At 43.1% G+C, this 72,089-nt stretch overlaps 1 protein-coding gene and 2 long non-coding RNA genes across 3 annotated transcripts in view; 2 read left to right on the top strand and 1 right to left on the bottom strand.

Annotated features, from left to right (window-relative positions):
* Positions 1 to 32,632: 32,632 nt before the first annotated feature.
* On the top strand, positions 32,633 to 55,977 carry LOC306926782 (calcium-activated potassium channel subunit beta-2-like). Its single transcript, XM_079506217.1, has 5 exons — positions 32,633 to 32,712; positions 51,058 to 51,228; positions 52,928 to 53,098; positions 53,648 to 53,843; positions 55,378 to 55,977. Exons 1-5 carry the CDS (start codon positions 32,645 to 32,647, stop codon positions 55,660 to 55,662), a joined length of 891 nt encoding a protein of 296 aa, XP_079362343.1. The 5' UTR covers positions 32,633 to 32,644; the 3' UTR covers positions 55,663 to 55,977.
* Positions 55,978 to 65,777: 9,800 nt separating this feature from the next.
* The window catches only part of LOC306926787, a 51,494-nt gene continuing 45,182 nt past the window's right edge, over positions 65,778 to 72,089 (bottom strand). Inside the window, exons 5-6 of the long non-coding RNA XR_013790434.1 lie at positions 67,986 to 68,291; positions 65,778 to 67,526 (exon numbers count right to left, since the gene is read on the bottom strand). This is a non-coding gene — a long non-coding RNA (uncharacterized lncRNA). The remainder of the gene's footprint in view (positions 67,527 to 67,985; positions 68,292 to 72,089) is intronic.
* Positions 71,586 to 72,089, top strand: part of LOC306926788 — a 4,316-nt gene continuing 3,812 nt past the window's right edge. The window contains exon 1 of the long non-coding RNA XR_013790435.1: positions 71,586 to 71,678. This is a non-coding gene — a long non-coding RNA (uncharacterized lncRNA). The remainder of the gene's footprint in view (positions 71,679 to 72,089) is intronic.

The following is a 72,089-nucleotide window of genomic DNA, read 5'->3' as shown; positions in this document are numbered from 1 at the left end:
CCCAGACGATCATGCATGAAGGTACCGTGTTAGACCAACCCAGACAATCATGCATGAAGGTACCGTGTTAGACGAACCCAGACGATCATGCATGAAGGTACCGTGTTAGACGAACCCAGACGATCATGCATGAAGGTACCGTGTTAGACCAACCCAGACGATCATGCATGAAGGTACCGTGTTAGACCAACCCAGACGATCATGCATGAAGGTACCGTGTTAGACCAACCCAGACGATCATGCATGAAGGTACCGTGTTAGACGAACCCAGACAATCATGCATGAAGGTACCGTGTTAGACCAACCCAGACGATCATGCATGAAGGTACCGTGTTAGACCAACCCAGACGATCATGCATGAAGGTACCGTGTTAGACAAACCCAGACAATCATGCATGAAGGTACCGTGTTAGACGAACCCAGACGATCATGCATGAAGGTACCGTGTTAGACCAACCCAGACGATCATGCATGAAGGTACCGTGTTAGACGAACCCAGACGATCATGCATGAAGGTACCGTGTTAGACGAACCCAGACGATCATGCATGAAGGTACCGTGTTAGACCAACCCAGACGATCATGCATGAAGGTACCGTGTTAGACGAACCCAGACGATCATGCATGAAGGTACTGTGTTAGACGAACCCAGACGATCATGCATGAAGGTACCGTGTTAGACCAACCCAGACAAAGAGCCACATCAACGAGAGGCTCTGCAGCGTGAAAATGGCACCATGCATATTTCACCTTTGTCACGAGAGGCAATCGGGACAACATGGCAGCTGACACAACTGTACATGATGGGGTTTTTTATTACTGACTGTGTCATGTCCATATAGTAGGGGAGAGAGAGAGAGAGAGAGAGAGAGAGAGAGAGAGAGAGAGAGAGAGAGAGAGAGATGAGATGAGTGTCAGAGAGAGGACAAGGACAGAAAGTGAGAGATAGAGATGACGGTGCAAGGTTACAAAGAAACCAACTGTTCTGTTTCAAAGCCACACTGTGACAGATGGATGCATGGATAGGTAAATAGATACCACAGACAGACACATTGATTGATTAATTGATTGATTGATTAATTGCCCACTTTCTTCTCTTCTTTTCTCTTTTGTCCGCCTCCCATTTCATCACAGCCTCTCTGTCTCTCTCTCTCTCTCTCTCTGTGCTGATGATGACTGTGTCCTTATGCAACTCCACCAATGTCAGTTATAAATAGCACTGCCGCCCAGAGCATTCCTAGCCTTGGCAAACGCACGCAGGCACGCACGCACGCACGCACGCACGCACGCACGCACGCACGCACGCACGCAAGATTACAAAGTGGAGAAATTCAGCTGCTACACGGAATATTGGAATAATTTTGGAGGGTGTGAGGGAGGATTAACGGATGGATGGATGGATGGATGGATGGATGCAGATGGATGGATGGATGGATGGATGGATGGATGGATGGATGGATGGATGCAGATGGATGGATGGATTAACGGATGGATGGATGGATGGATGGATGACTGTATCCAGGTTGTTGGGGTCAATTCAACCAATAAATGATGTAAGCTGTTCATGTAACACAGAGCCTTAATTAGTTCTCTCTAACTGTATCCTCTGTGTTTCTAACAAAAGAAGCCATGTGTTAAGTGAGGGGAGCTCTTATCATCATACATCATCACATTCCGGCCAATCACTTTTGGCGTCCTCACTTTTCTGTCCTCACTTTTTAAGCCCTCCGCCAATCAAATCATCGCTATGGGGTACACACAGACACACAAAGCTGGGCATAGGAGGGGCCAGCGTCCCTGTCCCTCAAAAAGCCACGATGGTCTGTCTTTTACATCACTCACACCTGTAGAACAAGCAGTGGTGGAAAAACGTACTCAAATGTTTTACTTAAGTAAAAGTACCAATACTGCAATGCAGAAATACTGTTATAAGTAAAAGGCCGGTGTTCAAAATGTACTAGTAAAAGTACAAGAGTATCGGCATCAAAATGTACCCAAAGTAAAAATACTCATTGTGTAAAATGTCCCATTTCACAAGTTTTCAAATATATAAAAAACTATCTTTAGATAATAGCAGATCTACAAGCTCACAATGTGTCGCATTGCAACGCATTGTGAGCTTGTAGGTTGGCTACACTGGCTCCCCGTAGCGGCCCGCATCCAGTTCAAAACCCTGGTGTTAGCCTATAGGGCAGTGAAAGGAACAGCTCCTTCCTACCTCCGGGCTATGGTCGATGCCTACACCCCTGCCCGACCACTTCGGTCTGCCACCTCGGGGCGACTGATTGCCTCGTCACTCAAGGGTCCTTCTGGCCGATCCACACGGTCACGACTCTTTTCTGTCCTGGCCCCACAGTGGTGGAATGAACTCCCCACTGATGTTAGGACAGCAGAGTCACTGCCCATATTTCGCCGCAGGTTGAAAACCCACCTCTTCAGGAAACACTACCCTTCCTCTCTGCCTGACCTACTTGTTGTTAACTAGTTGTACGAACGCTTGTTTTCTATTGTTGTATTGTTTATTGGATCTTGTTTAGTCGATACACTTAATTGTTTTAGCGCATGCTCATTTGATTTAGCTATTTTGTCTCATCTGTTTAAGGAAATAGGTAGCTGATATAGGTATACTCTTGGTTGCTTGTTTTTGCAGAAAATGCACTAAAGACTTCTGGTGATTAGTAGTTTTTGTTCCCTACCTATGTTGAATACACTTATTGTAAGTCGCTTTGGATAAAAGCGTCTGCTAAATGACTGTAATGTAATGTAATGTAATGTTAATAATCAGAATCAACATAGTAACTGGCTAAAAACTAATGTTTTCAAATAATTGTAGCTGAGTATATAAGTACCTACTCCAGTAAAGTATACAAATACCTCAAAATTGTACTGAAGTACAGTACTGGAGTAAATGTACTTTCCACCACTGATAACAAAAGGCAAGGCTAAAACTTGTGAAGAATTACACGTGTAATGCCATGTGAGCGAAAAAGCTCAGTTTCATCAGACGCTGAACTATTTATGAGACTCTAAACTTTATGTGAACTTTAATATGGCCAAACTTTAATCATTTCTTTCTTGAAATCTGTCTGCCGAAGACTAACAAAGCCCTCGACTTCGCCTCCAGTGACGCGCTGCAGCCTCCATCTCCCTGTTGGCCAGAAACCCAGTCTCTTCTATCCGTCTACGCAGCACTTTGAAGACTCCCATCCACTCCTCCAGAGAAATGGAAGATGTGGGGAAATGAAAGGAGGAAGAGCTGTGGGTGGGGGAGCGTGATGGTGAAGACATGCTGATAGAGAGGGGACAAAAAGGGAGGCAATTAGAGATGGAAAAGAAGGGGTTCAAGGGGACAGAAAAAGTCAAAGGAAGATAAAGGAGGAAGAGGATGGGGAAGTGACAACGAGAGAAACACTAATAGGATGACAGAAGAGAGACAGAGGCAGCAAGAGAGACAAAGAAAGATGAAGATGAGGAAAGGAGTGTGACGAAAAGAGAGGGAGATTTGGTACAGAGAGAGTGGAAGTACAAATGAGAACATTTGAAGGGAAACGGAGAGAGAAAAGGATAGAAAACCCACAGTAAAGATCTATTGTACACGTGTTTGCACGACACGCGCTTTCCTGAAATTAACACGTTTTCAAGCCACTGTAACAACGTGACACATTGTGAGCGTGAAAATCTGCTATTTTTGGCGAGCAACACCATCCATCAGCATACGAGTCAAAGACAATTACAGGAAGAACAAGACGGAAAATGGAAGAGCGTTATAGATGGGATCGTGCCACAGTGTTACAAAGGGAGTCTGTAAATTAACCACTTGAACCCCATTATCCCTATTATGAGGGGAACAGAAGCCGAAAATAGCAGATCTACTCGTAGCTTGGCTATATTTGACAGGGATTTGGTGTAGACTAAAAAAAAAACGTACCATTGCCAGTCAGGTGTGTTTCACTAAGGATTGAAGTGGTTTTATTTATGGACCATGTTCCACGTCAGCAAACTCATATTTATCTGAAGCAGCTGCATGGTTTTCAACCCTGTTCATATCAAAGTCCATTATTTATTATTCTGCATTTGAGCCACGTACAGACCACCATTTTTGTTTAACCTCTCAGACCCATAACTTTGAAATTTGAATATTTTGTTATTCCATTCTGTATTGATGTAGCCTTGCGTTGCGATACTAATATACCACTGCGCTGCACTGCCTGGGGGCAATATGCAGTGCAGGCAGATGAAGTCTGGCTGCGCCAGGCTAGTATTGATGTGTGGTATACCATAGGAGAGATAACAGACAAACGTATCAAAATAAAAATTCTTCTACAGTACATTTTGTAATTGTGTAGACTTCTTGTAAATATTAAGTAATGCAGATCTTTAACAATATCATTTAACTCTTGATAGTGTAAAATTAAACCAAATGGAAACAATAACTTAATTGATTACTATTATATTTTATTTATAAACTACTCTGAACTAGTATTTAATTTATAGCGCTGATCTTTGATTTGGCCTTGTATATATTTCCCTCTAGGTGTTTGTACTGCACTTGTATGAGAGGTTTTGGATTTGTAAATAAAACCAAAGAGAGGCTTATCTCTCTATGGATCATATTATTTCCAGACCTTTATGTCAGAACACGCACGCACGCACGCACGCACGCACGCACGCACGCACGCACGCACGCACGCACGCACGCACGCACGCACACAAATGGCAACGAGCAATGAATTGATTTTATTAGCAGTGAATTGATGATCGGGTTCTATTTCAAGCTTCTGCCGCAGTGAGAGACAGATAAGTTCCGTCATTAGTGTGTGAGCCTGAAATATTCAACAGGAGGTAAGGGGGGGGGGGGGGGGGGGGGGGGGCAGAGAGAGAGAGAGAGAGAGAGAGAGAGACTATTGCTTAAATTGCTGTGCTGTGATACAGGGCTTCACTGATGAACCATGGGGGACAACAGACCAAATAAGACATGAGTAAAGCATGAGGTAATCAAGGGGAATCCCTCTGGAAGGATCATTTGCAGACAAACTACATCCACAACAACATAATATATGCAGACAATGTTGACATCATGCCTGGCTTGTTCCGAGTTATTTTGTGTGATATCTATCTATATAAATGCTCTCTGTCTGTCTGTAATGCACGTAACTCGAGAACCATTCGCCCCACCGACTTCAAATTCTACACATGCGTTCGACACCGCAGGGAGTGCAGTGCCCGGTGTCGAGTCGGTCGGACCCACGGTTGTCCAGAACCGCCACAAAAGACCTCTGCCCGGGCTCTGGACCTGATCTCCATATGGAGCTGTCCTGTTCTGACATCATTCTAACATCTGCATAGACTCCATATTTGGGCATGCCTGAGAAAGAACTCCATATATGGGCATGCATTTCCAACTTGCATCGGTCCAAGTAGGTCAGAGCCCAATGGGCACTGCTCTAGAGGCTCTGCAGGGCCCCTGCACAGGCTTTGGACAGAGCCCGAATTAGCCAATTGATCACACCTGACCACCCCTAGATCTCCATATATGCAGCTGGCCTGTTCTGACATCACAATTATGTTCTGACATCTGCATAGACTCCATATTTGGGCATATCAGATAAAGAACTCCATATATGGGCATAAAAGGGACACAGACATAACTGTGGTGGGCATGCATTTCCAAGAATGCCAGTGCCCAATGTTCACTGCTCTAGTTCTGTCTAAATATAACAAACCAGAGAGAGAGAGAGAGCACCAGGATTCTGTTGGGGTTCATTTGTTCAAGTTTATTCACGGTTGTTTGATTAAAGAAAGTGCAGAGCCTATGTGTATTTCTGTGTTTTATAGTTGTAGACTGAATATTGATAGACAGGGACTCTGACAGTTGCCGTAGAATGTCTAGAACATGTGCATATAGTATTGTGAAAGATATCCCCCAAATTCTAAATTCTAAATGTATTATTATTATTTTAATAATTATTATAAATGTGCATAGAATTTGCATAAAACCTTTGGCAGGCGGCGCATATGTTGGTCCAAAAAACTACACCCGTGGCTCCTGACATGCGTTGCCAGTTACATGCGTGGCAGGTTAAGACTCACCCGTGACTCCCGACATGTGTTGCCGGTTAAAACTCGCATGTGGCTTCCCTGTGAGATTAGGGTTTGGGGTATTATTGGGGTATATAGGGTGTCGGACTAATGCCTGTGGGACTGTAAATACGTCGGACCAAACACATGCACCTCACTGGCAGTACAGCTGTATGGGATCTCGCTCTTCCTCACCGCACTAGGTTGTGCCGGTCACCAGTCATTCCATTATACCTGAGGTATAAATCTATCTATTTTGCATAGTCCACCTAAGAAAAAAATTACCGTACAGTACATCCTGACAGAACTGTCCTACGGTCAACGTCAATTATGGAAATTTCAATCACTTTACAAAAGATCATACAGCTCCAAAACACAGTTCAACTTTTTAACTACAAACAAAAGCAGAACTTAAGTTGCTTAAGACTTTAAGCCATGAGTCAAAATGTGTTTCTGGCTCAGCAAACCAGAGCCACATCTGCGTCCAGTCTTATTCCTATAGTATTAAATCGGTGTTGTTTACTGATCCAAAAATCATGAATTAAACATTTGCCAAATTTGACTCTGACATGTATTTCTGATTGCACTCAAGCCAGCTCAAACAGGGACGTGCAGAGGGATTTGGAGAGGCAGGGGCTCTTCTTTTTTCTTTTCTTTTTTTCTTTTTACATTACTACCCAGATTTAGAGGAATACCTCATTTTAAATGAACACTTGGAATATAGGATTATACTGAAAAATAACTCCACAAACATGAACAATATTCATACAAAAGTTACTGTCACTGATGATCTATGTATGAGCAATTCGCGATCCGACGCATTGTGAGCTTGTAGATCGGCTATTTTCAAATGACTGAAATGTATATGGAGCTGAAGTGGCTAATGTATGTTTTGTAATAATAATCTATCTACAAATCTACAAGGTAACTAATGTTTTCAAATAAATGTAGTGGAGGTAAAGTACAATATTTGGATCCGAGATGTAGTGGAGTAGAAGCCTTCCTTCTGCCTTCCTTCTGCGAGCAGTCCTTTTACCTGAGGTATCCAAAGTCTATGGCATCATGCTGGCTTAGCCTTATGCAACCAATAACAACAAACATGTCAAGCTCAACACAAGTGTGTTTGAAAGCTTATTTTAGATATCTTGAGAAACATCCATCTTTACACTTGCTCTATAAAAGGCACAGCCTTGCTGGAAGGAAGAAACGTCAAGCTATAGCGCTACTACTTCCCATGAGGGCTGCTCTTGTTCACGGAAGAGTTGGAGGGTGGTGTGTGTATTATTATGCTGCCTTAAAACACTTCCAACATAAAAAAAGACAAAAACACATGCAACTAGAAAAGGGTTCCACAGGGCTCATACATATCTCGGCCAGGCTGGGTTGCCTTCTCGCGGCAGAAGTGAAAGCGGGTTTGGAGCTGTGCCCTATCGAGGCCCCTCGATATACTGTAAGTATTTCGGTATGATTGGTATCATATTCTTCGACAACTTCATCATCACAGATGACGTGAAGGTGGATGAAGACTTTGTGGGGCTTCACAAAGGAACCAGAGAAGAAGATGAAGCAGGAACCTGATGAAATGTGAATCATCTGACTGATACATCTTGTCTATAATAACTGATTTGAGTGAGTTTTATACCAAATCTGTAAGAGTAAATTGTGTGTTTTGAAGAAATGATCATCATGAAACAAGGAATCCAGTGATTATTATAGTTCAAGAGTTATAGTCCAAAACATGACAACTTGGCGCGAAGCGTCACGTTGCGAGCTTGTAGATCTGCTATATTCACTAGTTTGGGTCCCGGGCAAACATCTAATCTCTCTTTTGGGTCACAAGCTAAAAGGTTTGGGAACTACTGGTCTAGAGTATCCCGAGAATAAATCTGGAAACCCACTCATTCAGTTATTAACCCTAACCCTAACCCACTCATTCAGTTATTAACCCTAACCCTAACCCACTCATTCAGTTATTAACCCTAACCCTAACCCACTCATTCAGTTATTAACCCTAACCCTAACCCACTCATTCAGTTATTAACCCTAACCCTAACCCACTCATTCAGTTATTTTGCCTCCTTTTTTGTGTAGAAACAGCAACTCGGTTTGGCTCCTCCCTTTTCTTAGTCCACTTCCTCCTGGGTGTTTCTTTGTTCATTCCTACTAACAACAACATTATATGTTTAGGGCAGTGCATGGTGCTGCAGTTATCAAAACGTGCACAGCACACCGGTCCTTCTGAGGTGCCAGCCAACGGGATGAATACTAATAAATGAAAAAAAAAAACTGTATAGCCGCCAATACCAAAAGTTTTATTGTGGACACAGAGACGAGACCAACGTTTCAGACAGACAAGCTGCCTTCATCAGGGGTGCAAGAAGAATGGTATGTGTGACATAGAATACCCGGATGGCACCCATTGGCGATCAGCGGGGAGTGACACTCAATCAGCCCTTTGGTAGTGGAAAATTAGAGCAGTGTAGTGGTGCTGACAAATTCTGCAGTCTGGGATAGCAGAATGCAACCCCCCCCCCCCCCCCCCCCACACATACACACACGTGTTTGTATGGCATAGTGAGCTGTTTGCCCCCTGCATTGCGCTGCTGTCTTCTTGTACACAGGTGACGTCCTTGGTGAATTAGTGGGAGGTTATTTGCATCACCAGATGGCTTCCTTATCAATAATTCATCATGTTTGGAATATACTTATTCTCACTCTTTTGCTCCGATGCTCCTTTGGAATACTTTGTCCCCAAAACCCTTGAAGGTTTGACGTAAATTAACTTTTGAACGTACCATTTACAGTCACAAGGTGGTTATTGTTCTGGGCTTGATGCAGGGCTCAGTCAATATCGAATTTCATGACATTCCTCCTTCTATTTTTAAGTATTTCCACAGACTATTTAAACTTTAAATAGTCTAGTATTTTTTGTATTTTTGATGAATCTGTCACGGTTAAAATAGTAGTTTTGAAAATGTAGTTTGAAGTTACAATGGATTTGTTTGAGATGGGGGCATGTCTGATAAAGCGAATATCAACAATATAGTAAATACTGAATCGAGCAACGTAAAAACGCTGAGGGTGTTCACAAAAGTAGACGATAAATTGAGCCCAATTTCTTTTTTTTAAGTGAAATATCCCTTTAAATTGGACAAATTATTCTATTATTATCTGGCTTAATCCAGTGTTCATGCCTCGATGATGCCCTTGATGTATCGCAGGGGGATTAGAGCAGAGCGGTTCGCAGGTTACACATAAGATTTCACTGCCCTCACTAGAAAACTCACAATGGCAAGACTAAATAGATCACCTGTCCTGACAAGACGGCCCGCAGTTATTTAGCAACATTCATGAATCTCACGCACGGCTGTCGGGAGATCTAACACGAGACAAAGGGAACTCTGGGAATAAAAAAGAGAGAGCACTGGAAATACTACTCTCTCACTTGGAACACATGCAGCCTTTGGTCTCCTAGGCAACAAGCCAGGTTTTCCCGCGGCAAAAAACGAGGAAGCCCATTGGTTGGTTTGGGTGCGAGAGCTCTCTGCAGCATTCCCATGGCAACCAGGCCTGCGTGTGGTTTCTGGGAAACCATGGCGTTTTGTTTTTTTCCTGCTGTTTTCTTTTGCACTACGGACAGACTATACCCTCACCCTCTTATGTTACCACTCTCACTTTGCTTTCCTCGCTTTGACACACATGCTCATATTCACGTATATCGCATGTACAGTACATCCCTCTCTGTGTCTCTCTACACAGTCACGCATGCACGCACGCACGCACGCACGCACAACACCATTTTTCCACTTGCTTGATTTTTTTCCACCCATAATTGAGAAAAATGTACCTGTTCGTGTTCACTGATGCATTTTCTCATTGGTTCTTCTACGGCGATAAAACATATTTTATTTATTGATTGAAATGTCAAACGCCACATTACTTCATTTCTTGCCAGATTGAGGTCAAGCTGTGTTAAACCGATAGATGTCTGGTCCTCCCATTCATTTCATACTGTGTACCATTTTCAATTAAAACAAAAGTAATTTTTGATATAATCTTTCACTGGGTTTATTTGTCACAAACACTTTACATAAAGTGTGTTGAATAATGCAGTACTTTTTGAGCGGTACGTCCGTATAGCCAAATACTGTAATAATCACAAGGGATTATCCGCAGAGAGATTACTGTAATGAATGATACACCTGAACCAGGCCTCCAGAACGTCTATAGCCAACATCGAATCCACCGGCCCTACTGGTCAAAGCTGGAACTGCAGGCCGGCTAAAAACATGCACGAGCAAGCGAGTGCGCCGATGGGTCTTTGCTTTGTGAACGTGTGAGGTCACTGGTCAGGTGACATGACGTATGAGTACCACAAGAGCAGCGCGAGGGCTACTCTCATAGGAGCCAACCAATCATATCGGCGGCGGTGGCTCAGGGGTAGAGTGGCTGGATGGTAACCGCAAGGTTGCCAGTTCGAACCCGGGCTCCCCCAGAGTTAGTGTCGAAGTGTCCTTGAGCAAGACTCTGAACCCTTAATTGCTCCCGATGTGCTGGTTGGTGCCTTGCATGGTTTCCGCCGCCATCGGTGTGTGAATGGGTGAATGTAAAGCGCCTTGGATAAAGGCGCTATATAAATGTACCATTTACCATTTATATCAACACTCGAGCGGTACTTCGCCAGTCTTCCGGGTGCTTCAAAATGCCACTGATCAACTTCCATTGAAATGAATAGCTGGGGCGGGCGGGGCTGTCGCTCCTGGTCCGCTCTCTAGTGCCTGCTCAGGAACTACAGATGGAAATTTGCTTTTGGCTAACTCTGGCCCAATTACATGGATTTGAAAAAGTGACTTGTTGATTAATGTGCATTGTCCTTGCTAAAAAACGCGTCCAGTCTGCAAGGACCTTAAAGATGGAGTGCCACAATATTTGTAATTTTCCAGTGTGTCTATGAGGTGACAGTACTTCAGTAGACACCCTGGAGTCATTTGTATGTGCAATGGTGTATTAACTTTGTATTTAGGGTTTCTTCCTGGAGGCTGAACCCTTGACAGTCAAACGGGCCAATGAAATAAACAGTAATATAGTGACATCACACTATCAGCCCCTCCCCTAACCCCTCCCCCTTTATCATACAACTACAGATGTGGGTGCGGCTTCAGTTCAGGTGGATCACCACCCATCACCACCCACCAGGCAAACCAGGCATACTTAATGAACTGGTGGGCGTGTCCACAAAAAGCATGATTTTAACAAATACTGTACACTTTTTGGAAAAAGTTCCTCCTCCTTATATTATAATAATACCTGATGATCATGTGTTAGGGTGGAAAAAAATCGTGGCACTCCATCTTTAACTCTATGACCTGAACCCAAGACCTGACGTCGATTCAACAAATGTCTTCTAAAATCAGTTTTCTGGATGTTTGATATAATCAGTGGTTCTCTAACTTCTTCATGTCAGTGAATTATACTGTAGGATGTGGTTGCGGATCCAAAGATTTGAGATAAAGACGTTCGCTTAAAAAATGATAATATATTCAAAGATTTGCACACACTTTCACGATTTCTTCAAAAAATAGCAGACCCTTACAGGTCCATTTGGTTTGATTTAGCCTGGCCTAGCCAGCGTGCTTTCTGGTCTAGAGGGGCGGGCGTGCATGGAGCTTGCATTGCGCTGGAGAATATTGGTTCACCGATCTCACAGAACTTGAACGAAAATAAAAGCCTGGGTACAGAGGCTAGGTTTGATTGTACGCTCTCAAGACTTAATTAGTGTACTTGAGTAAAACTATCAATATACTGCAATATAGAAATACTTTAATAATTTACTTGAGTAAAAGTACAAAAAGTATTTGTATCAAAATGTACTTAAAGTACCAAAAGTAGAAAGTACTCTTTATGCAGAATTTGTCCTATTTCAAGTTTTCAAATGTATAAAAATTGTTTGAAAAAAGCCGATCTACAAGCTCACAATGCTTGTAGACCTGCCATTTTCAAATAGCCGAAATGTATATAGAGCTGAAGTGGGTAATATATATTTTGTAATAATAATCAAAGTAACTAGTAGCTAATGTTTTTAAATAAGTATAGTGGAGTAAAAGCACAATATTTGCCTCTGAGATGTAGCGAAGTAGAAGTACAAATTTGAGATACTTGAGTAAAGTACAAATACCTCAAAATCGTACTTAAGTACGGTACTTAAGTAAATGTACTTTCTTTATTTACTTAAGTAAATTTACTTTACTCCACCACTGCGGATATATCAACATTGGTTTGAACGTCTGCTGGAATCACACCCACACGATTTGAAAACATATACAAGTACTGCTAAGCCTTGATCACAACAATGTCCTTGCGGTGAATGACATTAATAGTACAGGAAATCTATGGAAAATACAGGATCAACCTCTAACTAATTGCAAAAAAAAAGAACTCAGCTGATTTTGCATCTTCAATATATCCTGAATAACAGAAAAAAAGTTGCCTGGAATTGTCTGAGGGGAAAGTGTTGAAAATAGCCTGTACAGTCTGGCCACCATTGACATCCTATTATAAGGTAATATTTTCTAAATGTCCTTATGCTTTAAGTAGCATGTGACATATCAAACTAGGGGGTTTTCATGATGCTGAATCCATTCCAAGCATTAGTTTTGCATAAAAACACTCATTGGCCATAGCAACTTGCCCAAATGTGCTGACCTCATTACATTTTGGCAAGTTGCTATGGCCAAATTTAGCCCAATGAGTGTTTTTATGCAAAACTAATGCTTGGAATGGCTTCAGCATCATGACAACAACCTAGTTTGATATGTCACATGCTACTTAAAGCATAAGGAAATTTAGAAAATATTGCCTTATAATAGGATGTCAATGGTGGCCAGACTGTACAGGCCATTTTCAACACTTTCCCCTCAGACAATTCCAGGCAACTTTCTTTCTGTTATTCAGGATATATTGAAGATGCAAAATCAGTTGAGTTTGGTTTTTTTGCAATTAGTTAGAGGTCAAATTACATTATTACTGGACTATAATGCAGCACAGTATTCATGTGCACGGAGAGAGCTGGGGCGAAGCATGACAAACAAGTCATTCACACAACGATCCTATATAGCCAGTATAGTCTCTCAATTTACAATTACAATTTAGGCATGATGTTAGTGATTAACAGTAAGCAAGAACAAAAACATGGTAATGCATCATCATATAAAAATCACACCCGTGTGAAGTGAGGGGCGTCCTTATCATCGTGCATCATCATGACGTAACATGTCTATTTGCTCAGACACTATGACGTAAAATTGTCCATTCATTGTCAATGGGAAATTGGGAATGTAATGTTTGTGTAAGACGGAAATCTACACTAATAGCTGAATATAGGAGGGGCTAGTGCCCCTCAAAAATAGTCATCATGAATCATATGTATAGCTAAGTACCTAACAGTGGAATATCTATATAATGAAACTATGCGTATATACTATAGAGTGCTATATATGTCTACATAAAATGCTATCCAAGTTACATAAATTGAGCCTTATTTGCATATGCCTGTATAAGGTTGTCGAGGCTAGGGCAAGTGCTACAGCTAGTTCTACGGGCTAAGGACTACAAGACTACAAGCTGTTGTATGGCTTTCGGCTGTGTTTCGACTGCCCCCCTCCCCCTCATACAACACAAATGTTGTGTCAAACCATGTGACTCCCATTGGAAATGCATTGCGAGCTTGCATCAGCTATACATCTCATACAACAAGCATACATCAATCTGTTGCGACCGTGTGAGTCGCCCCTAAGGCCCGACTCACACCTTTACATCTAGCATACAACATTGATGCATGCTTGTTGTATGAGATGTATAGCTGATGCAAGCTCGCAATGCATTTCCAATGGGAGTCACATGGTTTGACACAACATTTGTGTTGTATGGCTTTCGGCTGTGTTTCGACTGCCCCCCTCCCCCTCATACAACACAAATGTTGTGTCAAACCATGTGACTCCCATTGGAAATGCATTGCGAGCTTGCATCAGCTATACATCTCATACAACAAGCATGCATCAATGTTGTATGCTAGATGTAAAGGTGTGAGTCGGGCCTTAGTGGGTCTGCAGTTCTGATTGCAATGGGAAGTGCATGCCATAGTTTTGGAGCCAGAAGAGAGAAGAGTTTGGGACGTGTGGAGCGTTGGCCCAGCATTTTTAGTCTCTCGAATCAAAACACATGTCTGAGGTTCTCCGGCCCTTCATGATGTTTGGATATGTCCACTTCCAGTGGCGGAAAAAGGTAACTAAGTACTTAAGTACTGTACTTGAGTACAATTTTGAGGTATTTGTACATTACTTGAGTATTTCCCATTTCCAATACTTTTACTTCTGCTCCACTACATCTCGGATCGAAATATTGTACTTTTACTCCACTACATTTATTTGAAAACTAGTTTTCAAAGTTACTACAGTAGTTAGTTATGTTGTAGATTATTAATATTACAAAACATACATTAACCACTTGTGACTTCAGCCATAAGGTCTAGATCGGCTATTTGAAAATAGCCGATCTACAAGCACACAATGCATCACATTGTGAGCTTGTAGATCGGCTATTTTCAAAGGATTTGTAAACTTAAAAATGGGACAATGGGATACTTTTACTCGTATAAGTAAAGCACATTTCTGAGGTCTGCCCCTCATGATGATAGTCAGATACGTCGACTTCAACATATAGGCTGTGTCTGCTGTCAACACAGCCCGCCGGATAGCAACCATGATGTCACTCTAAAGCCTGATGCCTTGTTTGATAGCAAAACGACGCAGCGCACGAGTCGACACAGTACAGTAGCTTGTGTTGGTTATGCCTTGATGTGATGTGAGTAGTGGTACACAATGTATTCCACAACAATGTAGTTTGAGTGAACACGCACTTACGCACGCACGCACACCGGTAGACAGGGGCGTCTTTGATCATCACAGCAAATGGTTGATGGTTCCTATGCCAACAGGCAAGATGGCAGCTTTGAACTAGATTGCTAGTTTCTGACTGATGCAACATTTACCAAAAAGAAATTGACTCCACGCTCGCACGCAGGCACGCAGGCACGCACGCACACACGCACAATGCAGTGCTGTGCTGTTTTGCTGGCTTTCCTGATGAATTTTCCAATAGGTTGGCAGAATAGTATTTAGGTCACCTCTTTTTGGAGGAAAGAAAGGAGGAGGGGGAAGATTGAGAGAAGGAGCATCCCCCCAGTAATACATGTCATCGACTTGTTGCCATACACGCACGCACGCACGCACGCACGCACGCACGCACGCACGCACGCACGCACGCAGACACACACGCACACACACACGCACACACACACACACACACACACACACACACACACACACACACACACACACACACACACTCGCTGTCAGGCAGGGACCTTGTATCTCAATGTTTTTTCTTTTTCCTTTTCATAAATCGAATGCCCTTCTTCGTCATACAAGAGTGTCGCACAAACGTAGTGAAAACAGAAGATCTACAAGCGCGCGAGCATTGTGAGCGAACTCATTTCACGACTAATAAAAGATGGTTTTGGACACAGGCTGCCTGTATATACGAGGTTTCTACGCCACGGCAGCAACAATATAAAGATCCATTGATGCTATCTTTCCCCAGCGGAGTCTCTGAAGGTAAACAGACGAGGCCATGGGGGAAAATAATTACGAGGCATGTCTCCCGGTGGTGTGTATAAAGTAACTAAGTACATTTACTTATAAGTACCCTGCTTAAGTACAATTTTTAGGTATTTGTACTTTACTTGAGTATTTCCAATTACCAGTACTTTTACTTCTACTGCATTACATCTCAGAGGCAAATATTATTGTACTTTTTACTCCAGTACATTTATTTGAAACCTTTAGTTAGTTACTTTGGAGATTTTGATTATTATTACAAAACATGCATTAACCACTTCAGCCCTATATCCATATCCGCATTGTGAGCTTGTAGAGCGGCTATTTTCAAAAAGATGTTTAAAACATTTGAAAACTTGAAATGGGACATTCTGTATAATGAGTACTTTGTACTTTTGGTACTTTAAGTACATTTTGATACCAACGTTTTTACTCAAGTCAATTTTGAATTCCAGACTTTTACTTGTAATGGAGTAATGCAATGTAATGTAATGTACAATGTAATGCAATGTTCCACATTGCGGTATTGATACTTTTACTTAAGTAAAACACGCGGGTACCTTTTCCACCACGTTCTGACGTCTCCTAATTTGGCCATGTATGTATGTAGCTCATCTCCGCCGCCCTTTCCATTCTTGTACGCTCTGCTCTTCTGCTCTCCACAATACAATGATAACAATGGTAATGATTCCCGAGCGCGGCACGGCTGCAGCTCACCGCTCCTTGGCTGCGGCTCACCGCTCCTTGGCTGCAGCTCACCGCTCCTTGGCTGCGGCTCACCGCTCCAAGAGATGGGTCAAATGCGGAGAACAAATTTCACTGCGGTAACGTGTGTGACAAATCGTACGACTTTGATCTTTGACATCATCTCCTATCCTCTCCACATTTAGCGGATTCGAATGCCATCATCAATGCATTGAAAAGGGACAAAATCACGTTTAATCAGAGTATTGAATGCTCCAGGAGTAGACGCGTATACTGACCTACCGGCAACCGTCTCCAGCGCGAAACGTTATATTGTGACGTTTTTGGAGAATTTCAGTATAGGCTGCATTTCTGCGTTGATCAACGCAGCGACGCGGCGCGTTGTCCGATATTACTAACCCTAACAGTGCGTTTTAACAGCAGGGGGACAGCCGGACACATTTTCCGGAAGTGCATTATTTGTCTATGGGACCCGGCCGGCGACTACCGCCGATAGCCGGCGAACGGCCGATAGTCGAAAAGTGGGCGGAGGAACTTCGCTCGAAAAGAGACAAATAATTCATCTTTTCGCCCGATGCTCATCGTGGTTGGTAGCCCTGACCAACCGCACAGAATGCAGCCTACTGAGATCTTGGTAAGTGAGTGTACGGCTATACTGAGAGCATTCAATGCTCTGATTAAAAGTCATTTTGTCGGCCTGGGCCATGGCTCAGCAGTCCAGGCACCTTGGCTGGTAATCCAGTCTGGCAGTGTGCCGCGGGTTCGACTCCCGATCCCGACGGCCTTTACCGCATGTCACCCCCCCCATCTCTCTCCCCATTTCCTGTCAGCCTACTGTCTGTCCCTCCATAAAAAATATAAAATAAAGGCGAAAGCCACAAAAAAACCCATTAAAAAGTCATTTTGTCCCTTTCAATGCATTGTGGCAGAAACGGGTGCTCCACATTATCTCCTATGTCCTCTCCACACTATCTCCTATCCTCTCCAACAACATGACCTACATTGCTTCTTTATGTCTGGGGCCCTTTGAACCCTCTCTTCCTGCTTCTTTTCCTAATTCTCCACTCTCCCTCTCTCTCTCTATTCCACACCAATCCTTTTAGCCCTTTGACAATCCCCCCCCGCCCGCCCCCTTCTCCCGCCCTCCCACACGCACACACATGCACACACGCACGCGCACACACACGTGATCCACCAGAGTGGGGTGGGGTCTGCTGGGGTCAGTAAGTCCAGTTGAAGAGCTGTGAAGGGAGGGGTTTTAAAATAGAACGCCACCAAACTACAAGCCCTATACCTATAGCTTGCTTCAAAACATGACCAGAAAACTGCAAGTTGTGTGTGTGTGTGTGTGTGTGTGTGTGTGTGTGTGTGTGTGTGTGTGTGTGTGTGTGTGTGTGTGTGTGTGTGTTACATACAGCTTCTTTCTTGTTATGCATACAGTACCTCCTCCTGGACAAACAGAATACTGTCCAGTCCTCTTGACAAATGCAACTCCACACTGCCCCCTGCACATGGAATAAAGGTACAGCAGCCAGGGTCCACTTGCTTCAATGGAAGGAACTGTTCCTGAGTGTATTCCACTCCCCTAGCGGTGAGTGACAGCACTAGTCAGTGGTGTCACCAAAACAAAGTACTCACATTTTTGTATTGTACTGATAGTATCAATACTGCAATATAGAAATACACTAGTATTGAAAACTTTTGGTAGTTTTTTCGTCTACTCAGGCTTATGTGAACACCACAGACAGTTTTTAATTTGCTTGATTCAGTATTTAGATTTTTGATATTCATTTTAGCTGCCCCGCCCCCTCCCTGTTCCCTATACTCCCATTGTAACTTCAAAATCCATTTTAGCTATGATAGAGTCGTCAAAAACACCTGTCCTTTTTTTCTGGTGAGGGGGCTGTGGTTTTTCATTTACTGTTTTCATTTATTTTTAATGTTTTGGAAAAGAATAAGGAGCAGGAGGAGGCCGAAGGAAACACGGCCCCCTCACGCATTAGGAGGGCAGTATCAGTCACCATAAAAAAGGACACGTGTTTTCGATGAATCTATCATGACTAAAATGGAGTGAAAGTTTTGGGTTGTTGACCAATTGGCCATGTTGCTTGATTGATTGATTGAAGAATTTATTAACAGTTTGCAGAATTACAGTACATTTCAAGCACAAACTCAATACAAAGGCTGTTAACTGTGAGTGGACGACCCAATTAAGCATTACACTTGTTTCCAACAGGGTCCACCATGTTCAAATCATCAAAACATTTAGAGACGTACAAATAGACACTTCTATAGACAGAACAGGAATTCATCAAAAAAGAATTCATCAAAAAGGAGGTAAAAAGGGAAAAGAAATATATACAGTGAGGGGAAAAAAGGGGGGGGCGGGGGGGGGGGATTCAGATTTTACGGGGGCCAGTTTCGAATTGCAGCCATCCGTAGGTGCCCTTTGAGAGCGGTTTTGAAGGAGTCAAGGGATTCGCATGTCTTAATGACAGTTGGTAGGGCGTTCCACATTTTGGTGGCATAGGAGCGAAAAGAATTTAGTCCCTTGTTTGTGCCGAATCTGGGTTGTACATGGTTCGTTGCACTCCCTCTGGTGTTGTGGGTGTGGACTTCGTTAACATTAAGGAAGTATCTAGACAGGTACATGGGTATCTTGGTGGTGTATCGAATCTTGTGGACCAGACCCATTGCAAGTTGCTGTACTCTGTCGTCGACCCTAAGCCATTCCAGCCTGTCGAAGTGGGCAGGGGTGAGGTGGGTTCGGGGGGCTAGATCAAGTAGGAGCCTGACCAGTTTGTTTTGGGAAGTCTGGAGCCTGGTTTTAAGGGCCTTTGAGGTGCTGTGGTACCAGGAGGTGCATGCATAGTCAAAGAAACCCTGTACAAGGGCTCCTGTTAAGGTCTTCAAGGTGTTTTTGTTGACCAGTGAGGAGATCCTGTAGAGGAATCTTGTTCTATGGTTGACTTTTTTGATTACGTTGGTGGCCATTTTATCACCGGAAAGATTAGCCTCCAGGATGGAACCTAGGTAGGTAATTTCATCTTTGCGTGTGATAACATTGTCACCCACTCTAACCAAGAAGCCATTTGCCTTGCTGAGATTACTAATAGAGCCAAAGAGAATGGATTCAGTTTTTCCCAGGTGTAAAGATAGTTTGTTATCAGCGAGCCAGGTGCAGATTCTACCGAGTTCAGAGCTGAGGGCATTTTCAACCTGCAGTTTGTCCCTGTCCGAGACCAGCAGTGCTGAGTCATCTGCGAACAGGAACAAGTTGCAGTCACAGGCTGAAGTCATGTCGTTTACATATATTAGGAACAGTAGAGGCCCTAGTATGCTTCCTTGTGGAACGCCACAGCTCACTGGTCGGTGCTGCTATATTTTCAGGCCGCGAAGTCTTGAGTGTGTCATTCATTTCAAAAAGTACCATGTGAATCTGTCTCACAGAGACCCGCACAAGGTGCCTCGAAAAGAACCGGAGACGTGGTTGGAACATTGCTCAGCATATTTTTGCAATCAATTATGCATTTCTGTATTCCGGTCAAAACAAACAGATGTTTGTTTCTGGCCCTGACCACAGACAACACACGCAGTCACCACCACTGTTAGTGTTGGGCTCATTACACAGTACATGAAATTACACTAGAGGTTCAGGCCGCTACGTGGCCCTCACATACTGTATAGCAGAGGCGTATCTACAATAAGGCGAGGGCAGGCGCCCGCCTGTCCAAATCCATTTCTGGCCTGGCCAAAATCCATACAATGAGAAAAAAAGAAGACAAAAACAAGACCTGAGAACTATTAATGGACAGCTGATTGACCGTTGCGGTAGAGCGCAACCCTCAATCACCTATTGGAATATAAATGCATGCCTTTCAGCCTTTGTATCCTACTCGTCTGGCAGGTATATCTCTTTGAAAACCTTTAGTGCTACGATTGTGCGCGGGGAGAGACAATTAACACATGATCTTGCCTGCCCAAAACGTAATTCCTGGATACGCCACTGCTGTATAGGGCTATATCTTGCGCCACTCCTTAACCCTTATCCCTAAACTTATTTGGCATTTTTTACTATTTTAAAAAACCTTTTAAAATAGTTCAAATAGCTGATCTACAAGCTCACAACGTGTAGATTTAGATCGGCTAGTTGAACTATTTTAAAAGGATTTTCAAATCATTTTATAGCCCCTAGAGTTTGCCCCTAGGTGTCTGCAACCTTTTTGAAATGAAGTGCCATGTTTTCATTTTCTAGATAGTGTTAAATATTTTCTAGATATTGTTAAATATTTTCTTTCACGTTGTTATAATGATCATTGGATCACCTATCTCCCAGACATTGATTTTACAATATAAATTGGGGGTCTCAGAGATAGAAATGCCATTAAATGGGGGCCTGTAGCCTAATGCAGGTCAAACTGGGGGTACTTGAAATTAAACGGGTTGAGAATCACTGCTAGAGCCGTAAAAATCTTCTCTTATGCATGGGGTCCCTGCTGTATTTTTTTAAATGGTGGTCCGCGGGTTAATAAATGTCAATTTGGGGGTCCTTGACATGAAAAAGCTAGAGTATATACTGGAGCTCCAAGGCTACAGTTGATTGATGTATAAAACTAAACAAAACAAAAACACCAGTGACATCAGGGAGAAACTAAAGTGCAAGCTAATCAAATTCCCCCAACTCCCCCCAACAGGAAAGTAAGCAAAGCCTTCACTTCCTTCAATTCTTCGTCCAAGTAGGTGCCAGTCCCACTTCAACCACAATTCTGTACCGGTTGCACTTCAACCACAGACAGACAGACAGACAGACAGACAGACAGACAGACAGACAGACAGACAGACAGACAGACAGACAGACCATGTCTGCATGACAGTAAACTTTTTCTTTTTGAAATACATAGCCTGGGTTGAAAATGTATGGACCAAAATAAATTGATATTAAAATGTACACAATTTACAAAAAAATAAAAGCGTGTTGGTGTATTAAGCTGCCCTTTAGACTCACAATGAAACATGCAATGTATTAAAAGAACGGTCCCAACAACACAACACAACATTTTCGATAGGCAGCCCTGCATGTTTATTGAACGGGTGCAGTACTTAGTTTAGACTAGTCATTTGGTTAGACCAGTCATCATTAGTCCTACCCAGTGTACTCTCAGTGTACTCTCTGCTGCCCCATCTGGCGGAGTCAGGTTAGGACATAATCCCCTCAAAGGTAAATCACACTTTGATCATTGACCATCAGAAACCTACCTAGATTAAGCCAAACTAAATCTAAATATAAGATTGAGAAACTTTTAGTACATCTAGTAAGACTAAACCTTAATTGCCCAGACTCTTCTTCAACAAAGATGGCGAAAGCAAACATTCTTTGTTCGGTACTCATACAATAGTATGGTACAAAACACTGAAGTCCTTAAACCAGAAACCTAACCCTAACCTCCCACGGGGCAGCACACCTACATCTAACCTTAACCCATGTCTAGCCAATGACTAGTCTAAACTAAGTATGCACCCCTATTGAACAAATCGCACAATGGAAATGCCATTAAAATGTGGTTTCGTCCCTGTCAGGCTGACAGCTCTACTGCATGCACTGTGGCCTATAATCCACTAAAGGGAGACAGAGAATATACAATTGCCATCTGATCTGACATGGTAGAGCTTACATTTAGAATGGTAGAAACATACTGTAGACTAGACAGTATAGACAAATTCATCTAAGTCAAAATACCATAAACAAAAAAAACCTGTCTTCTCTGGTTTGCGGTGTGTGCCCACGCTTTCCTATTCTCGAGGATTCAAATCCAAGTGAGAGTAAATCTCTAACGCACCTGAGCAATTCAGGAGGAAAATGTTTTTTTTATTTGCTTCTCAGTCAAACTCCTCTGTCGAAGCACATATGGTCACTATTCAATACGCTTTTCAATAAGCTTTTCTTGAAAATGTATTTGAAAGCAGTACAATTATCTCAAGGACAGTCGACTTTATCCTATAAACTCCTGCCCGAGATGTATAAGGAAGACACATTAAGGCAGTCAATAAGACAGTTTGAACGTCAAATACATACAAATGACAAAATGCTACTTTAAAAAGAAAAAGTGTGAATTTTATAGAACATAATCCCCCCCCCCCCTTCTGAATAATCACTCTACTACAATATTAAATATTGTGGTTCTTCACTTCATTTATCTCAATCGTTCCTTACAACACAACCACCACCGTAGGTTCTCTGACTGTCCCCCTCCAGAACACATGTACAGTAGGCACACATCCTCATCATCACCAACTCATTATTAGCACACGTGGTGACGGGGCAGTGTGGGACTGTACGTTTATCGTGCCCGTCAGTCTGCAACGCTGTGCTGCGCTGCTGGCAATGAAAAGCATCCTGGGAGCCCGGGCACACACAGGCACGCGCACACGCACACGCACACACACACACACACACACACACACACACACACACACACACACAGTCTGCCTCAGTCTAGCCTATACGGGAAAGGAGGAAAAGTTAAAACTCATGGACTGACAGATGAGTTTCATCAAAACATCAACCAGTGTTGCCATGCCTGATGCCTCAGCTTGCAATGGGATCTAAAAATAAAAGAACAAACATGAGCGTGCATGCCAAGAAAGTTGTTGATTTCAGCAGAAATTAAGGTAAGATATTGATTTTCAATTTTGTATTTCATTTGGCAATATGGGACACTCACACTCACACTAAATGTGATTCACATTTTCACATTATATTGTGGAGGCTGAGATTATTGAAAGTGCTTGATAATAATTTATATTAATAGACCATAATTGTGCGATACATATTTGAGCTTTTCAGTGTGACCTTTTGGCATGAAAGTGAGTTCCCATGGTGAAGCTCTTCTATCATGGTGTAATTGAGGAAAGAGAATATATTACTGAATACTCAGCAGAAGAAGTGGTTGTGTAAGAGGAGGTGTAACCAATCTCTGTTGAGGCTGAAGGTGACATGATCATAATGTGAGCAATATGCACACAGCAGGCATGTGCACACATAGAAATCAAAGGGGGCTTCAGCCCCTGCCCTTTTAAAAACAACTGCCCTCTCCAGGTCCATGAATGCAGCATTTACTATAGCAAATGGCCTCCTCTCCATTCCATGCCATACCCGAGAATTGCTTTTTTCTGAACTCTCCTGATCTTGAACGCAGCATTTTACGTTGAAAGACTTTGTTTACAAATCCACGTCATCGCCGCATCTCCAGTAGCCAACAAGTGCGGGTCGCCCACGGAAAATAGCAGATCTACAAGCTCTCAACACGGCGCAGTGCAACGCGCTGAGAGCTTGTAGATCGGCTATTTTCTTCCAAAAGTGCCCTTTTACGGAATTTCAGCCACTGACTGCAAAAATAGCGGATACAAGCTCACAACGCATCACGCTGCGACCTGTTGAGAGCTTGTAGATCCGATATTTGAGTCCAAAAGTGCCCTTTTACGGAATTTCAGCCCCTGCCTCTGCAACACTCTCTGCAGGTCCCTGTAAGAGATGTGTATTCTGATGGAACATCAGTAAGAACTTCACAACATGTTCTCCTCAATGGGAACATCAGTAAGAACTTCACAACATGTTCTCCTCAATGGGAACATCAGTAAGAACTTCACAACATGTTCTCCTCAATGGATAAATCTTCTTATTGCTGGGGTGGTGGACAGTAACTAAGTACATTTACTCACGTGCTGTACTTAAGTACATGTACTTTTACTTTACTTGATTATGAAAGTCTTTCTATACTTTTACATCTCAGAGGCAAATGTTGTATATTACATACTAGTTACTTTGCCGCTTTTGATTATCATTACGTTATCATTAAGTTTAGTATTATGATATTGCCACTTTTACTTAAGTAAAGTATATTAGTATTTATTTCACCACCACTGCTTATTACCGCCATCTCCTGCTCTCCTACTTTCCTTTCCTTTCCTCCCCTGCCCTCTCTCTCTCTCTCTCATTACCTCCTCCTCTTCTCCTGCTCTCCTACTTTCCTTTCCTTTCCTCCCCTGCCCTCTCTCTCTCTCTCTCTCTCTCTCTCATTACCTCCTCCTCTTCTCCAGCCTTCCCTTCTTATCTTATTTCCTTCTCTGTCCATCACCACCTTTTGTGGGCCAATCCTCTTCCTCTCTTTCTCCTTCTGTATTCGCACCCGCCCGCGTGGGAGTGTGTGTGTGTGTGTGTGTGTGTGTGTGTGTGTGTGTGTGAGTGTGTGTGCGTGTGTGTGACGTGTGTGACGTGTGTGTGTGTGTGTGTGACGTGTGTGTGTGTGTGTGTGTGTGTGTGTGTGTGTGTGTCAATTTGGATCAGCCCATGGGAGGTGCCACCAACTTAAATGATTGACACCTAATTCAAAGTCATTAACTCTCCTCACAGTAGGACCTACTTAATCTCTGTATTTACTTTATATCTTTTGTTTACCCTGTCTGTCTGTCTGTCTGTCTGTCTGTCTGTCTGTCTGTCTGTCTGTCTGTCTGTCTGTCTGTCTGTCTGTCTGTCTGTCTGTCTGTCTGTCTGTCTGTCTGTCTGTCGCGCGCGCACACACACACACACACACACACACACACACACACACACACACACACACACACACACACACACACACACACACACACACACACACACACACACACACACACACACACACACACACACACACACACACACACACACACACACACACACAGAGAGAGAGAGAAGGTGTGAAGTTAGTTATATATACATTTTTCGATTTATTTTCTAAATCAGTAGTTGTTGACTGACACTGACAGAGCATTCATTCATTCATTCATTCGATCTCTGTGTCCTCAAGAGAACTCTACTGCAAGCAGCTGTGCCATATCGCCGCATCGTTGCTGCTGACACCAGAAACCTGACCGGAACATTGTTCTTCATTAATTACAATTATTGTGTCTGCAGTGTGCAGGACCTGCCTGGAAACCAGACGAATCTGCCACAGGGAAAAAAGAAAAGAAAAAAACCTCCCTGGGGAGATTGGGTCTGGCACTCCAGACTCAGTTTGAATTACATTTCGCTCCCCCCCCCCCCCCCATGCCATAAATCAATCAATAAACGCATCATCTGATGTACCCCACCCACCTTTGCGTCACACAATGTGAGGGACATCTAAACGGCAAACGCAGAGCCAAAAGTGATTTCACTTCCACCATAAGCGCGTCACAGATGCTACACAATGCTACACTTATTTTATTGCATAACGTTTGTGCCCATTTCTCATAATACGCCTATTTCACCTATTTCTTAACAATGTATATCATGAACGCAACATCCAATCATACCCAAATTAGAATCACACGTTGAAGCCTCTATGCCCCAGCCCACAAAAAGTTGTCGTACAAATTCTAATTCCCCCCCACAGCTTCACCGGCGTGTCCAGACAGCTGTACCCCACGACTGACTCAGCCCTGGGTAGACAACCAGGCCTGGCGGAGATCGGCGCACGTTTCTAGTTTATATTAATTCATACAAGAACAGTGCCCGTTGGGGGGTGATCAGGTGTGATCAATATTGGCCAATAAAGGGCGAGATCGTGCATCATTTTGATGTCAGAACATCATTTTGATGTCAGAACATCATTGTGATGTCAGAACAGACCAGTTCCATAATATATGGAGATCGAGGTAACGCATAATTGTGTTGTCAGAACATCAATGTGATGTCAGAACAGACCAGCTCCATATATGGAGATCTATAGGTGTGATCAGTGCCCGTTGGGGGGTGATCAGGTGTGATCAATTGGCTAATAAAGGGCAAGGTCACGCATCATTGTGATGTCAGAACATCAGGTCAGCTCCATATATGGAGATCTAGGGGTGAGCTGGATTAGGGCCCTGTCCAGAGACTGGGCAGAGGCTTTTGTGCTGGTTCTGGACAACTGGCGATCCGGCGGCCTTGACAACGGGCACTTCACACCCTGTGGTGGTGTGGAACGTGCGTATCACATTTGAAGTCGGTGGGGCGAACGGTTCTCGAGTTACGTGGATTACACAGACGTACAGCCTGCCATCGGACCCGAGATTTATTAGCTCCTTAGCTATTTTTAAAACTAAATTAAAGACCCACTTTTATAGGAAAGCCTTTTTAAACCCATAAACAATGAATGCTTTTACTTTCCTTGATAATGTAATTTTACTCTGCCTTGCTGTTGTAAATTGATTGTTATACACTGTTGTTTTTATATTGTTAAGCACTTTGTGACATTGTCAAAAAAGGTGCTATATAAATAAAGTTTATTAGTACGTACACACAGAGATATATTAGGATTTATACATTTATATTCACTGAGCCACGTTTACTGGGCCATGCAGCTAATGAGACTGAAAGCAACTAGCCTGGCCCAGCCAGCGTGCTTTCTGGTCTAGAGGGGCGGGTAGTAGCCTGGCCCAGCCAGCGTGCTTTCTGGTCTAGAGGGGCGGGTAGTAGCCTGGCCCAGCCAGCGTGCTTTCTGGTCTAGAGGGGCGCGCTTGGAGCAAGCTCTGGAGAATATTGGTTCACCGATCAGAGCCAATACTTATTATTAATAATGCTGAATTACTTTAGCTTCATATTTGAAGCCAAGTTAGAGGCCATTGACTTCTAAATATACCTGACAAAACTATCTGCAACTCTCCTCTGCCGGGTCAGGTGGACAACTGTTGGACACGGACACGGACACGGACGGACACACACACACACACACACACACACACACACACACACACACACACACACACACACACACACACACACACACACACACACACACACACACACACACACACACACACACACACACACACACACACACACACACACACACACACACACACACACACACACACAGTATACGAAACAGACCCCACAGACACATGCACACATGCCACCGAAATAACTTTCCAGAACGAGATCAATGACATCACTGCCCAGACAGACTGGTGTGTGTGTGCGTGTGTGTGTGTGTGTGTGTGTGTGTGTATCAGTGTGTGTGTCTGTGTGTGTGTGTGTGTGTGTGTGTGTGTGTGTGTGTGTGCGTGCGTGCGTGTAATGTATATTGCTCTAACCCTGTCATTGCAGCCAACACCTGTGCTGTCAGCACGCATTTTCACCTGACGGTCGGTCAAGCCTTCCAGGAAAGCTGTGAAGCATTATGCATCAGACTGAGACAGGTGGCTCAATACATGTCCCTTAACTGACATCACACAAACCTTGTTTACGAGCACACACGCGCGTGCGTGCGTGCGTGCGTGCATGCGTGCGTGCGTGCGTGCGTGCGTGCGTGCGTGCGTGCGTGCGTGCGTGTGTGTGTGTGTGTGTGCGTGTGTGTGTGCGCGTGTGTGTGTGTGTGTGTGTGCTCGCTGTGGTAAGAAGAGAACAGAATTCCTTGTAATGCACACCGCTCCCTATGGCAACACATACACAGGCTTACACACAGCATGCAGTACTACACACACATGCTTACACAGCATGCAGTCTGTATGTGTTTACTGTAGGCTACGTACAGCACAGGATGCAGTCTGTATGTGTTTACTGTAGGCTACGTACAGCACAAGATCATCAGTCTGTATGTGTTTACTGTAGGCTACGTACAGCACAAGATCATCAGTCTGTATGTGTTTACTGTAGGCTACGTACAGCACAAGATCATCAGTGTTGAGGACCATTATGCACACTCATCATAACACACAGGATTTAGTGGTGTACAATATGTGTGAATCCATGTGATTTCTGGATCAAAGCACCCGACTACAGAAACCTCATAACTCATTTAAATCCTGAAAAGTAGCCATTTTCACATTATGCACCCGATGCTATGAATGAACAATAATAACCCACCTTTTGAAGAATATATTGAAGAATATAACATTACAAACAAGGAGTGAAAGACTTGAAATTAGACCTTCCAGCTGGGAAAATTTACTTTAAACCGTGTCCATGTTTTTTCCATGTTCCACTTTCTCTCACGTACACCCTGTAATACCTCTCCCCCGTTTGAGAACCACTGCAGAATGTGACCAAACACATTTCAGCCTACGGCACAGTAGTGCAGCCATTCAGCCTTGTGGCACGTGCATAACAACACTGACGCTGGCGCGCCTAACAGCGGTTATTTGCACAAGTCGTCGCCGTTGCAGTTCACGCATGATTGTCCTACATTTGGCATTGTGTGCTAGCAGCTAGCCGACGATGGCCTGACACTCAGCCTGGACTTTCATTTCTTTTCACTTCATACTGAAAGCCCTTCCCACAGTTTCTGGGTTAGGGTTCGGTGATTGGTTCACACAGACCAATCAAAATAGTAGCAAAGCAGATGACGTTGTTGGCAATGTGGCTAATCCGGTTTCTGCTAACCAAACAAACACGGTCAACGAGCACTACTAGCATGTAAACAAACACGATACAAATATGTCGTTTCTGTAAAGAAACTATTAATCATAAGGCGATTTAATAGCCAGAGCGATACTGTAACGTTTACCCTGAGCTGTAATCGAACCCCGATCTCCAGCTCAGCAGACCAGGCAGGCAACAAGCCACGCCAAGAGAGCTAGCTCCTGGCCCGGACGGTTAGCTCAACCGTCTGGGCATCTATGGGCTGCTGAGCCAGCCTGACGGCGTGCCGCTGGTTCCACTCCTGATCCCGACGGCCTTTGCCGCGTGTCTTCCCCCCCATCTCTCTCCCCAAAGAGAGCTAGCTCCCTTGGAGGAGCAAGTTACGGCCGGGACTTTTGCAGGTGTCGTTACACTATGCTCGCAAGTTACCTCAGTGGGGTCAGCCATGTTTGTTGTTTGACGTCATCGAGTTGAAACAGCACTGATTGGCCATAGCCGCGGTATCAGATTTTCAACCGAGGCTGCCATAGAGTCACCAGACCTGAATCACCCAGAAGACATTTTTGAAGGGGCGTGGCTAGCGATTCAGGGGCTGGAGCCAGGCTAAGCCAACGACACTGTGGGAAAATATAGAACAATGTCCTTGTTGTCGCAACAACAGTACAAGACGTGGTGTCTATATTTTTAACAGCCATATAAACAGGGGTGAAATAAATAGCTGTGTTATAATGTGTGTGCGTGTGTGTGTGTGCGTGCGTGTATGCGCGTGTGCGCATGTGAGATTCTAAGATTGGACGTGGAGATGAAATGTTCCACATGGACATCTGATAGGAGAGTTGTCATATAAAGGTTGATAAATGGCAGTGAGGGAAGCCCAGAGCTGCCAGCTTGTGGTCATAAGGTTGCTGGTTCAAATGTCCACACTGGCTCAGAATCTAGCTAGGACTTAACTGCACTTAACTCCTATTGAGGCACTTAACCCTTAAGGGAAATACCATACTCATTTTCAACATTGAACTATGTTCAACTATGTCATTAATATGTCATTAGTTTAACCTAGAACTGGACGTCTAGAACTTAGGGTCATGTGATCAGTAGCCTCGGAAACCCAGACGTTTTTATTTCCTGCAGGGAGAAAAACAAAGTCTGGGTCCGAGTCCACTTCAATTCGGCATAGACTAGCACAAACATCACTCACTCTCTGCTGATTTCTGATCGTCTGCACCTTTGTTAAATTTACACACACACGCACACATATACACACACACACTCCTCTCTCTCTCTGTCGCTCTAATTAATTAGTCTCATGTCTAGCAGCTGCGCACAGTTTCTCCCGGCCGATCCTGCCGGGAGCTGCCTATGCCATAAAAAGCATAGGTGAGTTCCAGGCTATGTGATCAGTGACCTCATGCTTTCTTCAATGCATGAACGTCCAAGCCGCTTCTTTTCACCTGACGGGGGGGAGTTTCCCCGGTTGGACGTAACGCGTGGAAGGAACACGTAATTCCAACCAGTTCCTTTCCCCTCCATCAGGTGCCCCGGCTGGCCAGGGGGAGGCAGTTTAGAGACCAGGATTACTGCATGTTCTTTGTGAGGGTACCTACCTAGTACCTACCCTATAGGAGACACGGGGAGAACATGCAAACTCCACACAGAAAAAGTAAACTAATAGTTGACCAGGGTCGGTTCTGTACTTGATTCGCTCTTTCCTCCTTGTAGCAGAGCTTGTAGATCTGATATTTTTGGCAAAGGTCCCCCCCCCCCCCCCCCCCCCAAAGAAAATCCTACTATAAATGTGCCACGTCTCTGTGTGTCTGCGTGCGTGTGTGTGTGTATGGTTGTAATGCACATAACTCGAGAACCGTTTGCCCCACCGACGTAAAATTCGACACACGCCTAGTGCCCGGCATCGAGTCGGTCGGACCCACGGTTCTCCAGAACCACCACAAAAGGCTCTGCTCAGGCTCTGCCAGGGCCTAATCAGCATAAATCCCCTCATCTGTGCAATTTCCAGCCTCTGGCTCAGCCAATTGATTGCCATGGCAACCAGTCCACTTTTCACAGTCAGTTTGCCCTCTTCAAACGCAGGCAGACAGGCAGATACAACAGAGATAGATAGATAGATAGATAGATAGATAGATAGATAGATAGATAGATAGATAGATAGATAGATAGATAGATAGATAGATAGATAGATAGAATACTTTATTGGCAGTTTAAGAAAATTACAGAGAATGACATCATTTAAAAAAACGCCAAATGGACTTAGACACAAAAAAGCCTTCGCTTGTTTCCATTGTGGTCCACTTTGTAACATGAAACTATACACAAACATACTGTACAAACAAAACAACCATGGAACATATAATAAATAATCCTTATATATCTCCATGTGGGACACAGACAGACAGACAGACAGTTAAAACGGGTGCTATGACAAGTTGACAACAGGTATTATTAGGTTCCAAAGTTGCATCGTTCTCAAGTAGGCCCGTGGCCGACGGGCACATACAGGTCTAGTAATAATAATGTGAGTAGCCTGCTTTTTCCACCACGGACAAACAGGACAGCAGTCACTGACACAAATGATGTTCAGAGAATGCTGAGTGACAGGACAGGGGGACGTCATCATGATATGATATGCAACCATTATAGGTGTGTGTGTGTGTGTGTGTGTGTGTGTGTGTGTGTGTGTGTGTGTGTGTGTGTGTGTGTGTGTGTGTGTGTGTGTGTGTGTGTGTGTGTGTGTGGGTGTGTCACGTTACCATTACCTTCAGAAATCACAATGCAAATATATCCTTTTTCCTGTCCCTCTTCTCAACACATTATTATTCTAGCTCTCTCAATTAAGGTCAATTAACTTTAGTGGCATGACGTACACATTGCACGCATTGCCAAAGCATAGATCTGAGCATACCTATCGACGTACACATTGCACGCATTGCCAAAGCATAGATCTGAGCATACCTCTCGCTCACACACACACACACACACACACACACACACACACACACACACACACACACACACACACACACACACACACACACACACACACACACACACACACACACACACACACACACACACACACACACACACACACACACACGGCCCCTCTCCCTCTCCTTTAGCCTCTCAACACCTACCAAACAACCCACCCACCTCCCATATACAAGCCGTCACACAGCAATGCCAACAGATGCTTGTGTGGCTGACGTACTGTATGCCTAGCGTTCAGTGGCAGACAGAAACCAGTGGCTACCGCCAGGGCTACACCAGTACACCAGAGACCTCAGCGGAGGCTAGAGGTGACCTATGAAGCAGTCGCACAAGATTTATGCTTTATATTTTTGCTTCGCCGCAAACTTGTGCCTTGATTGGTATTTGGAGAACGGCTGCAATATTTTTCAGTGATTTATTGGCTACCAAGAGAAGCAAAATAACCACGTTTTATCTCTATAAAACAGCATCTTTGTACAATAGTATTTATTTGCATTATGTTTATTTTCGTACTTTTATATTGTTCCGGCAATCCAGCTGCTTCCTGGAACTAAAACAGCGACCTAACAATGTGAATAAAATGAAAGATTAGTGATTTCTTTCTTTCCATTCAGAAAGCAGTGACAATTATTAAAAAGTATTTGAGAGAGAGACAGAGAGAGAGATACAGAGAGAGAGATACAGAGAGAGAGAGAGAGAGAGAGAGAGAGAGAGAGAGAGAGAGAGAGAGAGAGAGAGTGCGAGGGGGAGGGAGAGAGAGAGAGAGAGAGAGAGAGAGAGAGAGACAGGCCCATGGGTGGAGGTGGAGTAAACGTTCTAGGGCCATGCTAGAGGACAACTGCTCTGACAGTCTGACCATCGATACATGTCCAACACCATCATCAGTGATCAGGTAAGCTACAGTATATACTTCCTCATTGGTGTGCTGTGAGAATACGAGACACATACGGAAATTAAATGCTTGAAGATCCATTCCATTCAATGTCGATGAAAAGCTGTGCATAAGCAATTTGTGCATCGTAATTTCACATATTTCAGTATAGATGATGAAGGATGGGGAACAAAACAGAGTGCAATAACCATCCACTTCAATCTGGAGTTATTGATAGTATACTACAGTATGTGCAGTGCATTTTGTGAATGCAAAGTGCAAACTCCTTGTTTGCAAAGTGCAAACCTCTATGTAGTGTGGTGATGGTCTGTCTCCTTTGGAAATAGTGATCTTATAATCTATACAAAACTACACAGATCGATGATCAACTAGCCTGTGATACGACTTTGAGCCCCCGCTCCTGCGCATCACCACAATCTGGCGTAGTCGGCAGGACTTGGAGCGCAGGAATCCTTGCGTGAGGGACATGAGGGACGTTGTGTGCGGTGGCCCGTGGTGTGAAGTGCGGAAGCACGAGAACACCCTCTAAAGACCTCTGCTAGTGGCTCCGCTAGGCATAGTGAGCGCGTCCTCAATGTGCACAATACACTAACTTTGACCAAACACACGTCTAAATGTAACCACTTTCGTCATAACTAAGTGATTCGTCATAACTAAGCAATATGTCCCGGTCTTCGGTAAAAGAAGTCTCTGGATCAACGGCCAACAACGAAAACGATATGTAGGATGTGTACAAATGTTCATGCATATGTGTAACAGAGTGGCTCACAACCTCAGCCTGATGGCCTAAAAGTCTAATATCTCCCCAGAGTCATAGGGAATTCCCTTTGGCTTAGTGGTTGACTCTCCACTATCGATCTGTCTGTCTGTCTGTCTGTCTGGGAGACAGTCTGTCTGGGAGACAGTTTAGGGGAGGCAATTGGCAACGGGTGAAGAAAATGGGTTACAGAGATACACTAGTAGTGACACCCTCAGGTGTAAATGTCAAGCTTTGCACACAAGATATACCTCATAATCTATTAGGTGCAGGATAAGCCCTATATTAAGATAAGCTTTAGCCCCTTTCCTCTCAGTGGTTCACTGGTTGCCAAACGTTTAGCTCAAAGACCCAAAAGAGAGATTAGACGAAAATAGCAGATCTACATACAAGCTCACAACATGTCTTCACTGTTTTCACTATTTTCTAAATATTCTAAATATTCTAATATTCAAACAACTTACATTGAATTCCCATAGTAGCCATGAGACAACATCACTGATCGACTATCTTTGTGCAGTTAAAGATGGGGTGCCAGAATCTTGTCTATGAGGTGACAGTACTTCATTAGACCGCCTGATGCGTGTGGTTGTTGTGTGCAATTTCTGTATCTATGGTTGAAACCTTGAGAGTGAAAAGTGCCAATCAAAAAACAACATGAAACTAGAAAAAGTGCCCCTCGGGGCACAGGTCCAAGGAAGGTCAGGTTGTGGCCTCCGGTGGCGCTATAAAACGCCTTTGATGGCAATTGGATGATTTGAGGCATTTTGTTCCAAAAATGTGTTTTGCAAAACTCCACCTGTTGGTGGCACTATAACAGGCCAACGTGAAAAGGGTGGGATATATTCCAGAGCCTAGGAAAGTGTGTGAAAGATTTCACGTAAATTGCACGCTGCGTTCATGATTTGAGGCTTTTTGTTCAAAATGGGCCAGTCCTGCAAAATTTGAAAGCCAATGTTAGCCAATTAGGATGGAATATGAAATATCGGACATATCCGTCTTGAGCACATGACTATAGAGATACTGTGTAACGATTTGCGGGATCTTTGGACAAAATCTGGGTGAGTAATAGCAAAAAATGTGTTTTACAAAAGTCGGCCTCCTGGTGGCGCTATAACAGGCCGTTCTGGAAAATTTGGGGCAGAGGTTCATCGTTGGCATCTAGGGAGTGTGTGTGCAAAGTTTGGCATGGATCGGGCCAACGGTGCTGCATGGAACCTGGAGATTAGCTGGTAACAGACGGACGGACGGACACACACATAGGGACGGACACACACGGACACTGCAAAACATACTCTCCCCATGCCTTCGGCCTGGTGGAGACACTGACGTTCCAAAATCATACCCTCCCGCTCATTATCATACCACAACAGCGACAGGTGTGGGCTTGGCTAATACAAACGCACGTGTAGCAACGTAGCAACAGAGGAAGGAAGGGGGGGGAGGATTGTGGGGAAAAAGTAAACACAGAGAGAGAGCAAGCAGCAAAACAATCCATGAGACTCACCACTACTGCAGTGGATGGTTGAAAGATCAGTAGTTTCCATATTGCATGGTGTTCACGTTGGTAAAAAGGTTAATATTGAGCAATCCTAAAACGTAATCCATTCATTCAGCAAAGATTTCCCCTAGCAGCACAGACAAGTAACCAGGCCTAGTTATCAGACTTCCTGTAGCGGCTCTTCAAAATAAGACTCACTGAATAGTATAAGAGGTTACAGGTTTTATTTAGATGTTCATACTGGCAAGTGGCAAGTTCCTTAATTTCTTTCGCTTATGTAGTTGGCAAAGAAAAAACAAAACGAACCCATATCAACTCAAATAAACAAATAAATAAATACATAAATTGATCAATGCATTTGCGCAATGCAACGCAGAGCAAAATGATTGGACCAAATGTCAGCTCCATATATGGAGATCTAAGGGTGGCAGCGGGGGCAGTGTCTTCAGTGTACAGGGTTTGATTAGGTCTGGCCATATATGGAGCGTGTCTTGAGTGTACAGGGTTTGATGCGGTCAGATGAGGTCAGATGAGGTCAGATCAAAATACGGAATGAATTCTGCATAATTGGCCATATATGGGGTGTGTAATGAGGCGTGACGGACGGATGGACGGACGGACAGACTTAGCAGGTTTAGCTGAGGTCTTCATAGTAAAACTCAGTAACTCTGAGTGTACAAATGTAACATTTATTTCCAACTAAAATATTATGTAATATCCTTTTCCAATGAACAACAAACAGCCTGAAATATGGTCTCTGTCTAACATCATTCCAGTGCCTAAAGCTGGGGACCTCTCAAAGCTAGACATCTACCGAGGCATCAGCCTGACTTGTATGATATCACTGCAAAAGTTTACAACCGAATGATACTAAACAGGATACGGCATGCAATCGACCCTCACGGAGAACCAAAATGGCTTCAGAGAGGGGAGAACTACCGTAGCACAGATCTTGGCACTAAGGAGAATGATTGAGGAGGTGAAGAAGGATAACTTGACTGCTGTACTCGTACTCCACTTCAAAAAGGAATCATTAACATGGTGAAACATTTTTGCCAACGGCTGATTCGGTCTGGCTTATTAGCCAGGCTAACGCTACTCAAGAGCGATGCAGGAGCGCAAAGTACCAACAAACTGGCCAGATGTATGGAGAACCGGGATGACTGGAAGCGACGATGGAGGGCTCGTCTGAGGACGACCTAGAGAGAAGCTTTGCTGTTGTAGATGTCTAGTACGCTGCAGTGCCATGTAAAGATTTGATTGCTGTCAGAGCTAGGAGAGCGCTTGCTCTATGTGTGTGCATGTGTGTGTGTGTGTGTGTGTGAGACGTGTGTGTGTGCGTGCGTGTGTGCACCATGTTTTGATCATTCTACAATACATAACTACCAAGATAAATGTTACCTTCTTCTCCAAAAAGCCATCCTCCCTTATTACCCTTAATCATGCTTCCATATACTCTTCAACCTCCACACACCACATGCTCTTCAGGATCGACCCCCTTCAGGGTCTATAATCAAGCATTTCTTCCAGCAGATGTTGCTGGATGTTGACCACAAGTTTTGTTTTTGAGTGGTGCAACCACTCCAAGGAACAGCAATGTCCGTGTTAACCTATGTTTGTGTGTGACTATGTTTGTGTGTGACTATGTTTGTGTGTGACTCATGTGTGACTCATGAGTACCAGTAGGGGTGCTGTTGTGCCAGAAACAGAGAGAGAGAGATAGTGCTGCACTGTTGCCTGCTAATGAGAGAGAGAGAGAGGGGGGGGGGGGGCAAAAAAGGCAATTTTCGCTATCACTGACAAACATGTCCAGGAGATAGATAGCCTGTTATCAAGTCTTCTACAGAACAGAAAAGAACGTGACAAAATGTGCCCAAAAGTGTCTGTGACTCTGTGTGCATATTCATCATTAAAGGGCGAGGAAGACTGTACTTGACTCTCTCATGAGGTTTCTTAAGAAATTACCAAACGTGTGCACAAAGACAAGCAATTCAAGCCAAGAACACACAAACATGCCCAGATGATGGACATACTTCCTTAGCAACCTCTTCCAACTGCTACTTAAATACACACAAATAGTATCAGCACCTGCCCTTCAACCACACCCCCTTCTTCCCCTGGCAACACAAAATTATACCCTCCAAATTGCGCTCACGCAGGCCCCTAAAAACTCCCCTACACCCACCCAAGCTTTCTCTATAGCAAGGAGTATATGCATCTGCTACCCATTCAGCCTTTTGGTAAAAAAAAGGGGGTTTTATCCCACAGAGTAAAAGTGAGCAAAACATGAACGTGGAGAGATTCTGACCTCTCATAAAGGCATGTAAGCTGCCTCTACCTCTATCAATCAATTTTATTTGTCTAGACTCAGGGTCCATTAAAAACAAAACATAAAACACTATACATTATATCCACCGATGAATCGGCCACATATCGGTATCGGCCCATTCGGCCGATATTTGCCGTTATCGGTCAATATCGGTATCGACAAAGAAATAACTGACATTAACCGATGGCAGTAGCCGATATTTCTGTTGTTGATAAGCATACATTTTGCGTTGGATATGTCGGTGTGTTAGTTATCTGTAGCCTACCAAGATGTAGATGTATTTCTTGTATTGAAGATGCATTTGTTTCCGTGGCACAAAAGGGGGAAAATAAAAACAACAAAAACAAACATAATATCGGTATCAGTATCGGCTAAATTGTAATTTTAAGCGTCGGTATTGGCCAAGAATTTCCATATCGGTGCATCCCTAAAAACATCAGTCATAGGTATGACTGATGTTTTTAGGGATGCACCTACAGGCGCTACTGTATGGCGGCTAGATAACAGTACAGTTTAATGTCTGCTATACAGTACATACCGGTAATTTTGTCGTACAGTTGCCCTGACCTTCACCATGTCACCTTTGACGCGCAGAGCATGTTTTCCATTGAACCAGGAGGTCTTAAACTGTAAAGGAATGTCTGGCATGTCTCTGTACGTCGTGGTGTGATGTCTGAGTGCATATATGTGTAGCATAGCTGCGCATGCAGTATGTACATGTGGCCATATAACATGTCGTCCCTGCATGCCACCACACCTTTGTTCCTTCTGTTACAACGATATCACACCTCCATGCAGGCAGCACGTCGTGTGAGACACACACATGCACCGCATACAAGCATGTAGACGTGTGTCTTAGGTCGCACGCACGCACGCACGCACGCACGCACGCACGCACGCACGTACGTACGCACGCACGCGCGCACACACGCACACACGCACACACCACACACACACACACACACACACACACACACACACACACACACACACACACACACACACACACACACACACACACACACACACCTTATTGATGGCTGCTGAAAGTGCCCGGTTCACTTTGGGCTGTAAACCATCCCGAGGCATGCTAGTCCTGCTCAGTGGTGACACATGTGTTCACCACTACGGCCCGCTGGGATCATCTTTTATGTCAGCCATGCACCACCACTTTAGCAAAACAGACATTTATAGCCTGCGGGGGTGAATACATTCCTCTTAATACGCTTAAGGCCCGCGTGTGATGACTTAGCATGTGTTGACTAACACGTGCTAAGTGAGCGTTATCATACAGTATTATTGTGGATTCATGGGTATTACAGTGATGCAGAATAAGGCGGGTATAGATGCAGGGTTTGAAAGAAATTCTTAACCATGTATATATACTTTGTTGTATATATACATGGTTTTGCCCAATAGCGAAGCCGATCACGCTGTCAGCTTGTAAATCGATCCGATTGCCTTTATTCACGGTATGTAAAAAATGTTTTAGAATTTCCTACACATTTTAGAATTTTTGAAACCAGGGTTTATGTGGTTAAAAATACAAGATTTCATGTTTTGCTTTTGTTTTACCAAATAGGTTCCCAGAATTGAATTGAGTTTGACGAGAAGCAGGGATAAAACAGCCATTGCATGGTGAATTAACAGAGGGGGATATCAATAGCAGTCAGAGGCATGGACTCACACCAAATTGAACCCAGGACAGATGCACGGTTCTGTACAGCCACACAATGGTTATTACTGTAGTGTAAATGATATGAAGCCTGGCTGCAGAGCTAACAGTAGTTCAGGAAGACAACTCAAAGTATAGTGCCAACTCAGCATCAGGTGATCGGTCACATGCACACGTCACCTGGTTGGCTATTTAAACCAAGCTCTGCTTACTGGCCAGTGGTGGAAAAAGTAGGCTATACTCAAATGTTTTACTTACTGTAAAAGTATCTTAAGTAAAAGTATCAATACTGCAATGTAGAAATACTCACTCAAGTACAAAATTCACTCGTGAACTCAGTGAATCTGCAATGAATGAAAGTGACTCCATGTCTATGAACCTTTTGAGGGGCGCTAGATATACAGGTATTTTTTTCCGCCTTTATTTGATATAGTTTACACTACAGTAAGCTGACAGGAAATGGGGGTAGATAGATGGGGAGTGACATGCAGCAAAGGTCGTCGGGATTGGGAGTCGAACCCGCAGATTCACAGCCTATAGGTGCCCGGACAGCCAGGCCGCCCCGGGCCAAGTCTATGGATTTTTAATGTTTGCCTTAAGCGGTGACACCATGTGGCAGCCACAGTGGGCACCCCTCACTTCATATACGAGTGTGATTTTTTTTTTAAAGATTCTTTTTGGGCTATTTCTGCCTTTATTGATAGATTGATAGTAGACTGACAGGAAATGGGGAGAGAGATGGGGGGGGGAAGACCGTCGGGATCGGGAGTCGAACCCGCGACACGCCGTCAGGCTGGCTCAGCAGCCTAGGTGTCCAGACGGTTGAGCCAACCGCCTGGGCCACGAGTGTGATTATCGTGGCTTAGTAGCAGTGCTGGCATTCTTCATTGCTTCAATGAGTGTTAATTTAAACCAAGAGTCTGGATTGTGAGCCACATGCTCATGGCACATCCTAAATTGTAGTGTATCTGGTGAGAGAAGATACTGTATATATTTAACCACATCTTCCCTTCAAGTATACGTACCGACCGATATACTGTAATTATAGGTCAGACCGACAGAAGTAACAGACATCAAAGGCTGTGATGATTAGCCTTTATTTTTCCCTGGGTGAGGGGAGTGATAAAGGGACAGAGAGACAGCGAGAGAGTGATATCTGATAACCCTTTGGGTTGGTAACTGATAACCCCAAGGGCTGAATAACTAGTGCAAGTAAAACTTCCACATGCTGAACTGTCACCATGAACGACTTCACTGTGAACTCAGCATGCCAAACATGGCTGGCATGGCAGCTGTGTTTGAATGAATGCCATCTTCTCCTTGTCTTTGTGGGTAAACTAAGTTATGGGTATATAATAGGCTAATGTATACACAGTATTAAGTACAGTAAGATATATATGGAATGAATTCGGTACTGGCCATATATGGAGCGTGTCTTGAGTGTACAGGGTTTGATGAGGCAGATCAACATATGGAATGTCAGAACAGGTCAGCTCCATATAGGGAGATATAAGGGTGGCAGCGAAGGGCAGTGTCTTGAGTGTACATGGTTTGATGAGGTCTGGCCATATATGGAGCGTGTTTTGAGTGTATACAGGGTTTGATGAGGTCAGATTAACATATGGAATGTCAGAACAGGTCGGTCTGGAGATCTAAGGGTGGCAGCGGGGGCAGTTTTTTACTAAAACAAAAAAAATCTGCCTAACGATGATGTCACTGGTGGACGGGTTTCTGAACTGCCCACAGCTCTCCTATGAGACACAGACCGAGTAGACCCCCCCCCCCCCCCCCCCCCCCTGTCCCCTCCCCCCTCCCAGCATGTTCACCATGAAAAACAAGACAAGCTACAGATTGCATGACAAGACTTTTATTTGAGGCTCACAACATTGTCTTGTGTTATAAAAGGGTCAGGACACCCCCCCCCCCCCGTCATCAATTTGAACAGAAATTAAAACTAGCTGTTGCAGGTGTGAAAAGAATACAGAAACGCATGTAGTAATAGGCAATGAGTGGCACCAAATATATCTTTTCCACCCAGAAACCTGGAAATACACAGAAATAGCAGAACGCCTATGAGTTGTACTATAATAATCATTGCTCATTCACAAAGGTGAAAATCTCAGAAAAAGGTTATTTGGGTGTCCTGTCCCTTTGACAATGACGATAGGAGGATTGGAGGCGGATCCTCCCAGTGCTCTTCACCAATAGGAGCTGATCCTCCCAGTGTCTTCACCAATAGGAGGAAGCGCTCACTTTTCAATCAGTTGGCGGAGCACAAGCCTCAGTCAAGACAATGCTCTGTTTACAACCTGCAAAGAAATACAGGAAGAAAATAACAATACATACTGTAATAATAGAAAGAAGACACTTAGGCCTACTGTATGTCAGTGGTTTTCAACCCTTTTCATATCAAGGCCCATTATTTATTATTTGAGTCACGGACCACCATTTGATGACATTTAGCCTCTCAGACCCAAAACTTTTTTATATTTTGTTGTCGTTGGATAAGATTTTGTCCACAATTCCATGATGTATATAGATGTTGGTACCATTAGGAGAGATATCAGGCAAACGTTGACCAAAATAACAATTATTTAGCATTCTCTAATTGTGTAGACTTATTGTAAATTAAGTAATGAAGATGTTTAACAATAATCAAACTCTTGAGAGCGTAAAATGAAACCAAATAGACCCCGTATGGGTCCATTTGGTTTCATTTCACGCTCCTCAAGAGTTAAAGATCTATAAGGGTCCATTTGGTTACCAACTCTCTCATCATTCAGCTGGGGACCACCTGGAAACCCCCTCAAGGACCGCTGGTGGTCCACGGACCACTGGTTGAAAACCACCGCTGTATGTCATTAGGTATACATGTTGATACTTACGTATCGTTGGGCATGCACATGACCACGGCCGCCGGTGCTGGTTTATGGATATAACTCTTAACATAGCAACGCTGTTTCTTGTGGCATGCCCTGTAAGAAGTGAAAATACTTAGATTTAAAACTTTTTTTTTTACTGGGTTGCAGAACTTGTACAATTCCACCAGATGGAATGGGGGATTTCTTTTGTGTGCAATTCCTTTCCATGGAATGAGGTGATTTATAGTAGCCTACCTCGGGTGCTCTATACCAGGGGTTCTCAACGTTTTTGGCTGGGGACCCCTAAAAATGCTTTGGCCATGTCTCGCGACCCCTACTATGCCTACTAAGTAAACTCTAAATTTCCATTTTCCAGCCATTCAGTTGCCAATTTTTTTTTAAAATAATTTGGGGACCCCCCAAAATAATTTGGGGACCCCTGAGGGGTCGCGACCCCCAGGTTGAGAACCCCTGCTCTATATTAGTATATGTGTGTGTGTGTGTGTGTGTGTGTGTGTGTGTGTGTGTGTGTGTGTGTGTGTGTGTGTGTGTGTGTGTGTGTGTGTGTGTAATAAAATAACTTACTTTTTAAAGCTCATTATCTTGTTGAAATATGACCTATTTGACTTGCGCAGACGCCCAAGATGTGTCACCTTGCGTTTGTAGAAAACAAAGTTGGCCACGAAGAGTTTAGAATCATTCCCTGTAGAGAAACAAAATACATATAGTTAAACATGTACATCCAGCTGATATCTATCTATCTATCTATCTATCTATCTATCTATCTATCTATCTATCTATCTCGCACTCATATGACAGTGAATGTGTGGCTCCGGGCTAGCCTGGCTAATAAGCCAGACTCAAATCACACTGTCGTGTGGTATTTGAGTCTGGAGATGCTGTGTATGGATCCCGGGGGGCGGGTTCAAACATTTACTCTTTGACGCAATTGGTCAGAGCTACTATCAGTCAAAGGTCTCAAGCATTGAACGTCACTGTACCAAAGCCCCCGCCCATATTGCATACCGTGTCCCGATTGGCCACACCAGTTCTCTGGTGTAGGAAATGGGCGTACAATTGAGCCTCTCCAGACCGTAATCCGCCGGCAGGCAATTTTTTTTTTTGCCAACGGCTGATTCGGTCTGGCTTATTAGCCAGGCTAGCTCCGTGCGGCTTTGTAAAGACATCAAGCGCCTCCTATTCCCCCGTCACAGAGACTGACCGAGTAAAAACAAGGAAGTGGCTCGCTCTGGTGGGCGCAAAGTGTAGCTATTTTTGTGAATTAGGAATCGTTTTATGAGGTTACCCACGGGTTGAGAACCCCTGCTTTAATCTACCGTATCTATCCATCTCCCGTATCTATCTATCTATCTATCTATCTATCTATCTATCTATCAGTATCCATCTATCTATACACCGATACCTATCTACGTACCTATCTATCAAGACAATGTTTCCAGAGAAGGTAAAAAAAGATTTCACTCACGACAAGACAGCCTCCCTCCCCTCGTAACCGCTGAAATTTGTAGACATGAATTCATCTTAATTAATCAGTCATGTACAGAATATTCTTAAACACTGAGCATTATTACATCATTTTCTTTGGTTTAGTTTCTAAGGTCTTTATTTCTATATCTCTCTCTCATGCCCCCCCCACCCGCACGCACACACACACACACACACACACACACACACACACACACACACACACACACACACACACACACACACACACACACACCTTTCACCAGATAATTATTAATTATCTGGTGAATTATATTAATTATAGAGTAAAAAATAATAATGATAATAATTATTATTACCCCCCCTCCTTTTACAGTACTTTATAACACTGTTGCAGATGTATATTGTGGCAGTGCCGTGCGTGGCGGGTGCGTGGTGGGTGCGTGGTGGGTGCGTCGCGGGCACGCGTGCAAACTCACCCATTTTGACGCAATATGACTTGACGGTGAAACAGGAGCTGTCTGCACACCTGCGGTTCCTTTTGTTTCGGCCGCTGCACGCCATGCGGGTGCACTTACGGAACATCTTGTATGGAATGACGCTGCACCCACGCCTCCAGTTGCACCTGGCCAGGTGGAGGGAGGGATTAGAGAGGACACAACACAATATAACTCACCTTACCTCTGCTCATTTTGATTCAGACTTCAGAGCCATAGAGTAAGACAGAGACATTGAAGGGGCAGAAAACAGCCCAGTCACGTGGTTCACTGTCACTGTAAAGCCTATAGACTCCACTGCATTCCGCAAACTTTGAAGACATAGAATTTGCAAAAGAGGGTGGATCTTAACATGACAAGTCCTTATTTACAGGGCAACAACTGGCATTGTGCCATTGGAGCTCGCCAGTTCAAACTGGTAGTCTGACTGGCCCATTGATGGATGTAGCAAGGAGTCGCGACCTGATAAGATGAGCTCCTGAGAAAATAGGGAAGTGCCCAGTAGAATTATTTACACTCGGCATCTGTCCATACCTTTCAAAGGGCCTTTTGACCTTGTCCTCCTTTATCAGGGCCCACTCCCTTTTGAGCTAGCAGCAGCATTGCAATATGAGCAGCATTGAAATGTGAGCACAACACACATTGGTAAAATGAAAAATAATGGGAATTAATTGTATATGAACATGAGAATATTTATTCTCAATCAATACACTACACCACAAAGACACCCATGTACATGTCTAACTACTTCCTAAAGGTCAACACCGTCAACACCACAGGGAGCACCACTAATCACACAATCAACACAGATTTGGCTCAAACAAGTGGTTACATTTGTGTTGGTGATTTCTTGTATGTTATTGTATATCTTTAATACAATGTCTAGATGAATTGGAGACACAGAACCACAAAGGAAACAAGCCTCTACAGGGCTTTTCGCGTTATATTCTTTGTCATTGTATATTTGCACCACTGCGTGCGTGCGTGCGTGCGTGCGTGCACACTTACTTCCTCTGGATATATTTTTTCATTCTTGGGGCACAGCTACCATTATCGGACACGTACTTCTTCAGGAAGGGTTTGTTTCCATGCTCAACACTTCTTATCATCGCAATCTGTCCTTTAGCTGCACAAGGCAAAAAACATTGTATCAAACACTTGATGACTTCTCACTAACTATACACTTCTCACTTACACTCAATACTTCTTATGGTCACAATACAAGTGAAAGAGGTTTTGGGCAGACTTTCGACTTGATTTTAATATTTAATTATCTTGGTAAACCTTTTCATGAAACACTTTATGTTTTTAATCACTAGTTTAAAGTATATTTTTTTAAATCATCATGATATGTGTAAGGCCTTATAGTCAGTCACATAGCTTCAAGTTGGCAATATAGATAGAGTTCGTACTCACCACACTTAAGCCTCAGTTTATCTTTACCGCACACCCTCGTCCCTATTGGATTTGCATGCGTGCACGCACACGCACACGCACACGCACGCGCACGCGCACACGCACACGCACACGCACACACACACACACACACACACACACACACACACACACACACACACACACACACAAAAGTTTTTGTGTTTATTTTTGCACAATGGACAATTTTCAAAATCAATGTTCAACTTATGCACATTACACTCAATGTAAGTGATTCTAACTATGGGAGCCAAGTTCCCATAGTTGCTCTGTAATTAAAATGCTAAAATGCAATTAAATTGAAGATCCAACATTAATTATTCAACCTGTTGAAGACAGAAGTGTAGGCCCTATACTTACATTTGTCGGTGTGCAAGCTACTGTTAGCCTCCCAGCACACAGCAGCCAGCACTGAAACACACACACACACACACACACACACACACACACACACACACACACACACACACACACACACACACACACACACACACACACACACACACACACACACCTCGTCAAAACAAAACACATCATACACATCAATTCCGAATATAAAATATGGTCCTTGTTGTTATGTTATTGAAATACAAGCTTGGATACTGACCAATGAGGACACACAGGAGTCGGAGGTTGAAGGCCATGTCGTCGTCAGATGATCAGAGCTGATCGACTCGATGTATACATACTGCTTCAAACCATGCTCTTTATATACTGTAGTCATGCTTGTTTTAGGAGAAAAACAGCTTACATTCATATTTGCATTAAACCCCAAACTCAATATTTGAGTGTGTTATTAGCATAACAATATTTGAGTATGTTGTTAAAGCGACCCTGGCTGCATCCACCCAGCCTGCTGGGCATCCGTGTTCCAATTAGGAGTCGGGTTAATGTATGCAATAACTGACTGCACTATACAGCCAGCGCTGTCTAGTTCAGTGCATCTCAAAGTGGGCTCCGTCCGTGGCACCGAAGGGTGCCGTGGCATCCGAATCGGGTGGCTGTGATGCAAGTCCGAAGAATCAAGGATGGTTTAGATCAGCGGTGCTCACACGTTTTTTTGAGTTTAGAACTACTTTTAAAATGACCAGCTCGACAAGAGCTACCCAACCAAAACAATTTATAATCCCATTGCTGAAAATACTTTGAAAATGTACCTGAGGGGTTTTGGAATATAGCAGCGCTGGCGTTACATATATAGGACAGACACACACTTGGAATGGGAAATAGAGGGGATTTCTTTTAATGTAACTTCGTAATGCGCCTACATTTGCGCCTAACACTCATGGAAACAAAGTATTACATTGTGGGTTTGACTAGAAGCCGTGAACTGAGCTGAACAGGCACAGATGTCAATCACTCAAGGCACCTTCATTCAAATGCAGATGGCAACAATAGTTTTTTGAGGGGCACGAGCCCCTCCTATAAACAGCTATAGTGTAGATTCTGTCTGAACACAAACATTAAATGCCATTGACAATGGATGGAGAATTTACGTCATATGTGCCTGAGCAAATCGGTATGTCTGTCGGTATGTCGGTGAAGACCCTTGGCCAATAAGGGACCATTATTATTGGTGACGTAACTACGGTATGTTTCAAGGTCGGTATAAGGTCAATAATGGGTTTAGTAGCTCTCTGTTGTCTGGGTACGACAAGCTACTTTTTTGTCCAAAAAGTGCATGATGTATGATGATAAGAGCGCCCCTCACTTCAGCCAGGTGTGATTTATTATAATATTTTATTTATTTATTTTTAGGGGGATGTCATGTGGTCTACCATGTGTGATCTGATTCAGATCACACATCTATATTCAACGGCCAGCGCGTTCACGATTTGGCCCAATCCATCCCAGAATGCACTCTGTTCCTACCCGGAAGGAGGAGTGAAATCGCCTCATGCGCTTTTGAGCAACTTAATGCAAGTGGATGGGAGGAGAAATCCGGTGCCGTCTCAATTAATATATACTCTAAGGGACGAACCCTAAACGACCATTTCCCTCCTTAGCTTCCTCGCGTCCTGCTGGCTGCAACACAACACTGACACATGCAGCCCCATGGGTAGGCCACCCGGCCTGCTGGGGAAGATCTGCCCTTTTCTGGTCAACCTATGCCATTAATGCGGTGGTGTAAATTGTAAAGCAAGGGTTCTCAACGTTTTTGGCTGGGGACCCCCGGAAATGCTTTGGCCATGTCTCGCGACCCCTGCCCTGCCCCCCTCCGCACCCCCAATACAAATTGACCATTACAATAATCTTAATAAAAATGCGAAAATACATCATAAATAAATACTGAAACCAGATATAATCATTAAGGAAAGTTTATGCATGAACTATGTGTACTATGTAAACTCTTAATTTACATTTTCCAGCCATTCAGTTGCAAAACAAAAATAAAAATAAAAAAATATATTTTTTTCTTTTGGGACCCCCCAAAATAATTTCTCTTATGGGGGTCAAATGGGGATCTGCGGGCAATTATTGTCAATTTGGGGGTCCTTGACATGAAAAAGTTTAAGAACCACTGCCTTAATGCACTCTTTCATTCACCGTGTGACCACAATACCTTTAAATAAACAGTCTTATTATCTCTTCACATTAACATGGCTCCGTCGCCTCAGGTGTATGTGGTTATGTCAAGTTGATGTCAAATATGTACAATACACATCCTGTACATCTCTGTATCAATATGATTAATGACTCTATTCGTGTTCCCTCAGGGATAAACACATCATCCAGTGTTAATTTTGAATATAGTCTAGACTATAGTCTTTTGAATAAAATGTGATTTTGTTTTCATTTCATTTCATTTTATTTCGCACATAGTGTAACACAATACAGTACAAATCATAATAGATAACAATTAATGTCTTTCATAATTCATTTGTCTTTCATACAGTATCTGATACACCTATGACGAAAAGGAGCAGGAAGAAGAATACATTCTTATAAATACCTGCCCCCTTTTCACTTAAAAGTTTAGTTTACTTTATTGATTGGCGCTTACACATCTAAACAAAACAAAAAAAACAAACAAAAAAACAAAAAAAACAAAAGAGTAAAACAAAACAAGCAAGAAGTTGAGCAATGACACGAAGCTCTAGTTAACATATTCATCGGCTTCATATTGTCTAAATATTTGATTTTTGTAATTTCTTTTAAATTGGAAAATATTTGTACAACCCTTTAAATTGTCATCCAGAGAATTCCATATTCGGATTCCTGTTATCGAAGGACACATCAGTCTTTGAGTGGTCCGTGCAAACTTATGTTTGAAGTCAAATTTCCTCCTACTATCCCCACTTTCTGAACTAGGATCGAATAGCTGTTGTAGATGAACTGGTAATGTTTTTCTTTTTGCCCTAAACATAATTAATAAGGTTTGTAGCTTCACGATATGTTCAAATTTCAATACTCTCGATTTTATAAATAGACTATTTGTGTGATCTCTATAATGCACTTTGTGCATGATTCGTACTGCTCTCTTCTGTAATAAGTATAAAGGTTTTGTGGTGGTCATGTACGTATTCCCCCACACTTCAGCACAATAACTAAGATATGGAGAAATGAATGAAAAATATAATATTCGCATTGCTTCCTTTTCTAGCACATGCTTCTCTTTGTTTAAAATAAAAATGCTCTTTGAGATCTTTTTCTTAACATGTGCTATATGGGATTTACATGTTAATTTGTCATCCATTATTACACCTAAGAGCCGAAATTCTGATACTCTTGCGATGGCCACTCCATCTATGGATAATTCCACCTGGTCATCCTTTTTCCTATTTCCGAAAACCATAAACTTTGTTTTTTCCAAATTCAGCGAGAGCTTGTTTACATCAAACCATTTTTTGAGTTTTTTCATTTCATGTGTAATTTTAGTCTTGCCTTGCATCCGCTATCGGTGTATGAATGAATATATGCATGCACGAATGGTAATCTTTGTCAAGTGCCTTGGATATCTATCTATCTATTGGATATCTATCTATCTATCTATCTATCTATCTATCTATCTATAAATTACTACCGGAGAACATACAGAACACGCGCACGCACACGCACGCACGCACGCACGCACGCACGCACGCACGCACGCACGCACGCACGCACGCACGCACGCACGCACGCACGCACACACCACACACACACACCATCACCTCAGGTGTGTGTGTTTATGTCAAGGAGCTGCAACTTGTGATGTCACATATGTACATTCCTCTGTTTGAATAGTCAAGATTATTGACTATTCATCCTCCCTCAGGAGAGTCAAACAAAAAACTGTATGTTTTTCTCACGGAACTACACAGATCCTGACCTTGACATTGAAATTCTTATGAAACAGTATTATCATAATTTAAATATATTGGAATCACACTAGAACAGTGTAAGGAGACAGGGACAAGGACATCTACTGTACATATTACACATTTGAGGCTAATCACAGTTATACTCGTCCTATAAATTAATTATGCGGGCGCACAGGGCCACTTCACCCCTTTTGCAACCAGATCCTATTTTAATGATGTTTGGGAGACAAGAAACACTTTCCTGGTGTTTTTATGTGGGTAATGTGTTTTCATATATTTTAGTATTTCAAAGTGTCCATGGGCTCCATGATGTCCACGTAAAAACCCCAGTTAAGTGTTTCTTGTCTCCCAAACATCATTAAAATAAGATCTGGTTATTATCATCAATTAGCTCTGCTGACTTTAAATAAAACAAGAAATGCACTCTGTCGAGGTACCAACTTGCATGTGGCACACAAGTAGACCATACATGGCCTATATGGCCTATAAGTAATAACATATTCTACAGTATGATGAAATCACAACCTTTACTATGCTACTATGATAGTAAAAGTGTGCATATCATGCTGGAAAAAAAGGGACTGTGTCAGGATGCTCACATCTTGGTTGTTCCAATTATCAAGGTTGCATCAACAGTGCCCATGGAGTAATTACAAATTGTTATGTTCATTAGTGTAGTGTGCTCCCCTAACCTCTCCTATTTGATGGACAATTACGCAGCTAATCTAGCGTGACATAATTTGTCTAATGACATCAACAGCAGAGAGTAATGACATAATTTCTGTCATTACAATAAATAAATAAATCACACCCGTGTGAAGTGAGGGGCGCTCTTATCATCGTACATCATCATCATACATCATCTCAGTGCTCAATGTGTTCAGGGGGGCGTGTCCCGGTGGAAAAGCCAGAAGAGATAGTGTTCAAATCGTCTCTCAACTATCTTTCAAATTACAACAATAACTGCTGCATTTACAGTATATAGTGCTTTTAACCAATGCGCTTTACATAGATCATTGTTCATTATTACATACACACATACACATTCACACACCGATGGCGGAGGAAACCATGTATGGCAGATGTTCCCAACCACTGGTACTAGTAGCACTGGTGGGTACTCGTACTTCAGCCCCCCCCCCCCCAGAAACGTACAGCCTTCCGTTTCAGGCGAGCATTCCGGTTACCGGTTTGCATTATGACTACAAATGTCCATGGAATCAAACGCAATATGAAAATGGTTTTAAGGGCAGGTGTGCAACAAACAAACCGAAGAGGAAGGAGGAGGGAAAGGAATAGTAGAGTACAGAGTTCATCATTTGGAGGATCTGCTATCATCAGACCCCTTTGTCACATGGAACATTCTTTTATGTCCAGTATCACTATGCCAGCAGCAGCATGGGGGCGGGGGAGAGATGGCAGTCAGTGAGTTAACTGCTATGCTGCCTCCGGCAATTGAATTTCCCTGGAATCTTTAAAGGTCTAATTACTATGAACACTTAAGTGTGCACTTCTCTTGGCAGGTGGTTTCCTCAGCCCAGTGTGACCCCTTCTGGCAGCAACGGAGGACTACAATATCAGCCCAGTGTGAGCACTTCTGGCAGCAGCAGTGGACTACAATACCCACAACAATCCTCTGAGAGCATGTTTCTATGGTCAGGAGCTAAGGCAACACAGGGAGGAAGTGAGCGGAGGTACATTCTTATCAACTTAAGCTTTCACTTACAATAGGAATTGATTAAAGCCATCTGCAAACCTGACTGTGCTTCAGATCCTGTTTCCAAATCCTCCTGTTGTAAACATTACTTAACCACCTTGCACGCTTAAAGCTGACACAGCAGGAACAGTGCAGTTGGGAACAGATCAGACAAAATGTAATAATTTAGGCAGCATTATAATAGCCTGCCCCACAACCCAGCCACTGTGATTTCTGGTCTAGAGGGGCAGATTCAAATGTGCCGGCAAAAACAGCCACCTAACGCTTGGTTGGTCAGGCTACATTGGTCCCAAACAAGATATCTGAAAAACAACTGGTTGGATTGCGATGGTATTTGTTGTTGTAACATAGGCCTATAGCTTCATACTCCCCAGAGGATGGACCCTATACTGACTTTGCTGACCCTAATAGGCCACAATTTTCACTTGGAGACAATATTCCTAATACAATCTTATGGTGTATGTATTTATTTATTGGCCCCATCAGCACAAGACTGGATGGAAATGTCAGTTGACTCAAACCACTTCAGTCTGGTTGGGTGTAAGTACTGTAGCAATCAAATGATCACTTTTCATTGCCAAAGAACACTACTGCGTTTTTCGGATTTTTAGCTGCGTTTTTCAGTCAGGTTTCCAAAAAACGCGTCCAGTCCAGTGTCCAGTGTGCAACCACCTTTACTGGTACTTTTCATGGAAGAAAAGCCTCGGGAACGTAATTTCTCCCAAGAGCAAACTGATGCCCATCTAGGGAGGTTCAAATTGCAAAATCTATAGTACCACAAACAAACAGACAAGAGTAAAATTATCTTGGGGGGGGGGGGGGTGTCTTGGGAGGAAATAACAAATGCGGTCAATACGTCTAGCACTGATCCTATAAGCAGCATTCATCAATGTGTGAAGGGGGGGGGGGGGGGGGGGGGGGGGGTACACGAATCAAGGGATTGTCAGTTCAAGTTGTAACTAATAAGCTAATAATCATATCAAGATGAAGCATGCAGTCTTTTGCACTCTTAATCAGAATGTCCAGAGTGCACTCTGAAGTCTCTGATGCTCTGAATAAACCATTAGGAATTCTGATCGTGATCTGAATTTAGGAGCAGGGTATTTTGGTGACAGCGTGCACTCTGTCACCTGGAGTGTCAATTTATGAACGTTACCCTGGCCTACACTCAATATTGCCTTGAACGAATATGTGTTCTTTGAAAAACATATCCTCTTTAGGGGTGATGTGTAAACACAAAAAATGCCATACTCGCCCTCTCAGATTACTCATTAGTCATTTATTTATTTCAGATCTTTTCATCACATACGCAAGTGTCTTTATTTATTTTTGTTGGAGCTCACGCTTGTAGATCGGCTATTTTCAGCAAGTGTAAAATCTGTCATTACAACGGCATCAAGGCCCGCCAAAATACATTTTAGTCGACTAAATCAACTGTAGATTTAGTCGACTAAAATCGCATGACATTTAGTCGACTAAAACTAGACTAACGCTAAGACATTCCAGATGAAAATATGACTAAAAAGTTTCAGGCCCAAAGACTTTATGACTAAACTAAAATAGAAATTTGCTGCCAAAAACAACACTGCTTGTAACAGAGTATGTTCTACATTATTGCAGTATTGATACGACGCCCCTGTCTGTGGTACAATGTGCTACATACACTCTCGTCTCAGGTCCATCTACCAGAATATTCGTGAGTATGAGGTGCTGGACAAGAGGAAGACTGTGACCGCTCTGAGGGCAGGAGAGGACAGAGCCATACTACTAGGCCTCGGCATGGTGCTCATCTCTGTCATGATGTACTTTGTACTGGGAATCACCATCCTACGGTCATACTCTGACAGGTATAAGCCCTTTAAGTTATCCTTAAAGATGGAGTGCCGTGATTTTTGTATTTATGTGTTTATGAGGTGACGGTACTTCATTAGACCCCTTGGTGTGGTTGTTATGTGCAATGATGTCTTCCCTTTGTATTTAGGGTTTCTTCCTGGAGGCTGAAACCTTGACAGTCAAACGTGCCAATGAAAAAACAGTGATATAGTGACATCACAATATTATCCTCTCCCCTAACGGTTAGGTGCTCCGGACAAGTGACTTTTGTGCCCGGTCAAGTGAATGGGAAATGTACTTGTACAAAGGACAAGTGCCTCAAAAAGTTAATGTCAGGGTCATACCCTGAAGAAGGCAACTTGTTTGTCAAAACGTTGGTAACAATAAAAGTACTTTTGGCATCGGGACTACGAGCTGTGCGACCTCTCCTTTCTATTTTAAAGTTTGTCTCCCGTGGTCAGCACCTCCCTACTCTTGATGTGCGCTCCTACCATTTTGTCTTGACATGAAAAAAGTTTGAGAACCACTGGTGTATAAGCAGACCCAATCTTCTCCCTGTGCAGTGTGTGGACAGAGGAGACCAGCTGCACGGTTCTGAACTCCACCATCGTGTGGGACGTGAACTGCTCATACAGCTGTGGTGCCGAGTGCTGGAAGAGCTCTCGCTACCCGTGTCTTCAGGTATACGTTAGCCTGAACTCCTCGGGCAAGGTGGTCCGTCTGTCACACAACGAGGAAACACAAGACATCAGCATGGAGGTACAGTATATACCGTATTTTTCAGATTGTATCCTTACACATACACGGCACTATATATTTATTATTAAAACGATATTGGTTCTTCTGAGTGCATATCTCTGCCCGGAGGCATACTTTTTTTAATAATAAAAAAATACTTTTGAAATATATATTTTTAAATGTAGTAAAAGAAAATGGGATTTTTACTCGAGTCTTGACCATATAAATTGGTCCGTGACCCACAATTTTGGAAACAGTGCTGTGTAGATTACTGTACGTCCCTCGATCTGTCAGTCTAGGCCTAGGGCATCACGTGATTGTTTGGGGTTCTGTGTGTTTATAAAGGGCATATGCTATACGGGGGGAAGGGATACAGTATATATTAAGCGTTATTATCACAACATCATTACGGAGCAACCAGAGTAGGCTGGCTATATGTAGACAAAGCTTAGGACAGTGAACGGACGGACGCATCTAAAAGTAGCGTGGCATGTTGTCATCACTAAGACAGACATGATGTTGCAATGTTATAGCCCAAAAGCCACAGTCCAGACATTCATAGATCATAGAGCATATAAGGGGTCTGCATGGACCAAACAAAAGCATACCTCAGCATATTTATACGCAGTGATGGAAAAAGTATGTTTTACTTAAAGGACCACTTAACCACTTTTCAAATTTTCATATAATTGGTCCTCACTAATAAAATACCACAATTGTTTTCGACTCGGTCTCTGTCTCATAGGAGGGATGTGAGCAGTTCAGAAACCCGTCCACCGATGATGTCACTGGTGGACGGGTTTCTGAACTGCCCACAGCCCTCCTATGAGACACAGACCGGGTAGAAAAAAGATTCACAAGATTTCAAATGTATAAAATGTATATGTAATGTAATGTACATAGGGCATGTAGGTATATGTTTTGTGATAATCAAAATCTACAAAGTAACTAAAGTTTTCAAATAACTGTAGCGGATTATAGTACAATAATATGTCTCTGAGATGTAGTAAGTAAAAGTACTGAAAATTTGAAATTTAAGTAAATACCTCAAAATTGTACTTAAAATGTATTTAGTTACTTTTTTACACCACTGTTTATACCTCCACCTGGGCATGTCCGCATCAAGCTCAATTATTGTGGCACATGCCCAAATATGGAGTATATGCAGCCAGCTTGTGGAGTTCTGTGTCAGGCATGCCCAAATATGGAGTGTTGTCGAGGTCAGAACAGGCCAGCTCCATATATGGACGCTGGGCAGGGGCCCGGTCCAGAGCCCGGGCAGAGGACTTTTTGGGGCGGTTCTGGACAACCGTGGGTCCGACCGACTCGACACTGGGCACCGCATCCCCTGCTGTGGTGTGGAACGCGTGTGTCGAATTTGAAGTCGGTGGGGCTAACGGTTCTCGAGTTACGTGGATAACACACACACACACAGACATACATACAGACAGAGACGTATGTGCGTTTATAGATAGATAGATATATCAACAGCCAGAGGGCGCTGCACGTACTGTACGCTACACAACTTTCTCCCCTTCGTGTCTCCCTCTCACAGTGCTTCTTCATCCCAAAGTGCCGTAAGGACTACGCAGCCACGCACGCCATGGTCAAGAACATATCTGCGCGCCTCACGACCCAACAAATAGTTCTGTGTTTCGCAGACCCAAGGGACCACGTGGAGAGCGCCATCTTGACGCAAATCTACGGCCAGGTCGCCGTCTTCCACTCCCTCTTCTGGCCCACCTGCACCTTGATCTGCGGAACCATCATCGTTGCCCTGGTGAAGTTGACCCAGTACCTGTCGTGTATGTGCGAGCAGATGAAGCCCCTCAAGAGGTGAGGGGCTTCTGTTTCACGATGTCAGAGCGAAGCGTTGTCGTCGGAAAAGACGAAGTGGCGACTTTCCGGTGCGGCTACAGCTTAATCGTTCTGAGACGACGAGAAGGGAGGGAACGCACCCTTCATACTGGAATAATGAGACTCATCTCAATGACCTTAACTCCACGTCAAAGGACGACTTTTGACGACTTTCTTCCAATGGTGTTCTCTGCCAAGGATGACTTGGGCGCCTTTTTTGTTGAGTTGCAGTCCCACAGAAATGGATTTATCTCCAGTGTGTTTCATCAAGCCATGGTGTTTTCAAATGGCAATAACTCGGGAACGCAAGGTGGAATTTCTTTTTTTCGTGAACACAGCATGTATTTGTGTCAGCGATCGACTGGGGCAGCGATTAAAAAACAAAACGTGCCAAGACTGGAAAACTACAGTTGATGTAGATGTTGTTTAGATAAAGTACAACAGTCTAAGCGTGACATTTTTGGTCTTTTTTTCTGTGAATTGCACAATGATGAAAGGAGATGGAATATGCTTGAAAGATAAAATAGCCATTGGTAGGTAGTCAGTAGCCTGGAACTCACCTATGCTTTTTATGGCATAGGCAGCTCCCGGCAGGATCCGCCGGCAGAAACTATGCGCAGCTGCTAGACATGAGACTAATTAATTCGAGCGACAGAGAGAGACAGGAGTGTGTGTGTGTGTATATGTGTGCGTGTGTGTCAATTTAACAAAGGTGCAGACGATCAGAAATCAGCAGAGAGTGAGTGATGTTTGCGCTACTCTATGCCGAATTTAAGTGGACTCGGACCCAGACTTTTTTTTCTCCCTGGAAATAAAAACGTCTGGGTTTCCGAGGCTAGGTAGTCAGTAAATGGTGCAAAGCTGGTTAAATGGATAAGAAAGTATACTTAAGATTGTTGTGTCAAACTTAAGTGACATACAGTAAAGGCCTATTCATACTCCAGTTTTAGACGATAAAGTGACCACTGAAAACGACAACATGACGTCACGCCGCGGTGGTAAGCGACTCACCGCTCACCCAAACACTTCTCTACTAACCACCGTGGTCACCTTATCACCTAAAACTGGAGTATGAATATGCCTTAAGACTGAAGTATTATTGGGAGCACCTTACATACTGTACTTAGCCTACTATGTAATATAACATACTGTACAGGTGTAAACATACTGCCCGGTCTCCCCTTTCAGGGTACTGTAAACTTACTATGATGTCTATTGATGAAACGGAAAGTTATTTCATCTTATTACAACGTTCTGTCAACTGAACGTGAAAAAACAATAGCCGCAATAACAACCCACACGCACACGCACGCACGCACGCACGCACAGACACACACACACACACACACACACACACAGACACAGACACAGACACACACACACACACACACACACACACACACACACACACACACACACACACACACACACACACACACACACACACACACACACACACACACAATATCTAAATCTTACACAATCTCTCCCTGCATGTCATGCCCACCCTCTCAGATTACCCATTAGTCACTTCTTTCATCACATACCCAAGTGGCATCCCGGAACCAGAGTGATATAGTAAGAGAGTGGCGACACTAGCGTTGACTCCCATTGTAACAATGGAATGCGGAAGTGCTCATTCTATCTCGATGGGATAGTTCCAACCATAGGAGCAATGTTTGGAACTATAGCCCATAGGCACTCGCTTTGCGGCGATCAAAGCGTGTCGCTATTCTCCTACTCTACACTCTGCCCAGAACTAACTCTGATATCATTACTACGTTCAGTTATTGGCCATGAACTTGTGTGCAGCTATATAATGTTTTTTTTTAATGTTTTTTTTTTGCGGCTTTCGCCTTTATTTTTATTAATGTTTTTATAGAGGGACAGACAGTAGGCTGACAGGAAATGGGGGAGAGAGATGGGGGAGTGACATGCAGTAAAAGCCGTCGGGATCGGGAGTCGAACGGCACACTGCCAGACTTGGGCTACCGGCCAAGGTGCCTGGACCGCTGAGCCACGGCCCAGGCCATAGCTTTATAATATAAATGGAATGATGGTGTGTAAACAAACAAAATAATTGAATTAACACGGATGATAGTGCTCAGTCAGTGTGCCAGTCTATGAAGCCATCTATGGAATGTTTCTAATCTGCAACGCAATGCTATACTATATTAATGTAGTCACGGTCCATGTGTCAACTCTCTCTCTCAGCTAAGGGGGTCCTTGGCCAAGCGATAAATACATCCTCATAGTGCATCCCCTAGTGCAGTGGTTCCCAAAGTGGGGTCCAGGGACCCCCAGGGGTCCTTGAGGCAGTGGGGGGTCCCCAACTAAATGATTGTGTGGAACCAAATGGGCCCTTATGGGTCTGTAACTCTAGACTAACGCATGTCAAACTGAGGTACTTTAAATTATTTATTTTGAGAATCACTGCTACTGTAGAGCCATAAAAAAATCTTCTCTTATGGTGGTCCCTGGCAAATGGGGGGGGTCAATTTGGTCCTTGACATGAAAAGGTTTGGGAACCACTGCCCTATAGTGCCAGGTGCAAGTCAACATCCTGGAAGATTATTGCCACCCATGAGCTGTTGGCTCATTTTACATTATTAGAACAATTAAACTTCAATTAGATATAATTTAACCTTTAAATGACAGCTCTTGTGAGTTGTTATGGCAACTGAAAGAACACAGCTAGCAATGGTTTATTTCTGTCCAACTTTAAACAAGACGGATGGTGGTATGAAATAGATATTGCTGCTAGCAATGCACACACACACACACACACACACACACACACACACACACACACACACACACACACACACACACACACACACACACACACACACACACACACACACACACACACACACACACACACACACACACACACACACACACACACACACACACACACACACACACACACACACACACACACACACACACACGCACAAAAGCAGGCTGATGGACCATCATGATTGTTGTAGAATGGAGTCGATTGCATCCCGAGTCCAGCAGAGCAGTTAGAAGCTAAACACTCTGGGTCATGTCCAGGGTGTGTGTTGTCATTGGCAAAGAATAGATGAGTCAGTTGGCTCATTCACAGTCACGTAAGCACCACGCGCATGGCATAGTGATTACATTGGGGAGACAAAAAAGGGGGGTAAAAAAGAATTGGCTACTCTAAAATAAGAGAATATAAATTAAAACCGCAGTTACAATCCCGCAGGGGTGAAAGGTGACACAATGAGAAGAAGCTTTCTGCAGTCTCACCTACTCGGACTAGTAACAGTATTGAGTATTGATTGAAACATTATAACCATTATAAAAACACACAATTCAATTTCAATTCAAAGGGCTTTATTGGCATGAACACTTACAGAGCTTGTGGAACACTAATGTTCATATTAGGGATGACCCGATACACATTTTTCGCTTCCGATCCGATCCCGATACCTCAATTTATGTGTTAGCCGATATCGATACCAAATACCGATACCAGCGTTGTGATCTCATGTTGTGTTTATAGCTATCTAGCTATATATCTCATGTTGTGTTTATAGCTATCTAGCTATATATCTCATGTTGTGTTTATAGCTATCTAGCTATATATCTCATGTTGTGTTTATAGCTATCTAGCTATATATCTCGTGTTGTGTTTATAGCTATCTAGCTATATATCTCATGTTGTGTTTATAGCTATCTAGCTATATATCTCGTGTTGTGTTTATAGCAGACTCCCTGTGTCGGATCTGTGGTTAGTGGCATATTCACCGATACCGATATGACCCGATATGAGGGCCGATCCGATACTTTTCCCGATACCAATACAGTATCGGGACATCTCTAGTTCAAATGATCCGTTTATCTCCGTGATCAACCACTTTCAATCTGGCATCCCCATTTTAGGAACGTCATTATCGGAACATTTTCAAAAAATAGCCAAAAGACCAGATGATGTACAAACTCACAGCATGTACATCGTGTTGCAACAAGACACACTTCGGTGGTTAATACAGTGTTACATTTAAGATCACCAAAACAATAACGCCGCCTCGCCTTTCCTCGATGCCGACACATACGGAGGAATGCAGGTCAAGGAGTTATGGGAGAAGACAAGCATCTCACAGCTATGGCAACTTTAATCCTCATTAGTGAAGTGTGATTGCCCATGTGGTGTGCGTGTGCGTGTGCATGTGCGTGCGCACGTGTGTGTGTGTGTGTGTGTGTGTGTGTGTGTGTGTGAGGCTATGCACCAATGTGTGCCAGTTTTGCCACATTGTGTGAGAGAAATAAACCGGGTCTATGAAAACAAGCTCAAAAGAAGCGACTATAGGCAATTTGAAAATAGCCAATCTACAAGCTCACTCGCGTCCAAAAGAATCTTGGAAAAAAAGTGACAAATGTGGAATATTTTTTGAAACATTTTTACAGCACAAATCTGGTATGGGAGTGACCTGGCACAAAGATTTTTAGATGTAGGGTCCTTGGACAAATACGTACATTAATGTGTGGGTCCTTGACATGAGAATGTGTGAGAATCACTGGTTTAAACATTAGGAAACAAGCCCAATATAAGCAACTACACTTTAGAAGCAAGGCCCAAATAAGCAAATACACATAATACAAGCAAATGCATTAGAAACAAGCACCCAACTACTATTTACTATTTAAGGTCGTTTATAATAAGCAGACATGGCAACACTGGTTGGTGTGAGCTTGCGTAAACACCTACGGTTCCACACCAAAGGAAGCTCACAGACTCTGCTCCTCAGCAGGATTAGAGAGTGTAAACCCTGCTGTCTTCAAATCTCGGAGAACGCTGAGGTCACACAATGCAGGGGCTACTGTATGTTAACAACACATAATTATGGCTCTCCCCTGGGACACTGCTCACGGTGAAGGAAACCCGACACACTTGACACTAAAACAGACCTGCTGCGGAGTGGAGTTCCTAAGTAGAATCAGAACCTGCTAATTGGGCCTAAGGGTCACGTATGTCCACATCCACATCATGTATGTTGCAATTCTCTCAGAAGGAAGAAAGAATTTACAGAAAATAAGATAAGTATGTATGACTTATATGGATTGCATTTTTATAGCGCTTTTCTAAGCACTCAAGTCCATTAATTCATACATTGAAACAGTACACGTGTAATGTACAGTATAAACAAGTAAAAATAGGAATATAAAGAGTATAGTAGACCATGAGTGAGTGGTATGAACAGAAACAGTATTGGATATGTGTTGTGATAAGGCAGGGCACAGGCCAGTTAGACATAGCAATACACAGGAATTGTATATTATTAGCTACTACAAATACAGTAGACAATCTTACGGTCCAGTTCAGATGTTGAATAGACCTCCAACTATTTTACTTTCAAATTTAACCTTAAGAGGTGGCTTAAAGCAAACCACATTTGTAATCATGAGTAATTATCAGCTCCTTTTGTCACTGGTGTCACTTCTCATATTTCACTGTAATTGTTCTGTCCCCTGTGCCATATTTACTTGTTTTTGTATATGTTTTTGTATGGATAGTTTTATTACCACTTTTAAGTGCCTGCTCAGGGACTACAGATGGAAATTAGCTCCCAGCTGGCCAACTCTGGCCCATTTACATGGAAATTGAAAAATGAGGTGTTGATTAATTGTGCATTGTCCCTGTTAAATAAATAAAATAGTGCGTCTGCATGTGGAAGAAAGAAGCCGTTTGTGTGCCTGGCTCTATCTTGTGGTTTTGATAGTGTAGAGCAGGGGTCCTCAATAGGTCCTCAATAGTCCACGACCGGACCACGGACCACCTCGCTATGGAAAAAAAGAAAAAAACTTGAAAACATAAAAGTGTTCTTTGTGCCTCAACACAATACCTCTCATTTGCTGTGCATTTTTGGAGGGGAATATTTGTGAAACATTCTATTTCCATACTCTGCACCCCAGTATTGGTTGGTTGGGAGGGGAACCGATTTGTATAAGCTTGCCTTGGTGTGACTGTACTAAACAGGCATAGAGCCCCGCTCAACGCTGGCCGCTGCGTGGCCCGCGCCGCACTCAGGGACCGGACCTTAGTCTTTTTCAAAAATGATTAGTGGACCTTCAGCATTTCTAGTTGAGGACCCCTGGTGTAGAGCTTCATAAAGATTGTTGCTGGTTTTTGGCAGCAAATTTCTATTTTAGTTTTAGTCATAGCCTCTTGAATAGTTTTCATTTAGTTTTAGTCACATTTTAGTCACCTGGAATGTTTTAGTGTTAGTCTAGTTTTAGTCGACTAAATATCATACGATTTTAGTCGACTAAATCTACAGTTGATTCAGTCAACTAAAATGTGTTTTGGCGGGCCTTGATGCCGTTGTAATGACTGATTTTACACTCGCTGAAAATAGCCGATCTACAAGCACACAACGCGTCGTGCTGCGACGTGTTGTGAGCTTGTAGATCTGCTATTTTCAGCATGCAACCAAGTGTAAAATGACTTATACTGGATCTCTTGTCCACTAGTCCCTTCCTAACATTTTAGTCTAGTTTTCTGTTGACGAATTGTCAATACATGTACTGTAGTCTTAGTTTTAGTCATCATAGCTTAGTTTTCATTTAGTTTCCATCTAGTTTTCGTTACGGGGGCCAGTTTCGAATTGCAGCCTACCGTAGGTGCCCTTTGAGAGCGGTTTTGAAGGAGTCAAGGGATTCGGATACAGTGTTTCAGATCGAGGCGGGACAAGAGCGAGGACTCTATTCTCTATCACATGTTGGCCAGAACCGAGCCCTAGACATAATTATTTATGTGTTTGCCACTGCTGTTGTAGCCTAATGGCTCACCAGCCAGTGAGGATCCCTGTTGTTAGACACCTGCTGCCCAAACGTCCTTGACCGATGTTTTGATGCAGTATAGCTTGTTTGCAGAGCCTTTTTGTTTTAGTAAACATAGGCTACTAATAAGTCATCCAACTATTGGTCGGTGTCAGGAGTCAGGATCGACCCTTACCTGCACTTGTGTGCCGTCTCCACTGAAGCCCATTCAGTTAGCCGATTTATCTTCTGCCAGCTTACAGTAGCATTCGCCATTCAAGTCCTTCAAATAGCGGGCTGAATGCAAAGCAGAAAGGATTCAATGACATTTGTAAGTGATACAATAACATTGAGTCTGTTACACTTACAGTAGGCTACTGCAGGGGTTCTCAACCCGTGGGTCGCGACCCCTCGGGGGGGGTCGCCAAATAATTTTGGGGGGTCCCCAAATTATTAAAAAAAAAGAAAAAAAAGTTTTATTTTTTTTATTTTTTTCCCAACTGAATGGATGGAAAATAGAAAATTAAGAGTTTACATGGTACACATAGTACATGCATACACCTTCCTAATGATTATATCTGGTTTCAGTATTTATTTATGGTGTATTGTCTCTATTATTAAGGTTATTGTAGCAGTCAATTTATATTGGGGGTCGGAAGGGGGCGGGGCGGGGGTCCCGAGACATTGCCAAAACATTTCCGGGGGTCCCCGGCCAAAAACGTTGAGAACCCCTGGGCTACTGCAGAAAAACAAAACTCATGATGAGCATGCATGGCTGCTTATAAACTAGGAATTAGGGATGTCCCGATCACGTTTTTTGCTCCCGATCCGATTCCGAGCATCTCCTGATATCGATGTTTCCTGATCCGATATTTATATTTTATAGAACACATTTATGCCATATATCACAATAGTATAATATCCCAAATCACAGACAATATCCAGTCTAATATCATGTTATGGATATAATATAATACTAGGGATGTCCCAATCACGTTTTTTGGCTCCCGATCCTATTTCGATCATTTGCAAATGACGTGTCGCCTACCTTGTTTTCAAGTGATGTAAAGTCATGTAGTTTGTAGTAAACCATTCTTTATTTAAATATTCAACTACACCACACTACAACAATAAAGCATGCACATTAGAGCTAGAAAAAACAAAGCCTGAGCTAATGCTAATAGTAGCTAATACACTACATGTGCACTTCTAATGTCGCTAGGCTACATACATGTGCACTTCCTGTGTTGACACATTAGCCACTAGGCCAATTCCTGTTTATGCACTTTGTAACAGTTGGCCAGATGGTCAAGGCTCCAAGTCCAAAAATGTAGATTTTACCTCTAAAACTAATAAATAACCCATGCAGGATTATTACAGTCAAGGTCTGAGGCAAAAATAATACTTCAAAAATAAGTTATAGGGCCTACTGGTCAAAATACGCTTTAAAAACAAAACAAAAAAACAACAACTAAAAGATACTGTAACAGGTTAGTAACAGCCCAGGCCTCTTTCCTCGTACTTGTGTGTTGTCTACTTAACAGCTTCGAGCAAACTGAGTGGGGAGCTGGAGCATTTCACTCTGCACATGTTCCCACTTCCCACTCCACATTTCTAACCTCCCTTACATTGCCTACCAGGTGAGACCCACCCACAATGATTAGTAATTGGCATATTCAACTCAAACAAGGTAAACCATGACCCATGAGTTAGACTATAAGTATAAATTGCCATTTCCTTAACAAACTCTGAATGCATTTCAAGGCATCAAATAAATCACAAATCAATTAGGCTACAATAAAATGAGGCAATAGCAATAGGCCTACAGATAAGAATATAGGGTTGCAACACTGGCTGCTACAGACAGCTTGATGACAGTCAATATTGGAAGCAGCTGTGCAGTGTGTTTGTAATGTTCAGTTTTACACTGTGAAGTCCTTTAGTGTCATAACTCGTAATGCATAGATACCAGCAACAACACATGCAGTATATGGAAACTTAGACTGACCACCATGTGGCAGTAATGTAACGGCAATAACTTCCTGATGCTGTAGTGTGGCTAAGAAAGCCATGCATTGTTAAAAGGTTTATCATTTTGATTCTCATCAAACTGTTCACCACTGTGATCAATGATCTCCATTCCAGGAACACACAACAATGTTTGTATTCCGGTTATATATACTTAATTTCTCTTGTGTGTTACCTTTTAATATGATCACATGATGTGCTTGCATGCTCTCTGTCAACATCAGTCAGACTTTGGACTGTGGACACAAATCCCTAGTAGCTCTTATAGCCTAATTATTGTCATCTTTTATTTGCGTGGAACTCCTAATTCGCACCAAGATGTATTTCAATGAGCAATGTTCATTTGAAAATCTAACTACAAACCATATTACCAGATTCACCAAGTAAGAGAATATATTAACCATTTATGCCTCTATTTTAACCTCTCTCTCTCTCTCTCAAATGCACTATGTACACACACACACACACACACACACCCCCCCCCCCCCCCCCCCCCCCCCCCCACAGTCCATGAGTCCAGAGGTCACTGCATGGTCTGTGGTCAGCTGTTTGCAGGGCTCACACTGTGTACAGTGTACACAATGACAGCTGGACTCATTATAGTCCTCGGAGAGATCGGCCGCTTGATAAAGGTTAGAAGATGAGGGGCTAAGTGCCCTGTTGGCTCAGTGGACTGGGCTGCATGCCACATGCCTGTGTGACCACTGACCTAAATGGTAAACTGTCTGCATTTCTGTGGCATCTTTGTCCGAAGCACTTTACATTGTGCAACGTATAGGCAGGCAACCTTAATGCAAACCCGCTCATATACAGTAGCTTAAGTGGTTAATGTCTGATATGCTTTTGTTTTCCCCCTCTCAAATGTGTTGCCGCAGGGTGCAGCAGGTCCTCTGCAAGCTGGGAGCTAGCTACACACAAAACGTGTACCTATTTGAACTAGGGTTTACCTGATTCCAATCTTTATTATCGCAGGCATGCACCAGAGAAGAGAAAATATTTGTTTGATTAACCATTGAGCCAGCACAGCAGAAAGAGAAGATATCTGACTACGTGCCTGAAGGCCTAGGTCCTAGGATGTATACTGTAGGTGTACATTTTGACAGTTTTTTAGTTTTTAATGGGGGTAGAGAGCAACCATACTGTTCTGCCTGGAGCAGGAAGGTCAAAACATCATTAATTATTGAAGATGTTGAAACTCCAAAACATTCAGGTGAGTGAGTCACATAACCAGCAAGAAGAAGCACACCACAAATGTTTGGAGACAAGAGGACAGTTTTATTGTAACCTATAACCCTAAGCACAATTTATACTTTGATGGTTTCACTCACAAAATAAACAATTCTTCAAAGCAATCTCTTATTCGTGGCAAGCGAGCGCACAATCTTCAAATCAAAGTTATTCAGGCCTATATAAATGTGCCCTTTTGGATTCAGCAGGCAGTCTCTTTGATCTCTGTTTCTCTGAACTGTGGATGGTGTCAGCTAGTGGCTTGCATCATCATGGAGCTCTCTAATCTTGTACTTTGTCTCCCTCTGCAGTCACGCAGTACAAATTCACAGTCATACAGTGCAGCACGTTGCTCAGGCAGAATTGTGTACTGTTATTACAGCATTTGACATCAAACTAGTGGAATGTTTAAGTAACTACTATGGTATGAGACACCCCTCACCCCACTGTCAAGCTTGTGGATATCTGGTCACTTATCGTGTTAGTTGATTAATTGAACACAATTGTACCACAATGGTTTGGTGTTATCCTTAACTTTAATGTCTCACTGTACGTATCATGTGCTGCAAGTATTTGTGTGTGTGTGTGTGTGTGTGTGTGTGTGTGTGTGTGTGTGTGTGTGTGTGAGTGTGAGTGTGTGTGTGTGTTGCAGAAAGTTTCTTCTCATTGTGTCACCTTTCACCCCTGGGATTGTAACTGCGGTTTTAATTTATTTTAGAGTAAACAATTATTTTTTACCCCCCTTTTTTCTCACCAATGTAATCATTATGCCAATGAATTCCTCCCCACCCACATTTCTGTGTCACTCACTGCTGTTGTATCCTACTGACTCACCCGCCAATGAGGAGCCCCCACCGGGAGGACGTAGAGACTTCGTCCTACTCCTTCCGCCCAACACTCCCTGCTGACACGTGCTGGCCCAGCCCGTACGAGTACACGTAATTGACCATCACCCTCCCCGCCCGGCTTCCCTCCCCAGAACACGGGCCAATTGTGTTCGCACAGACGCCCGACAAAGCCAGATGCACCACAATGGATTCCTCGGTGGTGGTGGGTAGGGACTTTACCACTGCGCCACATGAGCACCTTGCGGGTGAAATTTCATTGAAATTTGATGTTCAACTCAAAGTCATCCTTCTGTCCAACCAGGCCCTTGAAGACTTTCTCGGAGTAAAGAAAGAAGTCCCTGTTTTGATCCAGGTCCTGAGCATCGATGATGCGGCTCACCAGGGCCTGCTCTATAGCCGGCGACTCACAGGGGTGATGCCGCACTCCATGACTCATGTTCCTCAGGGGCTCAATAACCAACAGACCCTGGTGGGCACGTTCCTTAAGCATTCTCTCTTCACTAGACAAGGTCAACACTCTAGCGGTTCCAGTCGTTTTACTGCTTACTGTAGCTGCAGCGGTTTTACCTATTTCTTTTGTTTCATTAAATCCAGTAGATCTGCGGATATTTTTTGTTTCGACAGGATGGGACACTTTTGCGGTTGCATTCCTGTTGAGTCTAGTTGGACTATCTTGTTGAGCTGCACCAGACCTGCTATTTAAGCGAGTTAAATTTGTTGTAGGACCAAAGTTGGTTGAGCTCGTCGTATCGGTCATGTTAGATCTATTGGCACTACTTTTATTGTGTCCACCTGCACCCCTGCCTCTGAGTCGCCTGGTTCCTGAAGGCGCAGTCTCTTGGATGTTTCTGCGCAGGTATACAGTGTAAACCTGGACCAGCCGAGAGAAGCCTGTCTTGTAAGAGAGACGTAGGGACTCAGCTGAGCCTGATGGCACTGACTTTTGTCGAACCTAATGGAGTGAAAATAGTATTCAACAATAATATATTATGGCCAATATAAATAAATATTGTGACTGTTTCCGTTTTATACAATAACACTGCATTCATGTCTCATGGAGGACGATGAGGATGAGTGTCAGACTATAGCCACACCACTAAAGCACGAGAAGGAAATTGACTTTTTAGACAGTATGACAGTGGAAATGATCAGGGATGATGACAAGTTTGAGCAATGGTACGACGGCAATGGTCTCTTGACTTTAAGTCAAGACAATACCAGCCAGGTAATTAGAGAAGAACTTGAACATTAACAAGGTGGGCAAGGATAAAGATGATGATGCCACACCAATAAAAGACGCAAGCAAATTGACTATAGAAGAGATGTGGAAATGTATGAAAGTGGCAGCCACAGTGGGCACCCCTCACTTCACATGAGTGTGATTATTATAATTTTTTTGTCTTTGTCTGACCTGGTGAATTCTCATGTGTAGATGAACAGCTGCCCCGGCCAGCCACTGTTGCATGGACTCTGAACTCATTCTCTTCTTCTTATTGGTCATCCTCTCAAAGTGGTCGATCAGCTCTAGCTTCAGCAAGTTGTCATACAGCTCTGTGGTCTCGGCCATCTTCTCTGTGTTGTTGGCGATGCCAGGGATCTGTCTGAGGAAGCTGTGGATGATCCCGCCAATTCTAGAGGAGCTGCTGATGCCAAAGATTGTGTCGGCCTGTCTTCTGTGGGTATACGATTCCTCCGCTACGGAAACTTGTGCTCTGACCTGGTGGGGAAACGGGAAGGTTGAAACGATCACCGTAGCCGTGGCATTTTTTATGTTTTAATTTGAATAAAGTAGGATAGCCTAGTGGTCACATAAGCAAGCTAGCTAGATAAACAGGTTTGAATTGTTTTAAAAGCTGGCAATTTCCTGGTGGAGGAAATTATCCAGAAAAAAAGTTCAACATCTATAACCACCAAGCCCCAACCACCCACCCCTAGAAACGTGCCTGCACAGCCAAGGACTACCATTCTTACTTGAAGTGTGGTGTGATGTCTTCTTACCCCCCCCCCCCCCCTCTATGCATCCCCCCCTATCCCCCCACCTCTTCTTTTTTCTTTTTCTTCTGAAGATGCAAGTAGGCCGGGCGCAGCGCACGCTAGCGACCAGCAGCAATAAGTTTGGTTTGATTGATGTTTCAAGCCTTATGAACTGCTTTTGCCCTTCGGGGACACTAATAAAATAACCTTGAACCTTGTTACCACGAGCAAGGTGCTGAACCACCAACAACCTCAGTGGAGCTGGTTAATGGTTATCAGCACAGAGGTGCAGCAAGGGTACGTACGTGTGACTGAACCACAAAATGAGTCAAATGACTGCATAGATTTGAGGCCACCTCAGCTGGGGGACCCTGGGTATTCATAGCCGCAATTTGCAACTCTAGATTTGTTTTATAATGGGATGAATCTAGAGTTGCAATACCCTCCATTGACTCCCCATTCATCCAAATTGCTTTTGCGATCTGCTTGTATTAAACAACGTTAAACTCACCAATATTGCAGTTGTAGGGAAAGCTTGAAATATCCTCTTTCAATCTGCCAAGCGTTTGCTGCATAAAAATCCACCGTAGACATGTTATGAGCTATACTTTCTGTCAAGAAATTCTGTGCAGGTGATTCTTTGGAGATTGTTGGAGTTTGGAAGCACTTTTTATTAACGGGTCGTGCTGCTGCCTCCTGCATTATGTGCAAATTCGAAACAGGTGGTACGCAGGGCCGTTCAGTGACTTTGATGAGTGCTTCCAAACTCTAACACTTATAAAAAGAATGACCTGCACAGAATTTCTTGACAGAAAGTAGCTCATAACATGTCTAGAGTATGCTTTGCTTTATAATGTTTTTTTTGTGTGATTGTATAAATATTTATAATCTTCCCAATCCATTGGGAAGATTACTTACTTCTATTAAAGTACTTCTATTAAATGAAGACTTTAAATTAATTTAATTCAAAATGATATAGCATTCACATAAATTAGAGACCAGCCAACCAACCATCCAACCAATGAAGCAACAAACCAATCAATCAAAAAACAAGCAAGCAAGCAAAAAAAACAAAAAAAACATGTAATTGTCTTTGCACACGTGCTGTTCACAATTGCTGTTTTCTTTTCCTACTTGTTGGGCCACGAGGTCAATGAGGATTGAGAGAGCCAGAGCGACCACTCCTACTCCTCCGTTGGAGACCCTGTTGCTTCCTCCCAGCTCTGAAGTCAGCTTATGGCTGAAGGCAGCTAGCTGCTCCTCAGTCAAACCCCGCTGTATGGAAGTATACTGGTGTTCCAGTGATTCCGCAGAGTCCAGGGACAGAAAGGAGGTGAGGACGGGGTCCAAGGAGATGTCGGGGATGATACCTGCATCCCTGGACACAGAGAACAGCTCCAGGATGGTAGCCGAAGATGGCAGACAGAAGCTACTTCCCAGGATCATGACAGTGTTTTTGCCTCACCGACTACTAGGGCTAAGTCCCTTTTCCCTCTCTCGGTTTCTCAATCTCTGAGCTCTCTCTGTGTGTGTGTGTGTGTGTGTGTGTGTGTGTGTGTGTGTGTGTGTGTGTGTGTGTGTGTGTGTGTGTGTGTGTGTGTGTGTGTGTGTGTGTGTGTTTCCCTATCTCACTGCCAGTTATCTGTCTGTCTTCATTTCACTCCATCTCTACTTTTTTGTCTTTGTCAATAACTTTATTCTGAAGGTTGAAAACAAGCATTGGAGTTTTCTTTGAACTCTAGTATGGTAGCAGGGAACATTGTCCAGCAAATGATCAATATTTGATCACTGTGAAAGGCTGGGTTTTGTGGCCTCCCAGATAAAAACAAATATTGAGCTATGGTGTATTGTTAACAGAATAACAGAATTGCACTATTCACTGGTAACAGTCAACATTGATCACCGTACTGCATGTTTCAATCTAATGAGAAAAATATTTAGGCTTTAAAGGGACTGTAAAATTAAATCCAGATTCCTTCAGTGTATTTTATTTGGCACATTATACTGTATAGCAAGTACTATCAGACTATTAACTACGGATTAGAAATACAGACAAAACTATTTCTGTAATTTATGCTACTGCAATTATTTGAGAAATTCGCAATTATTTGAGACATTTGCAGTTATTTTCCGACAATCATTTTCATGTTGAAAAATGTCCATACATTTCAAAACATTGTTCAAAAACAGCAGAAATAGCAGATCTATCTTACAAGATTGTAGATCAGCTATTTCCGCAATTTGTACATTTTTGGGAAAGACAATAATATAAGAAATATATATATAAATATATAAAATGTGATTTCTGTGTAGGCCTATATTTAAGTTATTTGTCATATCATCCCTGTGCAATTTGTGATCAGAAAAACAAATTGTAACTTTCCAATGTTCAATGCAAAAGACACAATAAAATCGTCGCAATTATTTGCATGACAATTAACTGTCAACTTCATTTTTAATCGTGACAGGCCTAGATGTTGGTACCACACGGTACTTGTGTTGTCAGAGATCATGCCACAGAGGAAAGGTCTTGAAGCAGTAAACGTTGGTACAAGTACAGTACATTCCTCTATCAATCCAAACTAGTTTGTAGCTAGCATCCAACAATGCTGGCATCCAGGTTTTCTCATAATGTAACATAATATGCAAAAAAAAAAAAGAAAAGATGATGTCAAGATTCAAGATGTCACAGTGTGTGTGCAACGTTGTTGACTGAATGAAAATGATACCATCTAATGAAATACCTGTCATTGCACAAGATAATGTTTTGCTTGTTATTACACCCCGGAGACATGCGTCTCATACAGTAACTGTCACACGCTTGCTAAACCATGTGAACATACTGGTTATATAACATTCAGGAGAAATTATGCTGTTTAGAAGATTAGATCTGATCAAGATTGCCACAAATCTCACCTGAACCCTACTTATTCATGCTATTATAGGAGGAGGAGTTTAAAAAAAACAGACAACAAAGAGAACCTGTGTGATGAGAAAGCATCCTGACATCAATAAACTACAGCATGTTTTATCAAATGAACAATCTCTGGCAGGATGAGGTGGTGTGGTGCCATAAAAACCATTGGACTACTGTTGATGTTACACATGGCTAGTGGACAAAATGGAACAGGTATTCATACTGTACTATTACAACTGAGCCACCAGCTGCAAGTATACTGTAGGACGGTAAAGTTTTGACCACTAGTACGTTTTTTTTACTATTTTGTCAAACATTTCAGAAGAGTGAGTGAAAATAGCCGATCTCTACATCTTGTAGATCGGCAATTTGAACAATTCTAAAATGTTAGGTGGCGTGCAAGATAGGGACCTAGCTACAGTAGTTTTAGCTTGCATTGTTTTTCTATTTGGAAGTAATAGAATATAAGGTAAGTAATAGCTTAGAGAGTCTGGGAAGTAAAATAAAAATATAACATTGTGTAACAGCACAAATGTTACTATAAATATAAAGTGTACAGTGATTGTGTTGCTGCACCCTTTTAAGCTAATTAGTGTAATTTTAAGAATATATTATAGGTAGAGT

This window comes from Electrona antarctica (assembly GCF_951216825.1).
Source record: "Electrona antarctica genome assembly, chromosome: 7".
NCBI lineage: Eukaryota > Metazoa > Chordata > Actinopteri > Myctophiformes > Myctophidae > Electrona > Electrona antarctica.
The sequence above is the reverse complement of the archived record's forward strand: the minus strand, read 5'-3'. Positions and strand labels throughout refer to the sequence as shown.

Excerpts from the sequence above, each read along its gene's own strand:
- LOC306926782 (XM_079506217.1), top strand. The coding sequence starts at position 32,645 with ATGCTAGAGGACAACTGCTCTGACAGTCTGACCATCGATACATGTCCA. Across the intron at positions 51,229-52,927 it reads CAGGGAGGAAGTGAGCGGAG|GTCCATCTACCAGAATATTC; the intron begins GTACATTCTTAT and ends CTCTCGTCTCAG. Across the intron at positions 53,844-55,377 it reads CACAAGACATCAGCATGGAG|TGCTTCTTCATCCCAAAGTG; the intron begins GTACAGTATATA and ends TCCCTCTCACAG.